The sequence below is a fragment of the Rhodamnia argentea genome, chromosome 7 (genome assembly GCF_020921035.1).
Source record: "Rhodamnia argentea isolate NSW1041297 chromosome 7, ASM2092103v1, whole genome shotgun sequence".
Classification (NCBI taxonomy): domain Eukaryota; kingdom Viridiplantae; phylum Streptophyta; class Magnoliopsida; order Myrtales; family Myrtaceae; genus Rhodamnia; species Rhodamnia argentea.
Window position 1 is genome coordinate 4,199,153 of NC_063156.1, and position 72,089 is coordinate 4,271,241.

Below are 72,089 nucleotides of genomic sequence, written 5' to 3' on the forward strand. Positions count from 1 at the left end.
TATTCATCATTTTATGTACAGCTAGTGGTCGTCTTTGAATTGATTCCTAGTTGTCGAACCGCCTCAATGAATATAGAATGAAGCTTGGCGGACCAAAGGGGCCTTTTCTTTTGGACAAAATCGTCGTCGTCGCCTTGGTCGTGGTTTTTTTGTACAAGTAATTGCTTCCTTACAGCATGCTGCCAAATGTTTTGGAGCACTTGGACGCTGACCGGCTTCGCGGGACGTCTCGAGCACCATGCGATATGGCCCTCGTTATGAGCTGGCGATCATTACTTGCGATACTACGATGACCTGTATGTCCAACTCGGAATCAATGATCTTTAAGAGACTGAAACCGTCCATGTCGATCCCTACGATGGCTGTGACGACGATGTCAAAATCATATTTGTACTGCCTCGGTACTTGTAAGGCATCCGTTGCTTTCGCATTAGCAAAAACCCTGTACATGCAACTTCTCAGCATAGCAACGAGGATTGAGAGGGAAACGGGGTTGCCATCAATGACCATGACTCGGAGATCTTCAGGATAGGAAGGTTCCCATACTTCCGCTTGGAATGAACGTGTTTTTCTTTTAAAACCTTCCATATGTAGATCAAAAATGGCTGTTTCGACCAGAGAATGAGCTTTAGATGTTCTTGGACTTGCAAAAACAAATTGCCCGAAAATCACAAAAGCGATGATGGCCTTTCGTGACGGATTCTGAAGGTCGCTAGGTGTATGGAGACTTCAAGTTCTTTATAAACTTCCTCTCTCTTTTTTTATTAGTCTTGCAGACGGGTTTTCGCTTTCTCTACGAAAGAGGACAGCTTTTTCTCTCCTTTTCGGTCTTAGTGCCTTGGATCCGTTTCGTAATAACTCTCATCTCTCACTCCATCTATCATCTTCTTCCTTTTCTGATATGGAGGAGCCCTCAAATCTTTTCACTTTCTCTACAAACGAGGCGATTACTTCCCTCCTCAAATCTTTTCGCTCCCTCCTACGAGCGAGGCGGTTATTTCCCTCTTCAAATCTTTCCGCTTTCTCCTACGAACGAGGCGGTTATTTCCCTCCTCAAATCTTTTTGCATCTACCTATGTGAAGGCTTTTAATGCTTTTTCTTTCGGCGTTCAGTCAAATCTGACAAAGAATTCACGCATTTAAGCATGACGATATTTGCGGATAGTCTTGTTCTTTGCCCCTTGATTATTTCTAGGCGTAAAAGGAAGAATGTCTCACATGGGGACTTTGTAACAAACAGTACATTCATTCACGCATGTCTCTACTTCTCTTGAGAATTCATAAGGGCTAGCTAGTAATGCTCAAAAGAGTGATATTTTGAAAGCCCATAATAAAAACTCAAGCTTCATGTAGGCTACAAATTCGGAGTTTCATCGGTGTTGAATTGGCCGATCGTGACATCGTGGAAACTCCAATTGTAGTGATGCATGTCACTTCCCTCGAAAGGCATTGGTTACGCTTCCGCAAGGCCGACTTTCGGGATGTATCCCCAACGAAATCCGATTGTGCGAGAACTTGCTCGGGAGGATGAATCGATAAATGAGCATTTTCAATGCTCGGATGTGGCTCATCAAGGAACATGCCACTAAAGGTGATGGGGTTGCTTTGCGAGACATGGCAAATAGCGATGTTAAGAGCATCCCTATACCTCTTGATCTCTCGCTCGAAGCTCTTCATTTTCTTCCTTTAGAGACGCAAGTTCATGACTTTCACTCGAACTTTCACTCGGGCCCGCTTGTTTTGAAACCAAAACCTGACCTTCAAGGGCTCCATTCCTAGCTTCCGGCTCAACTCATTTTTTCGTTTCCCGTTCACGTAAGGGCACTCCTTGAAAGGCAGCTTCGAGCTCTTTGATTTGATGTTTTCTTTTCCGGGGTTGACTACAGTTGCTTGCTGCTGCTATTGTTGTTGCTTGTTATCGAGATCTTGAACTTCACCGCCAAGGGAGTTGGGTTTTACGGCTTCTGCGGCTGGATCGGCCTCGAAATTCAGCGGTTCATTCTCGGGGATGTCTAGGTTGGTTGCCTCCAGTAAGTGCTTTGGTAGCCTCCAAACATGTTGGATTGAAATACTTCTTACTTCCTTTTGTTCACTCTACTCTCCAGTTGTATGCTTACTCTCTCCAAATTCTTCCGAGTAAACATGCATGTTCCAGAGTCTCCCTTTTAACGTGGATGAAAACCACCAAGCCGGTGCTTCTCCCAAGATTTCATGTTTCCCGCTCTGTCTTCTTCATTTCCTTCGACATCTTTGGGACCCTCAAATCTTTTCTGCAGTATGCTTGTCCCTCTTTTAATATGGCGAGACCTTTAAGTCATTTCGCAACCTTTTCGAATTGGTGAGCCTCGAGATGGTAGATCCGTGATTCACGGACGAAACGTCTGTAGTTTTGCCCGGATAATTAACTCGGCCCCCACAATAATTATTGCTATAACTTTTTCTGCCCTTTAAATTAGGATTTAACGCCGAGACGATTATCGCTTTCATATCTTCATCTCCAACCTTCTAAGCACTCTTTCGCATCCACTCTTTTTAGCAACTTCAGCAACAATGGCCTCCCTCCTCGCACGCGTCTTCTCGGCTGAAGTTTTGGCCAAATGGGAGAAACTTTATAATCTCTTAGGCCAGGGCTACTCTTATATAGCCAACCATCCGGAGGTCGAAACCGAAATCCGTCTCATGTTTACGGATATGGACACCGTTTCTATTCAAGGTACCGAGTTAGAAAAGGAATATAGGATCTTCCCTACCCTCTTCACTAACTTCCCCGGAGGCTTACCATCTTGCTCATCAAGATGTTACCTTGGCTCATCTTGTGAGAGCTCGCTATCGGGATCGGTCGGACAACTTGGTGTTGGCCGGTCTTGTAGCCGACAATCATAAGAAGGCCCTTGACTATGGTAATGAACAAGTCTCGCCGCTGATTCGTGAGAGGGGGAACTTGGTGGAACGTTTGGCCATGTCCCGGACCATCTTCGAGCGCGATCCGCTCGATATCGTTTTGAAATTCCAATGCACATGGCTGGAAGAAAGGTTGGACGATCCGACCCTGGATATAGCCCGCGGGAGAATGCTGATCCATGACTTGGAATCTGCTGCCGAGTATCACGAGGACGGGGTGGCCAAGCTTAAAGAGAAATGTGAGCTCCTCCTCTTTAAGTGGCGGATCTCGATTCTCGAAGCGATCGGTGTAGGCGGAGCATCAGCGTATGGAGAGTCGGTTAAACTCCTTTGTGATGCTCATTAGGGCTCGGTTGGCTTTACGTTCCCACCCCGATGATCTGTTTGTAAGGTTTCCCGATGGATGGAATAAATGCAAGTTTTTACTGATTTGCATTTCGCTTTCGCATTATTCCTTCTTCCATGTCTTGACAGATTTTATCTTGGTCGTCATATTTTTTTGCAAGATAACCCCTTTACTTTGTGGATATGTAAATCTCACGCTCCCGATGATCAATTCAATTGGGCCGGAGAAACCCCCATTTGAAATAATCTCTCAACAAACGAATGCCCGAATGTGAACAACTCGCGAATCTGTCTTAATATTATAACTCGATTATGAAAACATGAGAGTAAATCAAGTATAATATTTTTTTACAGCATCAGAATTGACTGGATTGGTGTCGCGACCTAAAAAAAAATAAACGAGTTAATTTTCGGGCTAATGGATTATCAGGTTAATTAATTAACTAACCTAACTCGGACTCTCCCAAGTCCATACCAAATCGCAACTTAAGGTTCAAATAATTAACATGCAATGTGATTTGAATTTGGAGTCGCCACTAATCATTTTCGGTAGGTTGATTAGAAACCTAAATAAAATAGCGGGAGAAAACTATCTTATTTCCGCGAACCGGAGATTTTGAATTCGGGGATTTGGTTACGTCGGATTTCTCTAACGCCCTTTCGGTACCATTTTCATGAAAAATATTTGATTTGGCAATTTTGATGGATTTTACTCGAAATTCAAAGATGCAATTTTTTTGGTTTTTTCTTCTTTTTTATGGGGATGTAAAACATTGAACTTTGTACAATATACACCATGGGTGATTTAGAAAGAAAGAAAATGCAGCCGATCACGAGTATTTATAAAAATAAATTAACATGTAATAATGCTAAAATTTGGAACACGTGACATGTCTAAAATAAACAAACAAATATTCAAACCAAACGATTACATTTTTGTAGATCGAGATGGAAAGGATTACCTTCTATTACACAAAATCTTACTCACATACACGTTAAAATTCCCTTCAAGATCTCGGAGCTGGAAGAACGCGGCTGTCGTTGAAAATGACAAGCAATGGCGTTGTTGGGTGGCGAGAGGCGAAATATGTGACTCGTCGAAGATGATGCTCGACTAAAACTCCTTTCTTCACTCTCGAATTTTCTCTTCTGATTTTTCTCAAGAACTCTCTTTTTCCTCTCTAAAAATTCCTCTCAAAAACTCTCTCAAAACTCTCTCAATTCTCTTCCACTCCCAAAAACTCTCTAAAACTCCTCTCAAGAGCTCTCTAAAATCTCTATCACAAAAATTCTCCTCCCTTTTATAGCCAAATTTCACCATCCTCTTTTCACCATCTTCCCTTCTCCATCTTCTCTTCTTCATCTTCTCTTCACCATCTTCCCTTCATCATCTTCCCTTCATCATCTTCCCTTCATCATCTTCTCTTCATCACCTTCCCTTCATCATCTTCCCTTCATTATCTTCCCTTCTTCATCTTCTCTTGGTATTTGCAATGCAGTCCCTGAAATTTCAAGTATTTGCAATACGATCCCCGAAGTTTTAAGTATTTGCAATATAGTCCCTGAAGTTTCAAATCTTCTCGGTGTATTTTTCCATCCCGTGCCTAGTCTAGACGCATGCTAAATTAAGTGTTCTGCTTGCCCGATTATATGCCAATGCAATGTACGCTAAAAATAAATATGTGAGATGATTTTTTTATAATTTTTATGCAAAAAATAGATTAATCAAAATTTAGGCGTCAACAGCTGCCCCTCTTTGAGTGGAGGCTCGTAGAGGTTCCGCTCAAAGACAAAATTGAATCCTAAATTTTGACGGTGCAAATTATGGATGAACTTTTTGGCGGGAGTTTTAATCCCATTTTTTATGTAATGAAGTGATGCATGATATGCAAGACTGTAAATAACACGTGTCATAATTTCCCTTTTTCATGTTAGAGAAACCTGCACATGGATCGCATACAAGAATACCTGTTTTACCAAATTTCTCGTAAGCTAATGGTTCTCTTAATTTCCAAGCTTCTTTTGCGAGATGCAAGGATTTTAAGGTATTTGGCCTATCGTTATCGGAGACTTCTCCCTAATGCAAGACAGCGCAAGATATGTGTGTCGTTTGAGATCACAAGAGCTATGTCGTTGTGAGTCGAAAGAAGTGGGATCAAGTTCACAAGAGCTACGTCGTTGTGAGTTGATTAAATGTCAAAATCGCCGGTGCATATGTCTTCACGATTCGATAAAGGGGAACCAAAATCATAAGAGCTACGTCGTTATGATTTGGTTTGGATCAAAAATATGGGTGCTTATGTCTTCATGATTTGATAAAGGAGCCGAAAATCATAAGAGCTATGTCATTATGAGCCGACTAAAGGTCAAGATCACCGGTGCATACGTCTTCGTGATCCGATCACGAAATCATAAGAGCTACGTCGTTATGATTTGAAGAGATGTCAAGATCGCCAGTGCATATGTCTTCACGTCCCGAGATTGAAACCATAAGAGCTACGTCGTTATGATTTGATAAGATGTCAAGATCGCCGGTGCATATGTCTTCACGTCCCGAGATTGAAACCATAAGAGCTACGTCGTTATGATTTGATAAGATGTCAAGATCGCCGGTGCATATGTCTACACGACTTGACGGAAGAGGCATATTGCCTGAATTGAACAATATTTGATAGGAGCACCATCGAATGGAATTGATAAGTACAAAAGGGGCATATTGCACGAATTGAATCATAACAACTATCATGAGAAGAGTTGTTAATTTGAAAAGGGGTTCGGAAAACTTACCGGGTTCTCCAAACGATTAATCAAGGAACGAAGCGATTGCTCGTATCGTACCTGGTAGGCATTTGCCAGCAAAACTTGCTCATTCAATAATCCTTGGATGAATTTCGAGACCTTGGGAGGGAACTCGAACATCGGGAATGTATTACCTATCATAGAATGTCATAGGTAACACACACAAACATATTCAACAATGAGTATAATGCAATCACTCATACTATGGTTCATGCATAACCATTCTGTCAAGTTTGCATTATCAATTTTGTCCAGGGAGGTTCTCACATTACGAATACCTCGAATGTGAGCTGAATGGGGGACTTCGGTTCGAAAGGGCTTTCTCTCACTCTCGAGAAAAGCTATTTATCCTGTCTGCAGGATTCAAGAGAAATCACTCAATCTTTCCATCATCGCATTCGATAAGGATCCAAGTAATCTCGCAATTGATACGACCGAGTCGATCCGGGAGGTCTTGATTAGGACCGTAATGAGAGCTAGGTCAAAGGTTTACAAAGGGGACTCCGGTTGAGTCAAGGTTGCTGAAATGAATTTCTTCATCATTTGCTCCGGATTTACAAGTCAAGAATCCTGCAAAAATAGAGAGAAATAATCTTGCTCGAACTTTTTTGAGTGATGCTTAAAATCATTTAACTCTACGTTAACTCAAGTGCCCTAATCGGAAGAGACTTTGGAGGGTTATAACGTAGGCTAGGATTGGGGAGCGAGGAACGAAAAGGCTCATTTTGGCTCAGAAATTAAATGAGAAGGGGCTTGACGTTGGTGATCATCGCCGACTAGTCACCGATCTTGGTCTTCGGAAATGTCTTCGAAAGAATACCATCATTGAATGAGGGATGGTAGTTTTCTACTGAAAATTGCACTTTACAAACCGATTTCTTGGGGAGTCTTCTTCATAACAAGTGTCTGTCAAGGATTTGCAAGAGACACAATGCAAACATGTACATGGAATTTACAACTTAACATGCAAAAATGTACATTCAAAATTCAGAAGTACTTTACAAATGAATGTGCATTGGCCTTACTTTTGGTAGGCACTTTGCTTTTCCTATGCTTGAAATTTTCATATGAGATCGGCCTTTGCTTTTCTTACTCCCGACTCTCATTTTTCTTTTTTTCTTCTTTTTTTTCGAGAAAAGATTTCTTTTCCTTTTTCTTTGAGAGCCCTTCGACATCTCTTTATTTTGCTTTTTTTTTTTTTTTTTGTTTTTTTTTTTTTTTTAGAGCGGGCCCTTCTCCTTTAAGCTGAGTTTGCCTCTCTTTTTTTTTACAATCCCATGACTTTGAACCAGGAATTACAACAAGCATAATGATCATTCGGGAATTCTCTGTTGACCCGACCATCTCCAATTCTAATCCTTGGGAAAATGCTATCTTCGTCTTTGGAATGAGCAAATGATCACCAACGGGGGTTTAAGAAATGAATTTTGCGGGGCTCAAGTGGGCTATGCAAAGAATGAAGTGTATAGATAGAGAAGTGAATGCTCTTCATCATCCTAAGGCACTTGAACTAAAATTCGAGTATAAATGCAAAGAAACACCCGAAGATTAATGTTAGTCCGAGCAAGAAAATTTCTAACCATTTACCTCGTGTTGCTGCTAGAATTAACCCGTCCGGACCCCGATGTGGAGTGGTTCTTGACAGGGGTAAAGAAATGAAACCATTGCTCAAAAGGGGTAATCAATGGATCACCTATAGTGTTTAGATAGAGAAATGAACGCCTCCGTCACTTCGGTTATCGTACCTTTCGCGAGAAAACTCTTTACCTCGGGGAATGCGGAATTTTGCCACCGTTCAACTCTCCTGAAAAAATGGGACGTGTTTGGGAAAGGATTGCCTTTCATCATCCTGCCCTGCCCCATTCCATACATTCGATGTATCTTATGTAGTTCATGTTCCTTATTCAGAGTTGGTAAATTAAACATGAGGAACAGTCATGCGCAAACTATGCAATGTATGAGTGTTTTTGAGCATCTAAAATGCAGCAACTTTTTATCTTGGTGGACAGAATTCGCAAGCACATAAGAAACTTTTTAGGGGCGTGGATTGGGAGTTGCCCCTGCTCATGCAAATGAGTTGCAAAACTTCATTATCTGGTTCGAGACATGAGATTATCAAAGGCTCTAGGAATTTCTTATTTCATTAATTTTTCGGGGAGAATGAATACTTCCCTATCGGAAAGGCAGTGACCCCTGTAAAAATCAAAAGGGAAAGCGTCAATGTACGTTCTCATGTTCTAAACGAGTTGAAACGATACCGCTTTACCCTTGTACGAATTTCTTGTGAACTTTGAATTGAAAGGATCAACTCATCTTGATCGGATTGTATGTCCGGGATGTTATCTCTCCGGTTTTGTAACCATCTGAGCTGAGCTTCAATTGGCATTGAACTCATATTCTGGATTGGACTCATCTAGGTCGTATACTTCTGAATCCACTAAGTTCTCCTCCTCATGTATCCCCATGATGACAAACTTGTTGGTCGTTGGTTATCGTCATCGGGTTGGAAGTCCTATCATACTTCTCGAAGTCGGGCATCTTGAACTTCTCTGGCACCATGACCTTTGAAAAGAGAGAAAATTCGGTCAATCAGGGTATGTTGTGAGTCCCCTCGACTTCTCGATCCTATATTCCATTTGGGCCAACAGCTTGGCCGCATCACCATTCAAACCCGGGGGCCACGGGGCTGGCTTGAGGGATTGGGACTACGGGCGGCGTGCTCGAGCTCACACCTGTGATGATCACATCATCTAGTGGCATTGTCGGATATGGAGTAGCTTCCGGGGCTTTACCGAAGTTGTCCATAGGAGGAACTAGAGTAGGAAGCAGCGGGCTGACGGCGGGTGATTGAAGTTTGGCGGTGAAGGCGGCCATCATTTCTTCCATCTTTCGGGACATCATCCCTTCAAAGCGCTCGGTCAATGAGTTAAGTTTCTTGTCCAGGGCAACACCGATAGTGGCGTTAATGTCGGCCATCCTCTTTGCGACCGATCGAGTAATATGTGGAGGATCCGTGATAAATTACCTGTACACAGTAACAAACCCAAAATGAGTACGGGGAGCAAGAATAGCGAGCAGGCCCATGACATCCTTCTAGACTCAAACGAACAAAGTGATTATGACCAAAGGATTGAAACATGTAATTTTCAGTTTGTCCGCTTTTACGAAAAAATTCGTATTAATTCGCACGTTGATCAAAACATGTCCAAATTTTACGAGCTTATAGTTGAGAAGGTGATGAACAACTTTTATGTTGGCCAATCAGACTAGAAATGCACGGATCAAATCAGTTTAATGTGTCTTTCCAAAAACAATCACGTTTAGAAAACTGTTATAACCGCATGTTGTTGAAAAAATGAAGGGCCATCTTAAATTATGAATTTAATTCTGAAATTTTGCAAGATATTAGTTGAAACATAGGTCTACAACTTTCGTGTTTGGCACTTACTCAAAGCTCGATCGTAGAATTTAGTAAAAATCGCACAACAGGAATAAGCCAAATCAGAATTGAGGACAACTGATGAAATTGTAAAAGCTACGGAAGCAAAGTGCGAAATTGGAAATAAGACAATGAAACTTCTAAACAATCAACCTAAACCATGGAACGGCCCAAAATAAAAATGAGATAACAGGGTACAAGAGACAAGAAATTACCTCTCATACGAAGAAAATGCCAATTACAAAGACATGCGCATGAATTGTGAGTTTAAATCTTATTCTATCTATCCAAAAGGCTTTTGCAAAGTGAAATGATGAACGAAATGACATGTCGCAGCCTCGCGCGCAATCATCATGACTAGTCGCAACCTCGCGTACAATAGTCATGACTAGTCGGGTTCAATCACTTCGGCTTGGTTCGGTCGACAAGGGCAATTCTCATGCATCGTAGCCTCACGTGTATGAGAACGACCCTTGAGCCATTTTTTGGAAAAATTTTCGGGATCCGGATGGGATAACCTTTAGCGAAACCTTACCGCCAAGGTTAAAGAACCATCTAAATACCATCTTAAAACTATTAGTGTGACCCAGGTCCGGTCACGGGTTGTGTGCGGTGTAGTGCAAATACGATAAATCATGCACAACAATTAAAGGCAAACACCGCTTCAATGATTCAAAAGTTAAATCACAATTCCAATTCACCAAGCCCGCAAAACAAAGGGTTAGCCAATCACTCCTCCCCTTATAACTCCCAATCTGCAAAAACATTTAACACCTAAGAATGAGAATTCAACCAAAGTTTGCCAAATCAAGTGATTCCTTTTTCATGAAATTATCTGGCCTAAGTCCTCTTAAATTCCCCAGCTGAGTCGCCAAGCTGTCGCGACCTAAAAAAAATAAACGAGTTAATTTTCGGGCTAATGGATTATCGGGTTAATTAATTAACTAACCTAACTCGGACTCTCCCAAGTCCATACCAAATCGCAACTTAAGGTTCAAATAATTAACATGCAATGTGATTTGAATTTGGAGTCGCCACTAATCATTTTCGGTAGGTTGATTAGAAACCTAAATAAAATAGCGGGAGAAAACTATCTTATTTCCGCGAACCGGAGATTTTGAATTCGGGGATTTGGTTACGTCAGATTTCTCTAACGCCCTTTCGGTACCATTTTCATGAAAAATATTTGATTTGGCAATTTTGATGGATTTTACTCGAAATTCAAAGATGCAATTTTTTTGGTTTTTTCTTCTTTTTTATGGGGATGTAAAACATTGAACTTTGTACAATATACACCATGGGTGATTTAGAAAGAAAGAAAATGCAGCCAGTCACGAGTATTTATAAAAATAAATTAACATGTAATAATGCTAAAATTTGGAACACGTGACATGTCTAAAATAAACAAACAAATATTCAAACCAAACGATTACATTTTTGTAGATCGAGATGGAAAGGATTACCTTCTATTACACAAAATCTTACTCACATACACGTTAAAATTCCCTTCAAGATCTCGGAACTGGAAGAACGCGGCTGTCGTTGAAAATGACAAGCAATGGCGTTGTTGGGTGGCGAGAGGCGAAATATGTGACTCGTCGAAGATGATGCTCGACTAAAACTCCTTTCTTCACTCTCGAATTTTCTCTTCTGATTTTTCTCAAGAACTCTCTTTTTCCTCTCTAAAAATTCCTCTCAAAAACTCTCTCAAAACTCTCTCAATTCTCTTCCACTCCCAAAAACTCTCTAAAACTCCTCTCAAGAGCTCTCTAAAATCTCTATCACAAAAATTCTCCTCCCTTTTATAGCCAAATTTCACCATCCTCTTTTCACCATCTTCCCTTCTCCATCTTCTCTTCTTCATCTTCTCTTCACCATCTTCCCTTCATCATCTTCCCTTCATCATCTTCCCTTCATCATCTTCTCTTCATCACCTTCCCTTCATCATCTTCCCTTCATTATCTTCCCTTCTTCATCTTCTCTTGGTATTTGCAATGCAGTCCCTGAAATTTCAAGTATTTGCAATACAGTCCCTGAAGTTTTAAGTATTTGCAATATAGTCCCTGAAGTTTCAAATCTTCTCGGTGTATTTTTCCATCCCGTGCCTAGTCTAGACGCATGCTAAATTAAGTGTTACGCTTGCCCGATTATATGCCAATGCAATGTACGCTAAAAATAAATATGTGAGATGATTTTTTTATAATTTTTATGCAAAAAATAGATTAATCAAAATTTAGGCGTCAACAATTGGTCAAGACACGACCATCCATCTCGGCTAGAATTAAAGCACCACCAGGGAGCACCTTCTTTACTATATATGGACCACCATAGTTTGGAGCGAACTTCCCTTACGGGAGTGGGACCATTGGCAACAATTTTCGCAAGACCAGGTTATTGATCTGAAAATATCGAGGCCGAACTTTTTTGTTGAATGAATTAGCAACCCTCTGCTGATAACACTGGCCATGACATATAACCTTAAGTCTCTTTTCATCGATCGGATTCAATTGGTTCGCCCTCTGCTGGATCCATTCGGCTTCCGTCAGCATAGCTTGAGACAGTATACGTAAGGAAGGAATTTCCACTTCAAGCGGTAGAACAGCCTCCATTCCATATACAAGAGAATACGGGGTTGCCCCAGTAGATGTCCGGATCGAGGTCCGATACGCCATAAGTGCAAATGGCAACCTCTCATGCCAATCGCGATAATTTTCAGCCGTCTTCGCTAAGATTTTCTTGATGTTCTTATTGGCGGCTTCTCTTGCTCCATTCACGAGGACGATATAGGGAAGAGTTCGGATGCTTGATCTTGAACAATTCGTCCATTAGCTTGTTGTTTAAGTTCGAGCCATTGTCGGTGATTATAGCTTCGGGTGAACCGTATCGAGCAATGATATCCCGGCGGATAAAATTCACGATATTTCGTGCCGTGACCGCTAAATAGGATGCGGCTTCGATCCATTTGGAGAAATAGTCAATCGCCACCAAGATGAATCGATGGCCATTGGATACTTTAGGGTTGATAGGGCCGATAACATCAATGCCCCACATAGAAAACGGCCATGGTTCGGATAAGCGATGCAACTCGTTTGGAGGGACATTAATCTTGTTACCATGAATCGACATTTGTGACAGCTTCGGACATCTTGAACCGGGTTGGAAGTCCCATCATACTTTTCGAAGTCGGGCATCTTGAACTTTTCGGCACAATGATCTTTGAAAAGACAGATGTGTCGACACCGGGGTATGTTGTGAGTCCCCTCGACCTCTCGGATCCTCTGTTCCATTTGGGCCAATAGCTTGGCCGTATCACCATTCAATCCGGGGGCCACGGGGCTGGCTTGAGGGATTGGGACTACGGGCGGCGTGCTCGAGCTCACGCTTGTGATGATCACATCTTCTAGCGGCATTGTCGATAGGGAGCAGCTTCCAAGGCTTTACCAAAGTTGTCCGTAGGAGGAACTAAGGAAGGAAGCGGCGGGCCGGCAGCGGCTGATTGAAGTTTGGCGGTGAAGGCGGTCATCATTTCTTCCATTTTTCGGGACATTATCCCTTCAAAGCGCTCAGTCAAGGAGCCAAGTTTCTCGTCTAGGGTAGCACTAACGGCGGCGTTAATGTCAGCCATTCTTTTCGCGATCGATCGAGTAATATGTGGAGGATCCGTGATAAATTACCTGTACACGTAACAAACCCAAAATGAGTACAGGGAGCAAGAATAGCGAGCCGGCCCATGACATCCCTCTAGACTCAAACGAACAAAGTGATTATGACCAAAGGATTGAAACATGTAATTTTCAGTTTGTCCGCTTTTACGAAAAAATTCGTATTAATTCGCACGTTGATCAAAACATGTCCAAATTTTACGAGCTTATAGTTGAGAAGGTGATGAACAACTTTTATGTTGGCCAATCAGACTAGAAATGCACGGATCAAATCAGTTTAATGTGTCTTTAAAAAAAAAACACGTTCAGAAAACTGTTATAACCACATGTTGTTGAAAAAACGAAGGGCCATCTTAAATTATGAATTTAATTCTAAAATTTTGCAAGATATTAGTTGAAACATAGGTCTACAACTTTCGTGTTTGGCACTTACTCAAAGCTCGATCGTAGAATTTAGTAAAAATCGCACAACAGGAATAAGCCAAATCAGAATTGAGGACAACTGATGAAATTGTAAAAGCTACGGAAGCAAAGTGCGAAATTGGAAATAAGACAATGAAACTTCCAAACAATCAACCTAAACCATGGACCGGCCCAAAATAAAAATGAGATAACAGGGTACAAGAGACAAGAAATTACCTCTCATACGAAGAAAATGTCAATCACAAAGACATGCGCATGAATTGTGAGTTTAAATCTTATTCTATCTATCCAAAAGGCTTTTGCAAAGTGAAATGATGAACGAAATGACATGTCGCAGCCTCGCGCGCAATCATCATGACTAGTCGCAACCTCGCGTACAATAGTCATGACTAGTCGGGTCCAATCACTTCGGCTTGGTTCGGTCGACAAGGGCATTTCTCATGCATCGTAGCCTCACGTGTATGAGAACGACCCTTGAGCCATTTTTGGAAAAAAATTTCGGGGTCCGAGATGGGATAACCTTTAGCGAAACCTTACCGCCAAGGTTAAAGAACCATCTAAATACCATCTTAAAACTATTAGTGTGACCCGAGTCCGGTCACGGGTTGTGTGCGATGTAGTGCAAATACGATAAATCATGCACAACAATTAAAGGCAAACACCGCTTCAATGATTCAAAAGTTAAATCACAATTCCAATTCACCAAGCCTGCAAAACAAAGGGTTAGCCGATCACTCTTCCCCATATAACTCCCCATCTACAAAAACATTTAACACCTAAGAATAAGAATTCAACCAAAGTTTGCCAAATCAAGTGATTTCTTTTTCATGAAATTATCTGGCCTAAGTCCTCTTTGGGTCCCCAGCGGAGTCGCCAAGCTGTCGCGACCTAGAAAAAAAAACGAGTTAAATTTTCGGGCTAATGGATTATCAGGTTAATTAATTAACTAACCTAACTCGGACTCTCCCAAGTCCATACCAAATCGCAACTTAAGGTTCAAATAATTAACATGCAATGTGATTTGAATTTGGAGTCGCCACTAATCATTTTCGGTAGGTTGATTAGAAACCTAAATAAAATAGCGGGAGAAAACTATCTTATTTCCGCGAACCGGAGATTTTGAATTCGGGGATTTGGTTACGTCAGATTTCTCTAACGCCCTTTCGGTACCATTTTCATGAAAAATATTTGATTTGGCAATTTTGATGGATTTTACTCGAAATTCAAAGATGCAATTTTTTTGGTTTTTTCTTCTTTTTTATGGGGATGTAAAACATTGAACTTTGTACGATATACACCATGGGTGATTTAGAAAGAAAGAAAATGCAGCCAGTCACGAGTATTTATAAAAATAAATTAACATGTAATAATGCTAAAATTTGAAACACGTGGCATGTCTAAAATAAACAAACAAATATTCAAACCAAACGATTACATTTTTGTAGATCGAGATGGAAAGGATTACCTTCTATTACACAAAATCTTACTCACATACACGTTATAGTTCCCTTCAAGATCTCGGAGTTGGAAGAACGCGGCTGTCGTCGAAAATGGCAAGCAATGGCCTTGTTGGGTTGTGAGGGGCGAAATATGTGTCGGGACTCGTCGAAGATGATGCTCGACTAAAACACTTTTCTTCACTCTCGAATTTTCTCTTCTGATTTTTCTCAAGAACTCTCTTTTTCCTCTCTAAAAATTCCTCTAAAAAACTCTCTCAAAACTCTCTCAATTCTCTTCCACTCTTCCTAAAAAACTCTCTCAATTCTCTTCTACTCTCTCTCTCAATTCTCTTCCACTTCCCCCTTCTCAATTCTCTTCCACTTCCCCCTTCTAAAACTCTTCTCAAGAGCTCTCTCTTTTATAGGCAAAGTTCTTCATCCTTCATTCTTCACCTTCATTTCTTCACCTTCCATCTTCATCTTCTCTTCTTCATCTTCATTTCTTCACCTTCCATTTTCATCTTCCCTTCTTCATCTTCATTTCTTCACCTTCCATTTTCATCTTCCCTTCATTATCTTCCCTTCATCATCTTCCCTTCTTCATCTTCTTTTCATTATCTTCCCTTCATCATCTTCCCTTCTTCATCTTCTTTTGGTATTTGCAATACGGTCCCTGAAGTTCCAAGTATTTGCAATACAGTCCCCGAAATTTTAAGTATTTGCAATACAGTCCTTGAAGTTTCAAATCTTCTCGGTGTATTTTTCCATCCCGTGCCTAGTCTAGACGCATGCTAAATTAAGTGTTCCGCTTGCCCGATTATATGCCAATGCAATGTACGCTAAAAATAAATATGTGTGATGATTTTTTTATAATTTTTATGCAAAAAATAGATTAATCAAAATTTAGGCGTCAACAAGATTAGACTGAAATACATCAATGAGACCTTTCATTTATTCAAAGCTTCGAAAGTGAGTCGGAATTCAGGATGTCACAGTCATAGAAGCCAAAATACTTTTACTAGTATACGGAATGTGCGGATACGACCGTATCAAGTGTTTTTGTCTATCATCAATGAAAGGATGATTGTGAGAATCCTTAAACTCGACAACTATCCAAACTCCATTTTCAATTTTGAATTTAATGCAAGCTTGACATCCGGTTCTCTTCACTGTTCTATATACATCTCTTTGTTCATGAGGTGCGATTGGTGGAGAGTGTCCTTCAAAATTATAAAGAAATGTGCATCTACACAATATTCCTTTACTGTTATTTGCTTTTTGTCCTTTTCGCACTCCAAATCCCTTGCAAATTGCATATGCATTGTATGTATTATAAGCTTCGTCCTCATTAACAAACGTCATGCCAATTCTAAACTCAAATTCTTTGTCGACGTTATGCACAATGCTATTATCCTTTACAGCCTCTACAATAAAAGAAAATCTAATCATTGGAAAAAGAAGGACAAAGTGAAAACAGATTTAGTTATGAAAAAAGAGTTGAAAGCACATAAGTTGAGCTAGCTATTGGGATTAGGCTGACGCATATATGTGAAAATATAAGTTAGGAAATCTACCACCCTCGTTAGTCATCACCAATTGCAAGAACTTTGCCTAGAAAATATGCATCATCCACATAAGAGAGAACCCATTTTCACTGAAGAATGAGAGCGCTCAAGTTTACCTTCTAAACTCACTCCATCCACGTGCTCCTCCATTGTCGTCTTCTCACCTAGACCTCAAAGCTTCTATGCATATATCTTCAAGCCCCTCAAATTTGCAGGAAACAAAAATATATAGGTCGCGTCAACATTAACGACTCCTGAGGTAGAAACAGGGAAAGGAAAAAAATCGAAACTTTAGCGGTTACCAACCTTAATCCATCTTGGGTTCTTGCGCACATCGGCTAATAGCTCAGTATATTGGTTTGTTTGGGGCGATCATTTCCATGGTGCGGAAGCAAGCTCCGAAATCTTGGGAGGTGACGAAGACATGGTCGGACCCGGAGCTCCGATTCCAAAATGAACGATTTGGGAGAAAAAAAAAACTCGAGAGCCAGAAATCGGGAGGCCAAGTGGCGGTGGGAATGAAGGCGATGAGGACGAAGAAGGAGGAGGAAAAGATGGTTTGAGGTGAGCAGGTATGGAGAAACGGAAGAGAAGATGGAAGGGAAAAGGGGGCTCAAACTTCATCTTTCAAACGTAAAAGAGAAGAGAGCGGGAAGAGGGGCATTTAATGTTGCTTGTGTCAGTCTCCTTTCATTAATGTGCAGAGTCCAAACAAAAGAGAGAGAGAAAAAGCGCTTCCGTGTCACTCCTTAACACGTGTCGATATTTTAATGGAGTCACGTATGCCATGTGAGATGCTGACCTGGTCATCACTGACCATTGAATAATTTCTCCTCTCTCATAGAGACTTTTAAAGAGAAACACTAATCTAACTGTTGGTCCTTCTTTTTGTTTTTGTTTTTTTTTTAAGGATTTTGGGTGCGATTAGGGTATGGAAAATACTCCAGTGATTGAGCAGTTTCCGTATCTACAATCTTTTGCTTATTTAAAGTGAAACATCTTATTGATCTCTCTCGGTAAAGTATATACACACACACGATCGAATCATCGAGCAAATTCGTGGCGCCTTATTAATTTCTTGCATTTATACTCTCGTGGCAAACGTTTGTATCTATTCATACTTCGGCGATCTTGTGCAATAATTTTAAACTCGAAGCTTTCTTTTTAAATGTACAAACTTTTCTAGGACCCTTAATAACTGATACAAAAGTTTTATTAATTAGATGAAGGTATTATTTAATGCTTAAATGATATGAATACTCCAGCAATTCTCATCTTTATATATAAGTAGGGGTAGCCCGGCCCGAAAATAAACGGTACCTAGCTCGGCCTAGCCCAAGCTGGCCAGAGCCCGACTTACATGTGCCCCAACTCTTCGGGCAGAGTTGGGTCGGGTTGGATTCTTTTTTTCCTTCTTTTTTTTGAAAATCAAAAGCACTTGACAAGCTCATCGAACGAAAGAATATAAAAAAATAAAAACGAAAAGAAAATGAATTAAAAAGAAAACATTGGTGTCAAAGAAGCCAGAGCCAACCCGGCTCAAGCCTTACGCGGACAGTGCCAAAGCCCGACCTGAAAGACCCAAAAATTAGGTGAATTTTAGGACAAGCTCGGGTTTTTTTGACATCCCTAATTTTAGGCTTAATACCTTCAAATTCATCTTGCAAGTACGTCCATGTTTTGAATTTAATTTGATTTAGCCACCCATTAAATCTTGATTAGGGGTGTCAATGGGATGGGGCATTATATCCACGTTTGCAAGTACGTCCATGTCAATGGGATGGGCCATTAAATCTTGCAAGTACGTCCATGTTTTGCAAGTACGTTCATCTTGCTCGTCATTGACAATCTTTATTTTGCTAGGGCTACTGAGCTTCAGCTGCTTTTTATCTTTCATCATATCCATGTTTGCTTTGTGCAGGGAGATGTTGAAACTCTAAAGAAATATTTTGGCTCTGAAATCATTGAGAGATGCGAAGCTGAGCATGGTGCTTATAAGAACCATGGCATTTTTTTTTCCGACAATAAGGTAATGATTTATGACACATAATTATCTAAGTGAAGCGTTTACTCTTATACTGCAGCCTCTGCGAAGGAGAATATTAAGAGAAGTCCCTGACAAAAGTAATTGATGTCCTGTTTCCTTGTTTCAATAATTCCTAGTTTCTCTTATGTAGTAGTAACTGTTTAAGTAATAGATTTCAAAAGTTTTCAGAGAACAAAGGAGAAAAATGAACACATTCTGTGTATGGAAGAACTAAAATGTCCCCCACCAGATATGTCACTCGCACTCGGGTATGCTTGTCTGACAGAGAGGTAGATATCCTGGTTTCTTACTCATTTGGGAATTAAGATGGATGACATGTTGAATCGGCATATAATTGTAAAATATGCCTGAATCTTTTGATTTTGGGGGATACATTGTTGTTATTCGTGAAGCTTTATGATAAATATTGTATGATATTTTTCGTTATGATTGTTTAGATTTATAGTAGTTCTGCAATACGACATGAATGATTCAATAGCTGAATTTCAAAATGAAGTGTCTCACCACACGCATGTCAAGCTAATAGAAGTATACAAATATAGCTCGCAATCTATCATTATTACATATCTGTATGTGTTTTTTGCTGGTTTTGAATACTGATAACAGCATCTTTCGAATAACTGTATTGCTCTGTTATCTTTGTTTCGCAGTTCTCTATTCCCACATTACCTTTTGTATGGCATAGCGTCTATTGATTATTTTGTTCTAGCTTTGATGGCCCTACAACGATTGCGGAAGCGGTTATTTTGTTTTTCCTGTTTTAACTAGTCCTATTAGATATCATGGTTTGTTGGTTCGGATTGTCACGCTCAGTTGGAGTATATTTATACTTGTTCTAACTCTTGAATTCTATCCCGTACAGATTATGCATGCGTCTGATGGTGACGTAAGAGAAATGAAAATGATGGCCACTTCACCAATTATCGTTGTCAGGGTATGATTGTACTCTGCTACTTGTGCTCTTGCACACTTGTTATTTATCTAAAGGAGCTTGTTATTTACAAGCAAAATCTGACCGGCTTTCCTGCTAATTGCAGTTTCAAACTCAGCAAATATATTGTGTACGTGACCGAAATGGCACCACACCTGAAGGCAGCAAGGTAAGTCAAACTCGTGATTGGACAAGGCTGAGTAATTAAGGAAAAGTCAATTTTTTTTTTGTGTTGAATGCAAAAAAAGAAAGCTAAATTAGTTAGTCGGTGAATGCTGGTTTCTCAGTTGCATGTGCCATCTGTTGGACAATGGCTTCTGCTGTGCATTAGCTTCAACCTTCATGAAAGGGAAATGGCTTAAAGTTCAATCTTTGCACCTAAAGTAGCTACTTATGGAGCAGTGTTTTTCCTTCTTTCTTGAGTTCTGGCGAATGGTTTTGATCCCAAAGTCCAAGATGTACGAAGTGCGTTATCAAATGGTAAAGGAGTAGAGGGAGAGCACTTGCTTCACTATTAGGACTTGTGTCTAAGAATGTATGAAGTAAATGGCGGCATCTAGTTTTCCCGCACTTATGTTAGGTTTCGCATAAAAATAAAAAGATTATGGTGGTTTTAATTTTTCCGAAGTCTACATCCTCCACTTTCGAACATCTAGGGAAACTTGATCTTTATTGATTGTCAATGTTCATTCTGTGAAGATCAAATCCTTTATGCGTGCTGTGATTCACTGATATCTCTTTGATGGGGAGAAATATGAACTGTATGCTAATTCTCTCATTGACAAGATGGAATTGTCTATGAGAGTACAAAGAGATTAAGCTATTTGGTGATCACAACGAATACTGAAGGAGATATTATGTTTCACGTAAAATGTCTTACTTGTAGTTAGTCTGACACAAATTCTCACCAAAATCTAGTGATGCTCTTATTATTATTGTTGTAGCATCAAGTAATGGGTGAACTTTTGAACATGTTACACGTCTTGATTCGTAAACCAAAATTTTCTCGATATCCCTAGACACAGGATTGGGCTATAGGATGAATTGGAAGGACAAACCATTAATGGAATTAGACAACCGGATAATCTAGTTCTTGGATTGGCCAGTCCAACTGCAGAATCGTTCAAGATTCACCATTTTCTTCTTTTAAAATTATCCTCCATAAAGACGACATGTCAGTCTGACTGGATCAATTCAAATCAAGTTCCGACATGAAGATAAGTTTGCGGCACAACTCAACGAACTATGGAGCCACACTTTTTAACAATGAGATGAAAGTTGTATTCTTTCTGCCGTAAGTGTCGGGCGTGCATGGTTTAATCATAGAACCCTATCACTACAAAAAAAAACGGATTTAGCCACGAAAATTAGAGACGGAAAAAATTTGTCGCAAATTTGCGACGAATTTTGTGACGAATTGAGTTTTTGTCGCAAATTTGCGACGAAAATAGCGACAACAAAATTTCATTGCTAATTTGTGACGATTTTTTTTTTCGTCACAAATTTAGCGACAAAAACTCAATTTCGTCACAGATTTAGCGACGAAAACTCGATTCGTCGCAAATTTAGCGACCAGAACTAAATTTCGTCACAAAATGTGCTACGAATATTATTTTCCTCGCAAATTTTGTGACGAATAATATTGTCGTCGCAAATTGTGCGACGAAAATTGAATTTCGTCGTAACATGCGCCTAGTTATTTTGTGACAAAATTTAGTTTTCGTTCAAAATTTCCCACGAATTAATGTTCGTCGCAAACGTAGCGACGAAAATGGAATTTTGTCGCTAAATTTGCGAGGAAAACTAAATTTCGTCTCAAAATTTGCAACGAAAAATAAATTTTGTCGCAAAATTTGCGATGAAAACTAAGTTTCGTCGCAATTGGGTCGATTGTTTTGCGACGAAAACATGTTTTTGTCGCTAAAAATCATCTCTAAACTTCACCGACACTTTTGCGTGGCAAATTTCAATATTTCGTGGCTAAATTCGTGGCTGATTAAAGTTTCCCCTTCAAAATCCCATGACCTTCTCTCTCCAGTCCACACTTTTGTTGTTCGACCGCTCTCTCCTCTCTTCATTTTGCCTTCTGTCTTCTCGCTTCTCCATTTTCATTTGTGTCTTATGGTAATCATAGAATATATTATTGTTTATTTCATTATTTTCTTCTATCAAATGCTACAAGCTTCATGAATCTTAAGTAATTTTTGTTTGTCTTTTTTTAGATACGCGTCCATTTGAAGATCTCGCAATCCAAGCGAATGTTGCGATTTTCATCAAATTGAGCACTTTCTCCTACAAACTATTCGATCGGATAATTGGGTAAGCCTTGTTGATATTGCAACTTTTTTTTTATTAAATTGCGAAGTAAAGTTGAGCTCATAAGTTAACGTGTCTGTGTAGTAATACAAGATTAGCGATAATATTTACGACATTTTTGCGAAAAAAGGTTCATATAGGGATGCGGACTTGCAGTGAATTTCGTCTTTTGTAGGTTCTGGATGAAGTCCGCCAATTTGCGACGAAAAAGGCACGTTCGTCGCAAAATTTGCCACAAAAATTGAATTTCGTCACAAACTATGCTTTGTTGTTTTGTGACGAAAATCTATTTTTGTCACAAAATTTGCGACGAAATAGATTTTTGTTGGAAAATTTGCGACGAAAATAGACTTTCGTCGCAAATTTCGTAGCAAAATTTGCGACGAAAATTGTATGTCGTTGCAAAATGTTTTTTTTTTTTGCATTTTTTTCAATTTGAAAGTAATTGTTTCGTGGCTGAGTGTATTCTAATTTTGACGATTTTAATTAAGAATATTAAATAGTAGATATGGTATTTTAATATTTTAAATTTTTTTTTAATTTTTATATAGACACAATGCAAAGAGAGAGGGCTTGGATGTATAATAAGAACTTACCTGGACGTCGAGGATTGACTGATGAGTTTCGTATCGGGTTGGAACAGTTTTTGGAGTTTGCTAGTGGTAAATTTGAGTTGATGGATGGAAATAAGTTAAGGTATCCATGTAAAAGGTGCAGTAATAATAAATTTCATGCTTGTGACAAAGTTAGAGAACATCTTTGTAGATTTGGGTTCACTCCGAACTATTATAATTGGACTTGCCATGGTGAACAATTTATATCTGATGAAGGATATGGAACAAGTGACCAATTTTCAGTTAGGGAGGAATGTAGCTATTATAATCAATTGAACCCCTATCAGAGGATGGTGATTGATGCAACTGGTCAGAATTTCGTTCAAGAATCGAACCATGGGAGTACTAGTTTTGCTTCTACATTTGAACAAGTGGGTAATAGCTATGCACCACAAATGGAAGAGGCAGGAGCAACGGGTTTTGATGAGAATGTGCACAATGAAACTTTTACATCTAATCAGTTTTGTGAAGTGTTAAAAGCAGCAGATGAACCTTTATGGGCAGGTTGTGACAACCACACTAGGTTATCGGTGACAGCAAGACTGTTAAACATCAAGGCAGAGCATAATGTGTCCGAGAATTGCTTCAACTCTTTTGTTGATGTAATGCGGGAAGCAATGCCTCGCGATAATATCATGCCAGGTGATTTTTACGACATGAAGAAGCTAATGGATGACTTAGGTCTTCCAGTGGTAAGAATTGATGTATGTAGTACGGGTTGTATGTTATATTGGGGGGATGATGAAAATGCCGAATCTTGCAAATTCTGCGGCCAATCGAGGTACAAGATTAGCGGGAGGCATGGTCGTTATCAGAAGCGTAGACCATGTAAGCAATTGTTTTATCTGCCCTTAATCCCCAGATTGCAAAGGCTTTATGCGTCTAAAGCCCATCTTGAACACATGAATTGGCATGCAAATCATGAAACCGAGGAGGGTTTGATGTGTCATCCTTCGGATGCAGAGGTATGGAAACATTTTGATAGAACACATCCCGAGTTTACGATGGAGCCTCGAAACATCAGGTTAGGTCTCTGTCTTGATGGATTTGCCCCATTTGGGAAATCAGGAAAAAATTATTCATGTTGGCCAGTTATCCTAACTCCGTACAATCTGCCACCTGGTATGTGCATGAAGACACCTTATATGTTTTTGACGTTGATCGTACCTGGCCCGCAAAATCCGAAAAAATTGATAGATGTTTATATGCAACCATTAATTGCGGAGTTACGACAGCTGTGGGATGAAGGTGTTCTTACATATGATGTTTCTACTGATCAAACATTTGTAATGAAGGCTGCACTTCTTTGGACGATAAATGACTTTCCAGCTTATGAGATGTTATCCGGATGGAGTACAGCTGGGATCTTAGGATGTCCGATATGTATGGAGAGATCAAAGTCATTCAGATTAAAACACGGTAAGAAGGCCAGCTATTTTGATTGTCAGAGACAATTTTTGCCGATAAATCATACATTCCGAAGGAATAAAAAAGAGTTCATCAAGAATAGGATTGAAAGAACACCCCCACCATTGAGGTTGATTGGTGATCAAATTTGGGAGCGAGTGTATGATTTTCCGACCGTTGTTGAAAACCCCTATGGCACGACTATTGCGAACGGAAGCGCATATAAGTGGACTAAGCGCAGTATATTTTGGGATTTACCATATTGGAAGACCCATCTTATTCGTCATAATCTTGACGTCATGCACATAGAAAAGAATGTTTTCGATAACGTCATCAATACTACGATGGATGTCACTGGAAAGACGAAAGACAACTTGAATGCAAGAAAAGATATGAGAGTTATTTGTGATCGGCCAGCACTAGAAGTGGATGCAAGCAGTAGGGGACCAAAACCAAAAGCAATTTACACATTAGACGGGGAGCAGAGAAGGGTTATTTGTCAATGGTTGAAATGCATACGATTTCCCGATGGGTACGCTTCGAACATCGGGAGATGTGCTGATTTGAATGAATGCAAGTTGACAGGTCCGAAGTGTGACATCCTGTAATCCGGCAGGTTGGACCTTCGGGGGTTTCAAAAAAATAAAAATTTTGGACGTTTCCTCATCCTGGGTGCAATTCCTTCGCGGTTCGCCCCAAAGAGGTTCAGGAAAAATAGATTTGGACTGGATATGGGAAAGGACCCATTTACCCTCGAAAAATACCCCATTTTTAACTTGGAACGAAGGGTATTTTGGTCATTTTACCCCTTGACCGAATTTTGACTATTTTTGGTGGAGAAAATCACCAATTTGTCCCTCTTGACTTTCAAGACACCAAAATATCTCACCCAATAATTATTTTAACCTATATTAATTATTTTGGCTTTCTTCTTCTTCATTTTTCAAGAACCCTTTCTCTCTCTAGGTCACTCCCTCTCTTGGCCGAACTCACCCTTGCTCATTCTCTCCCTCATCGAAAATTCTTCAAACAACCACCGGTGTCGCCTTGAACCGCCGGAGCTCGACTACCGCCGTGAGCTACTCGGAGTCGCCGGATTTTCGTGGGTTAAAGCTGGTAAAGAGGAGTTGCCGGAGCCGCCGGATTAGGGTCAAAATTTTTCTTGGTTTCTCGCCGGAAAACTTGCTAAAATAGTGGTAAGTTGGTCCCTAACCTTATATTAGGTATCTAGGATGCTAATGGACTTGAGATTTGGTAGATTTGGGTGAAAAATTGGTTGTTTTTGGCCATTTTTATGCCTTGGCCGAGAATGAATATTTGGAGGAGAGAGAAAGCTTGTTCTTGCATGAATAGTAAAGTCAAGAAGATAATTGTTGGTCAAAGTTTAACTATGGTTACTTTATGCCTAACTATAGTTACTTTATGCTAGTATTTAATCATGGTTAGGTTAGTATTTGACTCTAGTTAATTTTTGAACCATGGTTAGTTTATATATTAACTAGAGTTACTTTTATGTGACATAAAGTCGTTATGCCACGGTGCTTATTAATGTGACATTATTATAGTATAGTACTATGGTTGTAAATTAATTATATGTTAGAAAATTATTATTGTTTGGCCGTGATAAATTTCCACGTTAGTATAATTTTAATGGCACGTGATTTATAAATTGCTACGTTAGCATAATATGGTCGCATGGCGTAGATTGGATACTATGGTAGCATAAATTGATCGGGTGATCCCGAATTATTAATTCTCTAACGTGAGTGAATCACGTGATCCCGAACGATTCTGAGGAAATGTGATGGTCGTATTCAATCAAGTCGTCCGAGGCCAAAGTGAGCCGTATTCGTCGATTGTCTCGAGACCGAGGAAATGTGATGATCATATTCAATCAAGTCGTCGAGGCCAAAGTGAGCCGTATTCGTCTCGATTGTCTCGAGACCGAGGAAATGTGATGGTCGTATTCAATCAAGTCGTCTCGAGGCCAAAGTGAGCCGTATTCGTCTCGATTGTCTCGAGACCGAGGAAATGTGAGGGTCGTATTCAATCAAGTCGTCTCGAGGCCAAAGTGAGCCGTATTCGTCGATTGTCTCGAGACCGAGGAAATGTGAGGGTCGTATTCAATCAAGTCGTCTGAGGCCAAAGTGAGCCGTATTCGTCTGATTGTCCGAGACCGAGAAAGTAAGAAAGTCGTGTTCAATTAAGTCGTCCGAGACCAAAGTGAGTCGTGTTCGACTAATTGTCCGAGACTTGATCCGGTCGTGTTCCTATGTGTCCGAGACCGAGATCCGTGGGTCGTATTCCTATGTGTCCGAGACCCTGGTATATATATAGAGCCGTGTTCCATAAAGGTCCGAGGCTCAATGTTATGAACTTATTTGATGGCGGTGGAGTAACGTGGAATATTTCTGGAGTAACGTGGAATATTCTGGTGTAACATGGAATATTTCCGGAGTAACGTGGAATATTCTGGAGCAATGTGAAATACTTCCGGAGTAACGTGGAATATTTTCGGAGTGCCGTGGAATATTTTCAGGGTAACGTGGAAATTTTTGGAGTAAGGTGGACATTTATATTATAGCCTGGTGTGCTAAAAACGGGCCCCGGGAGCACGTAGAATATTTTATTGTTAGACTGAGGCGTGGAACGCCGAAACGGGAGTAACGTAGAATATTGGAGAAGGTGTGAGAATTTTCGGAGAAAGAACGGAATTTTCTGGAATTAAATTGTGGAATTTTTGGGAAGAAAGAAGAATTATTGGAAATTGTTCACTGAAAAATGTGTCTCGGAGGCACTAGAGCCCTAATCTAGGATTAGGGGCTAGCTTATCGAGATTTTATCTCACCCCGTCGTGGGTTCGTTGTTTTTCGGACCACCCGCCTCAGCCATGAGTGTTACGCCCGGGAGATTCGGTATTCCCTAATGTCATGGTACCGGGAGAAGATGGGAGGTTGTAGAGCCATCGGATGCGGAACAGCCACCCGAGCTTGACGAGGATGAGTTGGAGGCGAGAGATGATATAGTACCGGATAGCGAGAACGAGGCCTAGGGTAGTTGGCCTCTTGACTTTTGCTGGCTGTTTTATTTAGGATGTATAGTAGGCTTCGACCACATAATCTTTTTGTTTTAGTGGTCATAGGCTTGTACAGTGGCCTCCGAAGCCGTAGATTTGGAAAATTGTATAGAACGTGTGGATATGTATATAAGTTTGTTTTTACCGTCCCAAGTCATCGTGATGTTAATTGTTTCTGTACGGGGATTTGTTTTTGCTTCCGCATGAATTTGTTGGCCTTTGGATCCTGGAGAACTGTACATAAGTGTGGCCAGGTGGGATGTCGATGAGCTCGCGGGGTTCGGGTCGTGACATGAAGAGCCATGATTGCCACATATTTATGGAAAGATTAATTCCAATAGCTTTCAAGGAACTTCTACCGAACTTTGTATGGGGCGCCATCACGGAGTTAAGTAATTTTCTTCATGATATTTGCGCAACTGTATTAAAAGTATCACACATGGAGAAGCTGGAGGGAGATATTCCAATCATTCTTTGCAATTTAGAAAGGATATTCCCTCCATCGTTCTTTGATTCAATGGAGCATCTCTTAGTTCACTTGCCTTTTGAGGCCAAAGTTGCGGGTCCCATCCAATTTCGCTGAATGTATCCATTTGAGAGGTAAAGTATATTTTTTAATAAATTTGAAATTGCTTTATCACTTATTATGTTCTGATGAACTTTTCCCTATTGCAACTAGGTTCTTATATCATTTGAAAAGAAAAGCAAAAAACAAGGCATGTGTTGAAGCTTCAATTTATAATGCATATATTATGGAAGAAGTGACAACATTTGCATCATACTATTTTGAGCCGCACGTGCGGTGCAAGAGGCGGAGAACAGGAAGAAATGATGAGGGGCCCATTGATTCCAATTGCAAATCATTCTCTATTTTCAATTATCTTGGTCGACCAAGCGGTGCATGTAAGTCTCATTACTTAACAGACGAAGAATGGCGGGCAGCCCATACATATATTTTGCTGAACTGTCCGGAAGTGGAGCCATACTTCGAGTAAGTGTACTTTTGCAAATATATTTATTATGTGTCAAAAATTCACTAATATATATATGGTATTTATTAATAGGATTTTTCAAACTTCAATGTATGGACTACCACCAAATGAGTTCGATCGTTTATGCGATGAACAATTTGCAGCATGGTTCAAAATACATGTAAGTTCCCTATGGATAAAAAGCAAGTTATTAATATTTTATAATTCAGTAATTAAAAAAATATTATTAACTTTGCGTGTGTGACTTCAGGTTGACAGTACACATGATCAAGTCGAAGAGCAAGGATTGCTATATCATCTATCATGGGGTCCAAAAAGAATGGTACGAACTTGGCCAGCATATTTCATAAACGGGTACAATTTTCACACTCAAGAATATGGAATGGGAAAAGCCACAATGAATAGTGGTGTGTGTGTTCGGTCATCTAACGATAGTAGTGCGAAAGATGATTTTTATGGCTTGTTGGATGAAATCATAGAGATAGAGTACCCTGGACCATTAATGCGGGTTGTGTTATTTAAGTGCACGTGGTTCGACTCCGTCAGAGGAATGAAGGTGCATACGAAGTTTAATTTGGTTGAAATAAATCACAAGAAAAAGTATATGAAATATGAACCATTTATCTTGGCACAACAAGCAATTCAAGTGTATTATGCATCATATCCTAGTTTGAAACGCGATAAAGTTGATTGGTGGGCTGTATGTCAAACGAAAGCATGAAGAAAAATCGAGGAACACTGGAAGGATACAGCGTATCAACAAGAGGAAGTTTGTAACACGGTTGAAGTTGAAGAATATAACATTCCGACTTTACGAGATCCATGCGGAGCTGTGATAGATGTGGATCCAAATGAAATTCGCGAATCAAATGTATAAGGCATTGAAGAATTTGATTTTGAGATAGAGACCGAATATGATGGTCTTGAAGAAGATGAAGACGAAGATGAAGATGAAGACGAAGATTAGGATGTATGACACTTTCACTAATAGGACATTCGTCGGTCAATTTGATGATTTTGCATTGGATAGGACATTCGTCACACATTTGTGACGACTTTATGTTGTTGTTGTTATTAGTATAAATTATTATAGTTATTGTTAAATATGTCTTGAATTTTATGTATTTGGTCCGGTTTATCACTTGACTCGACATAAAATTTTTTTTTTGGGTAAAGGACCTGATATATTTTTGTGTGGCCCAAAAGTGGAGAAAAATTGAGATTTAGTTCGCGATGCGGAGAGTTGGGCCGATAGGCTAGGGTAAAGGACCTGATATATTTTTTTCCCAAAGTTGGGCTGATAGGCTAGGGTAAAGGACCTGATATTTTTTTTTTTTGCCTCTGTTTATACTGCGGCTAGGGTTTTTTTTTTTGGGAAAAAATTTGCGACAAAATTCACTTCGTCGCAAATTTTGCGACGATAACATAATTTCGTCACAAAATTTGCCACAAAGTGGATTTCGTCGCAAAAAACATGCGACGATACGGATTATTCGTCGCAGTAAATTTCCAACAAGATGACGTTCGTCGCAGTAAATTTGTGATGAACATCATTTTCGTGGCAACATGTTGCAACGAAAAATTTTTTCGTTGCAACATTTCCAACGAAAACTCTATGACGTCGCAAAATTTCCCACGGATAGGGAATTTGGTCGTGACTTCTTCTTTTGCGACGAAAATACCATTTCGTCGCACACTTTTGCGACGAAAATACATTTTTGTCGCAAATAGTTGCCACGAAATACCATTTCGTCGCAAATTTGCGACGACAACAGAATTTCATCGCAAATGTTTGCGACGAAAATACCCTTTCGTCGCAAATTTGCGACGACAACAGAATTTCGTCGCAAAAATTTGCGACGAAAATACCCTTGCGTCGCAAATTTGCGACGACAACAGAATTTCGTCGCAAATTTTTGCGACGACAATACCCTTTCGTCGCAAATTTGCGACGACAACAGCATTTCGTCTCAAATTTTTGCGACGAAAATACCCTTTCGTCGCAAATTTGCAACGACAACAACATTTCGTCGCAAAAAAAGAGGGCTTCATTTACGATTAGGTCACTCTCTTCTGTCTTACGCCCCTCTTCTGTCTTACACCTCTCCCGGTTCTCGGCGTTAGGTACTCGACCGCTCCAAGATGTCGCCGTGCACCAGCATCAAGTACTCGACGAAGATCAGCTTCTTGACCTTGGCCGACGATCGGAGCACCGTCGTGGGGTAGAAGGCGCCGCAGAGGTCGAGGTCGGAGCTCGTCACTCTTGGTGGAGGAGAAGCACGATATTGCGGAGTGGGTTTAGAGAGCTCGGGTAAGTTTTCTGTTCCATTTAATTTTTCAGTTCGGTTTAGTTAACTGAATCGAACGGAACCAACTCGAACGAAGAAGAAGAGAATGGTTTTTTTTTTATCCGAACCAAAAACTGAACCAAAGCGAAGTGCAATTTTCGATTTGGTTTTGCTTCACGAGGAGGATCCCAAATTTGCGAAATTCAATTTCAACCTAAGCCAATGTTCAAGAGAAGAGAAAATTAGAGGATTGTCACGATTCGCCGATGCTCACTCGAGTCCCGTAGGACGATTAATCTTGTAGGGTAGACGAATCTGGTAAGCACTGTTGCGCTTTCATTTGCTTCTTTGTCGAAACAACTTTCCTCTTGTCCTCTACTGGTGCCTGCCAACTGTTTGATAATTTGTACCTATAGTCACCGTACATTGTAATTTTGATTTTGGACGTGTACGATGAAATTATGGTCTAGTAGTTGTTTTTCTGCTCTGTTGCCTTGTCATTTGGTTTCAAGGAATCGGTTTTAGGTTAATCTTTGCTGGATGATGATGGTTGAGTTATTATGAAATCAATATGTAGCTATCTAATTCAGTGCGCAATTTCCGCTCATTTTTTCCGAGAGTGGAGTTGAGCAATTTTGTGTTGTTTCAAATTTTGGAAACGTATAGAACTCCTCAAAGCCTGATGTGGACTTAAAAGCCTACCTAATTGGCGTAACAAGGATCGATGACAGCTGCCATATCTTGGGAAGCAGCCAAGGTGCTTTCCCGTATTGCAGCAAAACCAAATTATTTCCATTAATTTTTCTTAACGAAGAGAGAAGTGGGTATAAATCTGTGAAAGGGATGCACTTGGTGCAATTTCCACTTACTACAATCTTTTAGAACTCGAAAAATATTTCCCCGTTTCCCTCTTACCCTCCCGCTTACGTGGCCTCTTTGACTGGATCATGTTCGATATATCAGCAACAGAAGCATCATCTTGTAGTTTGACTGCAGTGGAAATTTGGTCTTCTTCCCCAGGATCTGTCTTTATCACTTGTTCACTTTTGTGGTCCTTTAGCTGTACCATTGAGGTCAGGGCGGAACTACTAGTGTAAGAATTTCTCGTTTCCCAACTAACAATCAGAGATGAGCTCGGCAAGGCCTGCTTCTTGTTAAAAGGTTCTTCCTTGACATCTTTCAAGGCAATTTTCAACATTTGGTTGCTATATCTTGGCTCTTCATCGGGATTTCTATTGTTACGCCAATTAGGTAGTTACGGAACTAGAAAAGAGCTCCAAGCTATTGGTAGCTCTATCAGGAACACACAATGAATATATTACATATTCACATCTGTTAAAAGAACCAAAAAGGAAACTAAAAATACAAAGGCAGAAATAATTGTCTTAAGATATTTCCTCATGCTTTGCCCAAAAGAGGTGCTATTTCAGAAACTGGATTTAGTTCATTTCCTTCTGCTTAAGGACAATATTGTGGGGGTGGGGCTGTGGCTTGCTAAGAATGAAACTAGTTTTGCAAAGTTTCAACTCATTCATGAAATATGATGTCCAAAATGCTCATGAAATCTTGGTTTCCTATTCGTTACGTGTTAATCATGTGGATGGTCTTAATTCTTGTGGGTTCTCACTTCTTTTCCTTCATGCAATGTTATACATAATCTGGATACCGAATACATCTCATTTAGGATTCAGTCAGAGCTTGGTATTTATTAGAGGCGATAGCAAGTTCCTTACGCTTCTCACTTGCTCTCGGAAATAAAATGGTAAGCTTCATTATGTGTCCCTAATACATGTTCTTAATTTTTCTTATGTTTGTCTAACCTTTTTAATTGTCAGTATAAGCGTGGAGGTCACATCCGTCGTGCATCTTCACAAGGAAGACCAGGCCCTTCCCATTCACCTTCTCCTTCCCCCGGCTCGCCCCCGGCCCTTTCCCTTGGCTCGTCCCCCGCCCTTTCCTCCGGCTCGTCCCCTGCCCTTTCCTCTCCCTCTCAACCACTACTTGCCGAAGGACCCATCCGACCTGAATGTACTTCAAATCCACGTGCTTCTATTCCACCTTCTTCGGTGGAACACTCGCATGATGAGGGAAGCGCACCTGAAGAAGATAGCCGGACCGTGATAAGGCCATTTGGAGATTCATAAGTACTTTTTTTTAACGTACATGCAACATTTACGGTCATCCCGTTGTTTGGTTTTAGATATGAATGTGAAATGCATTGTCCTTGTTTGCATATTCGATGATGCTCTGCGGGTGGTGCGGGTACTTAATAAAATTGTGAATAACTATTGGAGGGGGTCGTGGATTAGTTATAGTGCCGCTCCAAGACAAGTGAAGGATTTGTGATGGAACGAGTTCAAGGTAAGTTTTGTTCTTTTGTTTTCTCACAAACTAAGTTTAGCGTAAATGAAATCAGTTGTTTTTTCCATTGATTACAGCGAAAGTTCGGATGGGAGGAATCGGAGGAGGAGGAAATTAGAAGAATTTTTAAGAAAAAAGTTGGTGATCACATTCGCAACCCGATGAATAGAGCAAAGACACAAAATGTCAAGCTAGATTTTATCACCGGTGACGATTGGGCAGAAATGAAGACAAGTTGGGAGAGTGAAAAAAATAAGGGAAGGAGTAAACAAAACAAGAAGAATCGAGCTTCTTGTTCTCCTGAAGGGTCTGCGACTTATCTTGGAGGCTCCATCAACATTGCGAAGCATAGAAAAAGGATGGTACGTTCTGATAAATATGTGGTAAGTTAGTTTAATTTAATCGCTCATTTATGTTTCAATTTTTTAGGCACATGAATTGGGGATGGAGCCGACGTATTTCGCTACTTTTGAACGAACATTTCAAAAAAAAGATAAGACATGGACTAACAACCGAGCGAAATGTATTAAGGTATGTAAGGTTATATACTTTTCACTTTATGGAAACATGGTTTGAAAACCATGAATGAATGCATTCAATGTTTATGGTAGTTAGATATATGAAGTTATTTTATTTTCATATATATTTTGTTGATGTAGGAAAAATATGATGAGCTGTTAATCAAGACGGCTAGTGGCGGTGCAAGTGGGAGTGCGGATGAACTTTCAGCAGGTGACGAACAGGCATTGTGGATGGAGGCAATGGGTGGGAAAATATATGGCTTGGGATCCATGTCAAGGGTGTGCACAGGAAAGGCGGCTGGAAGTTCGTCCTCCAAAGCCGCCGCTTCAAAGAGGACACGTATGGAGGAGGAAATGACCCAACCGAGACATTTGCTTGAAGAGAAGGACAAAGAGATTAAATTGGTCAAAGACCAGCTTGCACGTAAAGATGAGCAAATCAAACAGATGGATGAGCGACATAAATCCTTCGAGTGTCAAATGCAGTCTCGGATGCAAAGGGTCATGCAACACCTTCAATTAAATGACGAACGGGTTCCTCCTGTACCTCCCACTAATGAAAGAGGTGATGGGCAAAGTGATGGGCGACATAATGAGGACGAGATTTCTGATGATGAAGAATTAATTAGAAGTCTTATTAATGGTTAAACAAGAAGCTGGAGGAGGTGGAGATGAAGACATGGTACACGATCAATTTAAATTTCTGAAGAAGGTATTTTTTTTTTCTAAGTTAGGATTTTAATTTTTATCTCCTTTAAGCCTAATTTTACTTAGTGAAGTCTCAAACAGATGAGCTGCAATTTTGACAATATCTATATAATTGGTCTCTTTGATGCTTTATTCTCTCTCTTTGTATGTCTTCTCCGCTTTTTTTTGGGGGGGAGTCAAATCTTTGTATGTTTCTTGAAAGAACTCTTATGGACTTGTGAATGCTCACCCATGTTATGCTTGGACTAGTGTTATGCAAAACTAGTCTCCTGTTAATTCATTGGACTAGTGTTATGCTTAACAAACACCAGACTTGTTTGTGCATTGTCTCAGCTTAGGAGCACATGGCCCTTGCTATTGCGTATATGATAGTTATTTCAGCCATAATCTCTTCCATGCTGTCATCCGGATTGTTTTCTTTAAATTAAACCGACAAACTGAATTATGTTACATTTTAGTTGGAAAATTTTTCCTAAAAGGAAAAGGTAAACCAGTCATGTAGAGGAGTTGAGAGAATAAAATTGTTTATTTGATACTTTGGCCAGCTTGTATATGAATCAAACATTATATTAATCTTTTGAGGTGTCTTATGAGGTTAATTCTTGTTGCTGGTGAATGCGTGGACTGTGTGGTGCCGGGGAAGATACTATTTCTACTGACTCTTGTTCTATGCTTTCTTCTATTATTACTTTTTATTTTGGCATGAGCGATTATTCGCTGTTATTGTGAACTTGTAAATTTTGAATAGGTAATTTGTGATAAATACATTGCCAAGTGGAGGTTAGGCCGCCTAGTCAATGAAAACGTTGATTTGGCGTCCCATTGGCAGGTGTATTAATGCAGTAATTGCAGGAAGTGAGTATGTTGGGATGGAGCGCAAACACCAGCAGAGACAATCTTACTCGAATGGCCATGTTAGTGAGGCATTAGATGCTGAAATATAGAGTCGTTTCTCTGCTGAAGCAAGCATAAGGACTTCAATGCAACTTTTTGTCAAGTTCTCTTCGGGGATTATATTAGAGTCCTGCAATGAAATGAACCGGTAAGTAACATCTTTTCTATGTATATTGTACGTTCTTCGGTTCGCCACAACAACGCTAGAATGTTTACAGCAACTCAATTGTAGGGACAAGCATGCAAGGTCACACGTGCACATCACAGAATTATTTATGTAGTAACTCGATTGTTTATCTTCATATTTGCATTTTCATGACATTAATAAACAATGTTAATGCAGCCAATTGTCTGCATGTCTGGTTTCTATGAACCTGTCTACTTTGTCCTTCCCAATCTCTATATAAGCCTTTGCATGCCACTCTTCGTTGCATCAGCAGAGAAGTTGATGAGATAATCCTTTGACATGACGATCAGATGGGTAATTCTATATTGAGAAGCCAAGGGAAGAGATCCTATGAAGTTTCACCCTTAGACTTCTCTGGAAGATATGCTTAAGATTCTATTTGAATGGCGTTTGCAAGCATCTTATGGGATTTTTTATTTTCACAGATGTACCTGGTCATCCAGTTGTATACCGCCCTACAGGTACTGATTTCTCCTCTTCCTTTCATCTAGAAATTTATTTCGTCAAGCTATCGATGGCGCTAATTTGTTTGCATAAAAATTATTCTTTCGTCGTTGATGAGTTTTTATGCCGCATTAGCTTCTGCTTGATAATGGTCGCATACCTTTTGTGCTAAAATCCTTAATTCAGCAATAGAACTTACTGTCATTATATCAATGCATGAACCAAGAACTTGAGGCTCATCGATTGAAATTCGCATCCAAATGGAATCATCACGTGTCCATTCAGATAAGAATTTAGGGTTTGTCTGTTTAGAATTAAAGTACTTTCTGGTTTTTGGAGTAAAATATAACATATTATCCAAATTTTTCTAAAAATTTTGAAAAATATGTACATATACGAATTATGGTATTTCAACATTCGTATATTGTGAAATTTTCAGCTGTTTAGTACTTAAAAAGATAGTCGAAGTATTGCGCTACTTATTTTAGAGTAAGCAAAAGGTAAAGGTGGATATAGACACACCCTAGCTCTAAAACACTGTATAGCTTGCCCAAAATTAGGTGTCAATTTCAAGAACAAGGAAAATTTATCAGTTCCTAAAATATGATTCTTTCATTTCCTACTCTCTCTCTCTCTCTCTCTCTCTCTCTCTCTCTCTCTCTCTCTCTCTCTAAATGTTTATAGTGAAATAGCGAAAGTTGTGCATGTCTCCTTGGATATTCATGGTTCCCGCCTTCAAGTGCTAGTTTAGTTTGCCCTATCAAGTTTTGTTCCTCTCCTTTATACTTCCTTTCCGACAACAATGGTTAGAAACGCACAGTTGCCAAGGTGCATGCATCCCGACAATACATATAAACAGGGGCCAATCGGTATTACACTCTCTGCTCCTCCGACTTTTTAGCGATTGGTGGGGGTGGCCACTTTGCAATCTATTTGGATGGCGATCTATGAGACTTCTTTTCTTGGTCCTTGTCATTTTCTTTACCCCTCTCTGTACTCTCCAAGTTTCATTTTATTTTATGTGTAATTGCTTTCCTGAAGAAGAGAACTAACCACTATGTGGAAGTTGGTGACACGTAAGATTGCCTAATGATTAATAGCTAATTGTTGCCCTTTTTTTTTTTTTAGGTTAAATGGATCAAGCTCAGTATCAGAAACATATGGGAATCCTTGTTTTGCACGTTCTCAAGACTTTGAAGTAAAGGAGGTTGAGGTAGGCAAGCTCTATGACATGCATGCTAGTGTGCTTTGAAAAGGGTTTAGCACGTATTTTAAGTAACGCTAAACATACTAAGACTCATCAATAGAAATGGTATACTTAGTATTGTGACGGACTACATATGAAAGCTAAAAAGTCTGCCATATCATTTACTATATTGATTTTATAATTAGTCTTACTATAACTAGCATTGGTCATAGATTTTAGGTTATTTGGCCTCCTTATGTTCAGCCTCTCCTATCTTTTGCAGTTGTGGGGCTTCATATATGCTTCCAAGTACGAAGAGATGCTCGCTCTTAGCCGAATGGAGTCCCCCGGCATTTGCCGATGGTAACCTTTTGAATCATGAGCTAAACTTTCCGATAACTAGTTACCAGAAGCGTGGTGGTTGGGGAGTACCGATTACATCTGATTGTGTATATTTTTGCTGGCGCTGGATGATGAAATGGTTGCCCGGACACGGTGCACCGTTGAACGTGATCACAATGACGATCACCCCAGGTCTTGTGTGTCTTATTCTAAGGGTTGGGATGATCACACATCTAGTCCCTTTTGAGTGAATGTTGATTTGCACTTTCTAACCCTTGTTTCTATATGTTGTATAGTCCTCTACATGTTTTGCATCTTACCCCGTATGTAGCAGGAGTGCACCAAAACTCAAACTCGGGCATCCTGTTTGTTCTCTCTTTTGTCTTTTATCTGTAAATATTTGGTTCCTCTTTTCCTTTTGGTTACTCAGAGTCAAGGCATCATGTTTGAGACAGATGAATGTATTTTACATTATATTATTATAATATTTAGATCTTATTACTTGCTTCATTAATGGTAACTATCAATTTTAGAATTAATTTTGTTTTTAATTAGATTTCAAATTAGAAAATAAAAAATTAACAAATTTCGTGACTAAATTCATCGCTAAAGAATAAATAAAAATTCGTATATCGGTCACTAATTAGTGATGGAAAGCGAAGTCCGTCGCAAATCTGGAATTTTGCAACGAAAATTTCACCAAAATTCGTTGGTAATGCGTTTTGCGAGGAATTTTGCGACGACATCAAATTTCGTGGCTAATACGGCATGGTAAAATTTGCGAAGGAAATTTGCAAATTCCTCACTAATTTTGCAACGAAAAAAGGTTGTCGCAAATTTGCGACAAAAGTTCGGTTCATCGCAAATTTGTGACGAGGGCACTGTTTGTCGCAAATTTCCGACGAAAGAAAAATTTGTCGCACATTTGCGACGAATTACCCTTCGTCGTAAATTTGCGACGAAAAGTGTTGTTGTCGCAAATTCACGACGAATAGTGCCTTCGTCACAAATTTGCGACAACAATATTTTCGTAGCAAAATTTGTCTCAAATTTGCGACAAATTACGTTTCGTCACAAATTTGCTACAACAGCAACTTTGTCGCAAATTTGCGACAACCCCATTTTCGTCGCAAAATTCGTCGCAAATTTGCGACAAACAGTATCTTTGTCGCAAATTTGCGACAACCCCATTTTCGTCGCAAATTTGCGACGAATTACGTTTCGTCACAAATTTGCTACAAACAGTGTCTTTGTCACAAATTTGCAACAACCTATTTTCGTCGCAAAATTCGTACAAATTTGTAAATTTTCGTCGCAAATTTTGCGAGCCGTATTAGCGACGAAATTTTCTGTCGTCGCAAAATTCCTCGCAAAACACATTAGCGACGAATTTTGGCGAAATTTTCGTCGCAAAATTCGTCGCAAAAAGCGTGTTTTTTTGTAGTGTATTGACGCCATGTGCCTGTTCAGTGGGAAAGCTATGCCACGATGATCTGTAATGTTACGAAGAGTGATTGCATGTCTCAGAATGTAATCTGATGCTGGTTTGTATATCCAGGACACAATACACACCGTCTACTAAGAATGGACAATGCAACAAGTGGATCTGGAGGAGCTTGGTGAAGGTGCTGTCTATCCCATCTGGAGGTTAAGAGACATGTGGTAAATCGGCTTCCAAGCTCTAATATGATGGTGCTGTACATATTTAATCATTGATTCCAGGGAAAGACGGGTTGTTCTTGCGTCAGGGTAGATCGATCGATTGCTTTTTGGTATAGTAATTAATGAGTTTGATTTATTGCTGTTGTTTGGAAAGAAGCTTATCCAAGTTGGATTTTTCCCTTAATTCATGGAAGGCTTTGATATCGGCCGGCTGCTGCCAATTTTAAGGGATTGGTGTTATAGAAGAAAAAGTATGTTTTTTTTATGTTTAGTGTCGTGTAAAATAAACCTGGAAACAATCATGAGAATGATTAAAAAAGTGGTATACTGTGCTGTTTTCATTTGATTCTAACCGTCTATATGCATTGTCACTCCTGATAATATATTACTACGTTCGATACTTGTATTAGTTGATTTAATTGATTGGGCATCCCGCATGATAATTCTTGTTATTGACTTAAGTTAAAATCAATTAATGTTGTCTGATCAAACTTTTTTTACGAAATAAAATGGTACTGAAAGGGCGTTAGTATAATCTAGCGTAATCAAATTCCCGGACTCATTAATCTCTGGTTCGTAGAAATAAATTAGTTCTCCCGCTATTTTATTTAAGTATCTAATCAACCTATCTAGAATGATAAGTGGCATCTCCTATTAAAGATATTTGAATGTTGGATATGGAACCTAATTTGCGAATTGGTAGAGCTTGGGAGAGCCTGGGTTAGATTATGTTGACACCTAAATTTTCATTTTTCTTAAATTATTTATTTTCACAAAAATGAGAATTAGCCTTGATTCTCACAAAAAAAATTAAATTAGTTTTCATGCATAGCATATATAACTTAAGCATGCATTGCATTTGTGTTATTTTGCGCCAATGACGGGATTTGGATCCAGATTGACATGCGGAAGACCAGAGCCCATATTCCATAATTCGGCCGTCATAAGGGAGCAATGTCGAAAATCACAAGGCCTCAGGGTCTAATTTTCAGTCCACTAAATTTTGATTTCGAAAAAGGCCTTTTAATTAAAGTTTACTAAACAAAATAAGGCCAAAACTTAAGCCCGCATTATCAGATTTTGACCTAGGGTTTCTCTATATAAACATGGCTAGGTCACATGAAGAGGGATCGGCAAAAATTCTGCACAAAAAATTCACGTAAGATTGTTTTGAAAAAGAAAGAGTTTAAGGATCTCCCCCACCGGTCGAGGTCTTCCTTTTACTCCAACGTGCGTTACCTTGAGGCGTGTTGATCAAATCTTCTCTGCTTACTCAACGCTGCTGCTGTTGGTCCTGATGCCTGATTGCTCGCCATCTAATTCCGACGTGTCTAGCCGTTTGTCCACTTGAAGCTCGCCTGATCAGAGCCTATCGCCATTGCCAAGCTGCTGTTCAACCTGTCCCAATAGCAAATCAGCCCCGTTTCTTTTTATTATTTGAAGTCTAACAAGGTCGCTTATCTATGTTAGAATTCCAGTGGATTTGGGGATACTTTTGGCTGTAAATCTGGATCAAACAGGGGCTGTTTCAGTGCGATTCATTCTACCGTGCAAGTCCGATTAGCAAAAGCTGATATTTGGTTCAAGGTAATTTTTTTTTCTATCGTTGAATATTTACGTGCTTAATTGATTGACTCGCATACTTCTCCGAGCATTCTTGCGTATATTGATATGTCATGAGGTGATTGCTTATTCCGGATCGTTTGTTTTTGCTATAAAGAGGAAAAACCTTTTAGTATCAATGTCTTGCTTGATTACTTTGCAAAAGGCCAATCGAATTGGAGGTTTAGCACCCAGATTATTATCATTATTATTTTTTGTCATGTTCTTCTAGTTCTTGAAGGTTCGAATACATCCTGGTAGGAATGTGACTTTTTACTTGTCGTTTTCATCATGGAATCCTTGAATTGTAGTCAACTGGTGATTGAATAATTGTGCACTTGGGCGAAATAACACCCGACCAGCAAGATGCCACGTTTTTTCTTTTCAGAATAAAAAAATCTTGAGTGGGTTGCTTAATTGGACTGATCTCGACTGGATTTGATGGGATCACGAATTAAATTATGGATTTATCCTGGTCTTTCGAAATCTTTGAGATAACTTCCCTAGTTGGTCTTGTCTTATGGTTTTGTGGATAATTGTGCATATCTTGAATATTATTTTTTCGGATTTGTGATAGATCTCTGAATATTTGATGTATCTTGTAGTTCGAACCCGAGATAACTTGAATTCCAATCTTTATCTTAAATGATTGTGTATAATCTGGCGGTCAAATTCGAGTTGTTTTTTTTTTCGAAAATCCGAATATTTTGGATAAGATTGTATCCCGATTGAAAATTTCAAACATATCTTTAAAATCTGGGAAATTATCTAAAAAAATTCATTCCAAATCTCAAGAGATAATCTTTCCTAATTTTAAAAGATACGCAATCCCTTGCGGATAGGACCATATGCCCTTGAAAATTTCAGAATCCCTTAAGGATTTTAAAAATTCAATAAATATTTGAACATCTTTAAACAAAACTGACCATAACACATGCTCCCCAATTGTGCCTTGTCCCTCGGAAAACGTACATTAAAGGCAACATATGACTTCGATCTCGAAGTACGATCGTGCCCGTACGTGTGAATTAGATATCAAATCCTCGATCTCGAGGAGCGGATCGCTAATTCCTAAATAGAATTTCAAGGTTTGCCCTATGTATATAGGGACGGCGATAATTCTATAATATATTCACTTGCTAACCCTAATCTCGGGGGATGTTGTGAATAAAAATCGGAATTTCGGATTTGAAGGTGTTTTATGGGCAATATTGTTTATTTTTGTTCAAATCTCATTGTTTTCATGGTTTAAATAAATTCCTAAAAAATCTCAAAAAAGATGTCACGTTTTCTTAAGCTAAATCACATTTCTCTTTTTGCATGAAAATAATGTCTAATAAAATTAGGACTTTGAGAAATCAATTTCTTAAGTTAAATTAGATGTTACTTCACGTTAGAGTAGTTTTTACCTTTATTTTTTCATGAATCCGAAAATACACAAAAATATACCAAAAAATACCATCCACGTTGCATAGCATTATAGTTTAGTTTGCATTATTATATTTTCTTTGTCATGCATATTTGCCATGTCATTATGCCATGTCACGTAGTTTTGCCATGTCATTACATCTCATTTTTCATATAGGTAGATTGCATTAGCATTGCATTTAATAAAAGAAAACCCCAAAAAAATTTTTAATTCAAATCATAAAACTAAGGATTTTTCATAAAAATCGGGTACCGAAAGGGCATTAATTGAAAAGTTAATGTAACCAAGTCCCCGAATCCATTTAATCTCTGGTTCGTATGAAATAAAGTATTTTCTCCCAAATACTTTATTTAGGTTTCTAATCTACCTACCATAAAAGATTAGTGGCGGTTCCAATTTAAAATCTTGGCGTGTAATTGAACCTAAGTTGCGATTCGGTAGGACTTGGGAGAGTCCGAATTAGGTTACTTAATCAAATTAACCTAATAATCCGTTAACCTAAAAAAATCAATTTTTAGGTCGCGACGACTTGGCGACTCCACTGGGGACATGAATTTTTTCGAAAAAATTCTGGTGGACTTAAGCCTAAGTGATTTTCATGTTGATTCTCCTTGATTGATGATTTGGATTTGTAATTTGTTCGTTTTTTTTTTCTTTGGGTGTTAATTGTTATATTGATTTTCTGATTATCTGCCTTTGTTTTGGATAATTGATAGCTGTGTCATATTGTAATTTAATATCTTGGGAATCATAAACTCTTGTGCATGAATTTTCATTTGTTTGCACTACACCATTTTCAAAACCTTAGTAAAATTTAGGATGGTATCAAGATTGGGAATCTCCTTAGCCTCAATCACGAGGAATGGGTGACCCCATCTTTGATCCCGAGCTTTGGTACGGAGGATCACCCAACCTGGCTATAATCTCATAGCATGGAATGGACCCTCGACCTAAATGAAATTCTTAAAGGCTAAGCATTGACCAATCTAATTTGGTACGGTTTGTCTATAAGATTTCGAACTTTTTCAAAAAAAAAATCATAAAAAAGGGCACACACACGACACCCGTCACGCGGATGTCCGTGTAATGTCATAATGTTGGTGGGTAAGCTTTCTGATCCTTTTCGTGCAAATTACTTATCCTCATGTACTATTTCGGTCGGTCCATGGCAATTAGGTTGGTCGTGTCTCGATTTACTACTTCATGGAGCGCATGGAATGCAAGAACATCCGAACTGTTCCAATGCCCAAGAAGGGACTAGGTAGTTGGTTTATCCAGCTGGACAGCATATCTCGAGATTATGTGGAGCGCAGATTGGGGCGTTTGGTGCACTTTTGTGAGATACGGGTCCGTACCGGGCTTATTCAGGCGATTGCTCATTTTTGGTGCCCCGAGACCTCGACGTTTATATTCGGTAAGCATGAGCTTACCCCTACTTTAGAGGAATATAGCATGCTCATTGGAAAGTCCCTAGATCCGGAACCTATTAGTCCATATATCGATACCGATCCTCCACTCTTGCTTGCTGAATTTTTGAATATTGGAATAGCTGAAGTTCAAAGAAATTTAAAAGCTAATTACGGGAATTGCTCATTCTCGTTCTTGACCGAATGTTTTAATCAAGCTATTTCATTGCAAAAAGGGAAAATTTTCTTGTTGGCTTTCTTTGGATTAGTAATCTTTCCACATTGTAAAAATTCGATTAACCCAAAGATAGCTTACTTTGTTCAACAAGTTTGTGAAGAGAAAAATTTCGTCAACGCAATATTGGCGGAAACTTTTATGTCTTTGAACAAGTATAAGCGAGATAAATGTGGTACTTTTAAAGGTTCGGCTGAGCTTTTACAAATATGGTTCCTTTCTCATATTAAAGGATGTCAAAATCTTGTAACGATCGAAAAACTCAGAAATTTTTCTCCCCCAATCATGGTTTTCAAAGAAAAACAGGATAAAATTCCAGATTACCATTTTTGTGAGTGGATAGGATTGTTAGAGGATCCGGAACCTAGGGGTTTCCTCTGGCAAGCTAGTTGGCTCAAGATAGGTATGGCTCGTTTGGCAAGCGTTGGTGCAAGACCAATCCCTTTGCTCGGATTCACTGGAGCCACCGAGTATTATCCACCACGGGTGGCACGTCAATACGGAGTTGTCCAGACCTTACCACCACCCCTAGAGGCCGAAGGTGTTCGGCTCGACTTCACCGTCAATGTCCCGGAGCGTGAACAATCAGTGATTACCATCCGCTCATTGTGGGATTTTTGTCGGCCATCCAAGCGCAAGCTACCGAGGAAGGAGTTGCTGGGCAATGAAAAGATATATCATGCCACCCCTCAATACATCAAGAAGCATTCAATTCCTGAAGCCTTACGACCGGTAATCCCAGAGGTGCGACCTACGGCTACTCTTCATGCTCAAGTGGAAGATCTCACGCAGCAATTGGAGCGGGCAAAGAGGAAAGCTGCAGAGGGGACACGGGCATTGAAACGGTTGAAAAACAAGAATGCTCTCTTGAAGTAGTAAATCGAGATCGTATCGTCCTCGAGTCGTTTGGTTATTGGTCTTACATTTAATTAATTGTCGTTTCGATGTCTGGACACATTCTTTATTTTCCTAGGCCTCTTGTTAGGGAAACTTTCGTCTAGTGTTAGGCTTGTTATCCTTTAATTGCAGTTTCAGATAAATAAAACAGTTCTGTTCTCATTCTGACCTTGCTGTGCTGTAAGAATTTTTACACCCTTTTCCTGTTGGATTCAGTTTCCTCACTTCAAATGAAAAATGTTCATAAGATCTTGAACCATCTATTCAAAAAAATTTCGTAATGATCCATCGTGTTTTCTATTTTTTATGAAATTAATGGCCGGAGTCAGGCAGGCTGGAATTTGACACGTTCTCAGACTACAGATTCATTTTGCGATTTACTACTAGTAAACGTGCCGCATTGTTAAATTGCCAAACATGAAAGTTGTTGATCTATGTTTCAATTAACAGCCTGAAAATTTTCGGAATTAAATTCACCATTTAAAGGGGTCCTTAGTTATTTTAACAACAGGTGGACGAAACAGTTTTCTGAACATAATTTTTCACAAAGATGCATTAAACTGGTTTGATCCACTCAGATCTAGCTCCATCATCCAACACAAAAGTTGTTAATCAGCCTCTTGGCTCTAAGCTAGTAAATTTTTACACCATTTTCACAATCAGATGATTTTTCATGAATAAATTCCCGAAACCCGACGAGGCTGGAACCTGCAGGTCAAGGTCACGAGTCAAGTGCTCATGAGTCTAGTATAGCCATGGATCGACTCGACGTCTCTCATGCATTATACTCATCATATGACTCTCTTTTGCAGGTAATTTATCACGGATCCTCCACACATTACCCGATCGGTGGCCAAGAAAATGGCGGACAAGGCTGAAATCAACAACGCGGTCCGGGAAGCTCTGCGAGAGCAATTCGAGGTTATGAACCGGAGGTTTGAGGGTATGATGAGCCGGATGATGGAACGTATGATGGCCACTACTGTTGCTTCTGCTAACCACCCGACCGGTCCGACACCTCGGAACGTCGTCTCTCCGACCCTTCCCGCAAGCAATTCTGAGAAGGCTTCCGAGCATGTCCTTGATTACACCATGCCGCTAGAGGATGTTGTCATTGCTGGCGCTAGCTCGAGCGCCCCATCACCAGCTCTCATCTCCCAAGCCAGCCCCGTAACTATGGAACCGTCCATTGAAATGGCCAAGTTATTGGCCCAAATGGAGCAGCGAATCCGTAAGATGGAAGGAACGCACAGCATACCCCAGATTGACCTGTCTGTCTTTTCAAAGGTCACGGTGCCGGAGAAGTTTAAGATGCCCGATTTCGAGAAGTATGATGGGACTTCTAACCCGGTCCAGCACGTCCGGATGTATCAGGCAAGAATGAACAAGCATGCGACCAACGGCCCCCTAATGGTTCAGACTTTCCAGGCTAGTCTAAAGGAAGCTGCCATGAGATGGTATACGGACTACGAGATCTATCGGATGGATGATTGGGAGAAGGCAGCTAATGCTTTCGTCAAACATTTTAGTTTTAACTTGGACGTGCTCACCACCAGAGAAGATCTTGAGCAGCTTGAGATGAAGAAAGGAGAAACGATCAAGCAGTATGCCACCAGGTGGAGGAACGTGGCATCTCAATCGAAACCGGTCCCTCCCGAAAGGGAGCTCATGAAATTGTTTGTTTCCACCCCGCCGCAAGTTATGAGAACTCGAGTTTTGGGATCCATTGCCACGTCATTCAGCCATCTCATTGCAATGGCTGAAGAAGTCAAGAGTGGCATGAAGAAAGGTTGGTACGGTGATGCCGCCACGACAACCAAAAGGTTTGCAGTAAGGAAGGACAAGGAGCCGGCCCCACAGGTCAACATGGCCTACAGCCAAAAACCCATGACCCAAATGCCGGCCGTATGCATTCCTAATCAGCAACAGGTTAATTTCGGTGCGCAACGACAAAGAGGAAATCTACGGTCCCCTCGGCGGTTTACCCCTCTACCGGGAACCCCGTCGCAGGTACTCGCGGTTCTACGTAAGAGAGGCTTATCGACTTTCGAGCCTCTGCGACCCAAGAACACGAGCTCGCCGAGATACGATTCATCGAAGAAATGTGATTACCATTGTGGGGAGCTTGGACATGACACCGATGGTTGTTTTGTATTGAAGCATCGGATCCAAGATCTACTTGATTCTAAGGCATTCTCGTTCCAGGGCAACAAACAGCCGAATGTTCGGAATAATCCTTTGCCGGATCATTCGGGTAAAGTTAATGCTGTATTCGGGCCGGGAATCGGACAGGTTGGTGGTGTTAAGGTTGAAGTAGCCGATATCCTCGACGCTCCGATCGGGGCATGATATTATAAGATTGGTGAACTAATATCACTCGATCACCTGAAGGAAAAGGTCTCTGATCTCATGAAGAACGGATTCATTGTTTGGGCAAGTCAAGCCGGGACAGTGGCCACTATATCCCGGATTGTCATTGATTGGGGTTAGGAGGTTGCAGCTTTGACCCAACCCGGGACCCTTCGAGAGTCTCGGGTAGAAGATGCCGATACGACCGACTTAATCAAGAATGACCCAGCAGTGGCAGATATGCCCGCCTTGGAAGATGCAGTGGATGATGAACTCGGAATCGTCATGACCTCACCCCAGCCTTTTCCGTATGTTAGTGACAAGGCGGTTCCTTGGTCCTACAATCTTGCCCCGATAACAAGATCGGGACGTGCTTATAACGATGACCGGCCAACTAAGCAAGTTACTGAGAAGGATGCTAAGGAATTCTTGGCCGTGATCAAAGCAAGTGAGTATAGTATCGTCAACCAATTGCGGAAGTCACCGGCTCAAGTGTCCCTACTTGAACTTCTGCAATCATCCGAGAAACATCGGGAGTCCTTAATGAAGGTACTCGATCAAATTCACTTACCCGAGAATATTGAGCGGGACAAATTGGAGAATTTCGTAGGGACGATCCTTCTAAAAGATCAAGTCGCATTCGGCGACGATGAGATTCCGCTCGAGGGGCGGGGTCATAACAAAGCTTTGCACATAACAGTCAAACACAAGCAAACTCACGTGGCTCGGGTACTTATTGACAATGGGTCGGCACTGAATATTTGTCCATTAGCCATATTGAATTGTCTTGGAATCGACTTGGCCGGGTTGCAGACGGCCAAGACTTCCGTCCGGTCGTTCGATGGCATGAAGAAGGATGTCTTGGGGCAAATCAACTTGGAGATTCAGATCGGACCTTCTTTGTTTGACGTTCTCCTCCAAGTACTAGATATTCCTTCGGCCTTCAACTTTCTCCTAGGCCGTCCTTGGATTCACAACGCCGGGGCTGTCCCATCGAGCCTTCATCGGAAAATTAAGTTCGTGGTCGAGCAGAAGTTGGTGATTGTCCATGGAGAGGAAGATCACCGGATTTTCAATGAAACGGCAATCCCATATATCGAGCCGGCCCATGATGAAGAAGATTCTTACCACGCTTTTGAGATAGTACACACCATCCATGCATCTCCGAAGAGCCCTTTACCCATTCCGGAAGTGTCATCCGCATCCCTTATGGTGGCAAAAGTAATGGTCAATTGTGGTTTCGAACCTGGCATGGGTTTAGGTCGACACGGCCAAGGGATCCGCACCCCAATCAAGCTTAAAGAGCAATCCCACACAGGTGGTTTGGGATATCAAGGGTATAACCGCCTTAGGCATGATAAGTGATATACAACTGGTCGGAGTGAGGAAGAACGCAGTCCTTTGCCACCTCTATTGTACACTACCTTTCGATTGGCTGAAGTGACCGGTGGTTTTGATGAGTTGAGCCGGTTTGAGAATGATCCGGGAATAGTGTTCCCGTAATGCCAAAATGCTGATCCGATGATACTCGACAAAGAGGATGAAGACCTCGACCTTGCCGGTTGGTTCAATAATCTGACTATTGCTGCTGTATTGGAAGAGACCATAGAGGTTGATGGCGCATTTGTAGAGGAGCCTAATATAGCACGCGAACTCCCGAAGCTATCCGTCGATGCCACGTTCGACGATCCGTTGGAGGGAATGGTTTCAGAGTAACACTTGCTTATTTATTTTCATGTTCCCCTGCGTGGGATATTTCCCGCTTTCCTTTAGGTCACATTGCTTTCGTAGGATTTTGATTCAATGTCGTACTTCCCTTTCAATAAGATGTAATTCATTGATTGGATATCAATAAAATTACAGACAATTTTTATTATGATCTTTGAAATCTTGTCGGAGTATCCCAAACCAACCCAATGACGATAACCAATGATTGAACAATCCGTCATCTATGGTAAGCACTGAGGGTTGGACTCCGTCAAGATTTTTCGTCCCAAGGTCTTCGAAAATAAGAAAACGCGGCTAAAGGTACTTGATTTGCAAAGAAATGCATCGAATATTTAAACGTTGTTTGTCCTCCCGATTCTACTACTTTTTGTTTTAGGGGTAAATGGGAAGAGGGAGACATAGCGGATTTCGGAGTATACGACTTGGACGAGTTTACTCCTGACTACGAGGAGATACGTCAAGACTTCGAGCAACACGAGATGTTTAAACCTCTAACCGGCGAGGAGACTATATCAATCAACTTGGGCGATGATGAAAATCCTAAAGAGATTAAGATAGGGGCGAACCTTTCCCCGGAAATGTCTGAGTGCCCGATCAAGCTTTTGAAAGATTACCAGGACATTTTCGCCTGGTCCTATGCAGATATGCCCGGTCTTGACCGTTCTATTGTCGAACATTGTTTGCCGATTAATCCTTCGGCTAAGCCGGTGGTGCAAAAGGCGCGGAGGGCCGGAATTTAATTGGTACAAAAGATCAAAGAGGAGATCATGAAGCTACTTGACGTCGGATTTATTGAGACTATAGAATATTCTGATTGGGTCGCCAATATAGTCCCAGTCATGAAGAAAGATGGCCGCATTCGGGTTTGTGTTGATTATCGAGACTTGAATAAGGCCGGTCCTAAAGATGATTTTCCTCTCCCGCATATCGACGTACTCGTTGACAGTTCTACGAGGTTTGAATTGTTTTCATTCATGGATGGTTTCTCCGGGTACAATCAGATATCGATGAATATCAATGACAAGTTGAAAACCACTTTCACCACACCATGGGGAATGTTCCATTACCGGGTGATGCCGTTCGGTCTCAGAAACGCCGGAGCTACTTACCAACGAGCCATGGTTGCCCTTTTTCACGACATGATGCATAATGAGATTGAAGTTTACGTCGATGACATGATAGCAAAGACGAGGCATGGAGAAGATCACGTCGAAACGCTGAAGAAATTGTTCGACGGACTCCGAAAGTTCAAGTTACGCCTCAACCCCGCTAAGTGTGTCTTTGCGACCAGCTCGGGCAAGCTGTTCGGATTTGTGGTAAGCAGCAAGGGTATTGAAGTTGACCCTTCTAAAGTCAAGGCGATTTGTGAGCTTAAGCCGCCGACGACGGTTAAAGAAGTGCGAAGTTTGATGGGTAGACTAAACTATATTGCTCGATTCATCTCTCGGTTATCAGAAACCGCTAAGCCGTTCCTCAAGTTGTTAAAGAAGAATGCGCTAATCGAATGGGATAGCGAATGTGAGGAAGTTTTTGAGAATGTGAAGCAAGATCTCATGAATCCACCGGTACTTGTTCCTCCGGCGCCGGGGCAACCTTTAATCCTCTACCTCACAATCCATAGTGAGTCTTTGGGTGCTATGTTAGCCCAAGAGAGGCGGGAAGATGGAAAAGAACGAGCCATTTATTATCTAAGCAAGAAATTCACAGCTTCGGAAATGAAGTACTCCGAAGCGCAGAAAACATGTGCGGCGTTAGTCCGGGTACTGCACAAGCTTCGACAATATACCTTGAATTACCGGGTGCTTCTAGTGACAGAGTGCGATCCTATCAAATACCTGCTGAATCAACCCGCCTTGATTGGTAGACTTGCCAAATGGCAGGTCCTCATTTCTGAATTTGATGTTCAGTATTTGTCTAAAAAATCAGTCAAGGGACAGTCTGTAGTTGATGTCCTAGCCGAAAGTCCGGGGCGGGATAATGACACCTATCATCCCGAGGATCGAATCATGTCGGTGGAGGATTACATCTGGACCATGTATTTTGACGGAGCTGTAAATTTATTTGGATCGAGCAATGGAGTGGTCCTAATATCCCCCGGTGGTCAGCATTATCCCGTGGCAGCGAGGTTGGTATTTCCATGCACAAATAACATAGCAGAATATGAGGCGTGTATCCTCGCCTTGTAGGCCGCGATCAAGATGGGAGTTACTCGACTCAAGGTATTTGGGGATTCGGCGTTGATTATCCTCCAAACAGTTGGAAAATGGAAAACCCGGGACGCCAAACTGCTGCCATACCACGAGTATCCGGATGAATTAGTAGAGGAGTTTCACGATATCTCGTTCGAGTATTTGCCTAGAACTCACAATCGGTTCGCCGATGCTTTGGCTACCTTGTCCTCAATGTTACAAGTCACTAATGGACTTGAGGTTGAGCCATTGAAGATCGAGGTACTAAGGAAGCCAGCATATTGTATGGCTATGACCGATGAACTCGACGGCAAGCCATGGTACCATGACATCAAGACTTACATTCAGAAGCAAGAGTTCCCCGAAAGGAGTACTTCGTCTGATCAAAGGTATATAAAAAAGATGGCCTCGAAGTTCTTTTTGAGTGGAGAGAATTTATACAAGCGGTCGTTAGATTCGACCCTTTTGAGATGCGTTGATTCTACTGAAGCAATCCGCCTAATGATGGAGGTGCATGAAGGAATTTGTGGTCCACACATGAACGGACACATGCTAGCCAAGAAGATCATGAGGTTGGGCTATTACTGGCTTACCTTAGAGAGCGATTGTATTCAACATGTCCGGAGTTGTCACAAATGCCGGATTCATGGTGACAGGATTAACGTTCCTCCGAACGAGCCGCATCGGTTGTCCGAACCATGGTCATTCTCTATGTGGGGCATTGACGTGATCGGTCCTATTAATCCTAAGGCCTCCAATGGGCATCGTTTCATTTTGGTGGCCATTGACTATTTTTCTAAATGGATTGAAGCTACATCATACTTGGCGATCACAGCTCGAAATGTCGGGAAATTCATCCGTCGAGACATTATCGCACGATACGGCTCGCCCGAAGCCATAATCACCGACAATGGTTCAAACCTGAACAACAAGCAGGTCAATGATCTGTTCAAGGAATTCAAGATCAAGCATCTGAACTCTTCTCCATACCGTCCCCGGATGAACGGGGCGGTGGAAGCAGCCAACAAGAACATTAAGAAGATCTTAGCTAAGACAACTGAGAATTATCGCGACCGACACGAGAGGTTACCGTTTGCCCTCATGCCGTATCGGACTTCGATTCGAACATCTATCGGGGCAACCCCATACTCTCTTGTATATGGGATGGAAGCAGTGTTACCAGTCGAGGTGGAGATTCCTTCCTTGCGGGTCTTATCTCAAGTCAAGCGGACTCAAGCTGAATGGATCCAACGTAAGACGGACCAGTTAAATTTGATCGATGAAAAGCGGCTTGGGGCCGTATGTCACGGCCAGTGCTATCAGCAAAGGGTTGCCAAATCCTTCAACAAAAAGGTTCGGCCTCGACACTTCCAGGTTGGTGACCTTGTCCTGCGGAAATTGTTGCCCATTGTTCCACTTCCGGAAGGGAAGTTCGCTCCAAACTATGGTGGCATGTATGTTGTGAAGAAGGTACTCCCGGGAGGCGCTTTGATTTTGACCGAGATGGATGGTCGTGTTTTTACCAACCCCGTCAATTCGATCTTTGTAAAGAAATATTATGCTTGATTTGCTCCGACACTTTAATCAAGTTACAATTCATCTAATGAGTGTTCATGCATTATATTTGTACTTGAATTGTTCCTATTCGCATTGTTAATTTTCAATGTGGGAGGTTTTCGATCAGGAAATTTCTTTGATTCTGCGGAACCGATCATCTTGAATGAGGAATATCGGGACGATGAAAGGCAAGCCATTTCCTATACACGTCTATATCATGACCCCCGGTGAAAAGAGAGAGTTTCCATACCGACAAGGTAAAGGGTTATCTCGCAAGAAGTATGACGGCCAAGATGATACGAGGCATTCATTTCCTCTATCCAAACACTATAGGTTGTCCTTTGCTTAACCCCTTTGAACGGTGTTTCGTTTTATACCCCTGTCGGGAACAACCCCACACCGGGGCAATTCTCATATCAAGGAATGAGTAAAATCTTCTTGCTCTCACTTGCATCAATCTTTGAGTGTATTTATTGCATGCAAATTCTATATTAGTCCAAGTGCCTTAGACATGACGAAGAGCATTTCATTCTCTACATCATACACATTTATCCCTTTGCAAACCCAATTTGAGCGGCGGATTCATTTCTCGTAACCCAATTGGTGATTATCCCAGCAAGGAATCATTTCGGATCATCTAGCAAATGAGCAAAATGCCTTGAGGCAAACTCGAACTCGAAAGATTTGCCAGCAAAATATGCAAGATCTGGACGATACCCCTTCCTTCCTTTTAAAGAAAAAAAAATCAAAAAAGAGAGAGCAAGAAAAGCAAAGGCTTACCACTCAAAAAAGGAAAGAAAGAGAAAACAGTGGACAAAATTTTGTGCATCCCAAAATCCCAAAAAAATGGGAAAAAGAAAAAGGAGAAATGCAGCCTAAAAAAAGGGGGGTCATTTCCTGTAAAAGAAAAGAGGAAAAACTCTCGAGAAAATCTCCGGAATGAAGGGGTGTCTCCGTTGGACACATTCGAATGTTCCCCAGAGAGTCTGCAAGAATACCATTCTAAGCGAAGAGATGGTCACCAGTCTCATCATTATGCACTCTTTGTTGCAAATAAGCCTTTCACTTCTAGGCCTACCCCGAACCTACATTACAACCGTTACCAAAAGTCTCTTCAGATTAGGGCACTTGGGTTAATGTAGGATTTTGAATTGCTTATAAATATCGCTCGAACAAGTGTGAGCAAGATCATTTTTACTTCATTTTGCAGGGTTCCCGACTTGTAAACCCGATGTAGCCGACAAGAATCTCATTTCATTTCGGAGCCAAAAATGACTCATACGAGTCCCCTTTGATAAACCCTTTGACCAAACCCGAATTACAGTCCTTGCAAAAGACCTCATAGATTGGTCTGGTCATACTGTTTGCGAGAATACCCGGACCCTTGTCAAGTGTGATGATGACAGTTCTGAGCGTTTTCTCTTACCCGTATCAATGATCGGGTTTCAAAACCTTTCTCATGAGATGAACGAAAGTCCTTTTTTCCTGCAGTTCCTCATTCGATTCGATCAAACTCGTCAAAAGGATCAGACTTATTTCCTTATTGACAAATCCCCATGGAGCTTTGCAACGTAAAAAAAAAAAAAATTGAAGAATTTTTGGATGTGTCGTGTTGTGTTAACAATTGATCATGTTCATTTCAAGTGATTAAACAGGTACGATACAAGCAATCTACCTCGTTTCGTGATTATCCGTTCGGAGAACTCGGGTAAGTTTTCTGAACCTCTTTTCAAATTAACAACTTTTCTGATGATAGTTGTTATCTTTCAATTCAGGCAATATGCCCCTTTCGTACTTATCGACTCCATTCAGTAGTACTCCTTTCAAATATTGTTCAAATCGGGCAATATACCTCTCCCGTCGGATCGTGTAGACATACGCACCGGCGATCTCAACATCTTATCAAATCATAACGACGTAGCTCTTATGATTTCGGTCTCGAATCACGAAGACATATGCACTGGTGATCTTGACCTTTGGTCGGCTCATAACGACGTAGCTCTTATGATTTTGGTTCCCCTTTGTCAAGTCGTGTAGACATATGCACTGGCAATTTTGACATTTTATCAATTCACAACAATGTAGCTCTTGTGAACTTAATTTCATTTCTTTCGACTCACAACGACGTAGCTCTTGTGATCTCGAAGGACACACATATCTTGCGTCGTCTCGCATCGTGGGAAATCTCTAATAACGGATGAGCCCGGTGCCTTAAGATCCTCGCATTAGAAACTTGGAGATTAAGGGAATCATCAGCATTATGAGGTATTTTGTACAACAGGTATTCTCATATGCGATCCATGTGCATATTTTACATGTTATTTACAGTCTTGCATTTCATGCATAATTTATTTCACATAAAAAAAAATGGGATTCAATCCCACCAAAAATTATCATCACCGGCATTTGCAAAATTTAGGTTTTATTTTTTGTCTTTGAGCGAAACCTCTGCGAGCCTCCACTCAAAGAGGGGCAGCTGTTGACACCTAAATTTTCATTTTTCTTAAATTATTTATTTTCACAAAAATGAGAATTAGCCTTGATTCTCACAAAAAAAATTAAATTAGTTTTCATGCATAGCATATATAACTTAAGCATGCATTGCATTTGTGTTATTTTGCGCCAATGACGGGATTTGGATCCAGATTGACATGCGGAAGACCAGAGCCCATATTCCATAATTCGGCCGTCATAAGGGAGCAATGTCGAAAATCACAAGGCCTCGGGGTCTAATTTTCAGTCCACTAAATTTTGATTTCGAAAAAGGCCTTTTAATTAAAGTTTACTAAACAAAATAAGGCCAAAACTTAAGCCCGCATTATTAGATTTTGACCTAGGGTTTCTCTATATAAACATGGCTAGGTCACATGAAGAGGGATCGGCAAAAATTCTGCACAAAAAATTCACGTAAGATTGTTTTGAAAAAGAAAAAGTTTAAGGATCTCCCCCACCGGTCGAGGTCTTCCTTTTACTCCAACGTGCGTTACCTTGAGGCGTGTTGATCAAATCTTCTCTGCTTACTCAACGCTGCTGCTGTTGGCCCCGATGCCTGATTGCTCGCCATCTAATTCCGACGTGTCTAGCCGTTTGTCCACTTGAAGCTCGCCTGATCAGAGCCTATCGCCATTGCCAAGCTGCTGTTCAACCTGTCCCAATAGCAAATCAGCCCCGTTTCTTTTTATTATTTGAAGTCTAACAAGGTCACTTATCTATGTTAGAATTCCAGTGGATTTGGGGATACTTTTGGCTGTAAATCTGGATCAAACAGGGGCTGTTTCAGTGCGATTCATTCTACCGTGCAAGTCCGATTAGCAAAAGCTGATATTTGGTTCAAGGTAATTTTTTTTTTCTATCGTTGAATATTTACGTGCTTAATTGATTGACTCGCATACTTCTCCGAGTATTCTTGCGTATATTGATATGTCATGAGGTGATTGCTTATTCCGGATCGTTTGTTTTTGCTATAAAAAGGAAAAACCTTTTAGTATCAATGTCTTGCTTGATTACTTTGCAAAAGGCCAATCGAATTGGAGGTTTAGCACCCAGATTATTATCATTATTATTTTTTGTCATGTTCTTCTAGTTCTTGAAGGTTCGAATACATCCTGGTAGGAATGTGACTTTTTACTTGTCGTTTTCATCATGGAATCCTTGAATTGTAGTCAACTGGTGATTGAATAATTGTGCACTTGGGCGAAATAACACCCGACCAGCAAGATGCCACGTTTTTTCTTTTCAGAATAAAAAAATCTTGAGTGGGTTGCTTAATTGGACTGATCTCGACCGGATTTGATGGGATCACGAATTAAATTATGGATTTATCCTGGTCTTTCGAAATCTTTGAGATAACTTCCCTAGTTGGTCTTGTCTTATGGTTTTGTGGATAATTGTGCATATCTTGAATATTATTTTTTCGGATTTGTGATAGGTCTCCGAATATTTGATGTATCTTGTAGTTCGAACCCGAGATAACTTGAATTCCAATCTTTATGTTAAATGATTGTGTATAATCTGGCGGTCAAATTCGAATTTTTTTTTTTTCGAAAATCCGAATATTTTGGATAAGATTGTATCCCGATTGAAAATTTCAAACATATCTTTAAAATCTGGGAAATTATCTAAAAAAATTCATTCCAAATCTCAAGAGATAATCTTTCCTAATTTTAAAAGATACGCAATCCCTTGCGGATAGGGCCATATGCCCTTGAAAATTTCAGAATCCCTTAAGGATTTTAAAAATTCAATAAATATTTGAACATCTTTAAACAAAACTGACCATAACACATGCTCCCCAATTGTGCCTTGTCCCTCGGAAAACGTACATTAAAGGCAACATATGACTTCGATCTCGAAGTACGATCGTGCCCGTACGTGTGAATTAGATATCAAATCCTCGATCTCGAGGAGCGGATCTCTAATTCCTAAATAGAATTTCAAGGTTTGCCCTATGTATATAGGGACGACGATAATTCTATAATATATTCACTTGCTAACCCTAATCTCGGGGGATGTTGTGAATAAAAATCAGAATTTCGGATTTGAAGGTGTTTTATGGGCAATATTGTTTATTTTTGTTCAAATCTCATTGTTTTCATGGTTTAAATAAATTCCTAAAAAATCCCAAAAAAGATGCCACGTTTTCTTAAGCTAAATCACATTTCTCTTTTTGCATGAAAATAATGTCTAATAAAATTAGGACTTTGAGAAATCAATTTCTTAAGTTAAATTAGATGTTACTTCACGTTAGAGTAGTTTTTACCTTTATTTTTTCATGAATCCGAAAATACACAAAAATATACCAAAAAATACCATCCACGTTGCATAGCATTATAGTTTAGTTTGCATTATTATATTTTCTGTCATGCATATTTGCCACGTCATTATGCCATGTCACGTAGTTTTGCCATGTCATTACATCTCATTTGTCATATAGGTAGATTGCATTAGCATTGCATTTAATAAAAGAAAACCCAAAAAAAAATTTTAATTCAAATCATCAAACTAAGGATTTTTCATAAAAATCGGGTACCGAAAGGGCATTAATTGAAAAGTTAATGTAACCAAGTCCCCGAATCCATTTAATCTCTGGTTCGTATGAAATAAAGTATTTTCTCCCAAATACTTTATTTAGGTTTCTAATCTACCTACCATAAAAGATTAGTGGCGGCTCCAATTTAAAATATTGGCGTGTAATTGAACCTAAGTTGCGATTCGGTAGGACTTGGGAGAGTCCGAATTAGGTTACTTAATCTAATTAACCTAATAATCCGTTAACCTAAAAAAATCAATTTTTAGGTCGCGACAGATTAGCTAAACTATTAACCTAATAATTCATTAACCTAGAATTTTCAAAATTTAGGTCGTGATACCTACAGTTGGTGAGGCCGGGCGAGGGCCGCGACCTTTGCCGGGGCCTGGTGAGGGCTTTGCAGCCCTTGCCCAATGGCCGGCAAGCTCCAGCCAGCTCACTGGCCACAAAGAAGGAAGTCCAAAAGCGGAAAAGAAAAATAAAATTTTTTAAAAATATCAAACAGCACCAGGTCAGCATTTGGCAGCGCCACGTCGGCGTCGGTCCGCTAAATGGACTGAATTAGTACAAATGCAAAAGGTTTAGAAATTGATTGATAAAAAAAAAATTACGATTAAATTGACATATTACAATAGATTTAGGACTATTTTAATTTTTCCTTCCTCCTCTAGCCTATGCTTTTATTCCAATGCTGGCTTGTATTGACATGTAGAATGGAACTCTTCTCATCCCGATTTGTTTGACAGTAAACTTAGTGAAAAGTTGTTGGTAAAAAATAACGATTTACGTTCCTTCCTTCTTCGTTAAGATAGTGTTGTCATTGACCTATAGTGGCATTGTTTGCTCGTCGTTGATAAAAAGTGAGGAACGTGAATTGGGCTCGTTCTACGGATGCATATCGGCTACCTTTCTGGTGGATCCATCTGCTATCATCAGCATCGCCAATCGTCATAATCAAAGTTGGGGGCCAAGGTCCCTTGGCCCAATGGCCCTCATGGATCCGGCCACACGTCGATTGCACATAAGGATCTATTTGTGAACCTCAACATCTTTGGGGACTCAATGTTCTAATTCATTAAGTTACGATGACTAGTATTTTGCATATGAAACTGTAGCATGAAACATGATGCCGCTTGAATGCGGAGCCTCCTTTTTCTATTGTTTTGGCAAATCATCCAGATCAATGAACATAGTTACGACTATAAAACTTGCAAATACAAGTAAAGCAACTACCAAATCGATCATCTATCGACTTCTTGATGCTAAGCTCCTCATAAAATTCGGATGAAAAAAATGTGGAGCTCAAACGAGTCAGGCCTAAACTTTTAGTCCTTTCGGCAAAATAGTCTCAGCCCGTCTCTCAATGATCCATGGTTGACAAGACAAAACATTAGTAATTAGGAGCACACATGATTTTGGTAACCTACCATCTCCTTTCAACTTTTCTTATGTTCGAAAATAAGGCATTCATTCATGTTAGAATTATTAGGAGCAATGATGCTGAGAGAAAGAATGAATTGCTAAGAAGAAGAAGAAAGAGGAATAAATAAGAATCTTTTCTGTTGCATATTTCTGTTGACACAACCTCCTGCATTTATAGGATTTTATAAGGTGAATAATATCTACAATTAAGAAATCACAAATGAAAACTAAATATCTGATTTGATGATTGATGCAGAGGAGAAAAGTTTGATTTCTGATTAGGTGGAGCTTGATTGTTGTGATTCTATTAACAATTCATTACACGAGTAATATCGTAACATAACACGATATTCTCTGAACAAAGAATATTACTAAAAGGCCCCGGAGGTCAGTAATCCAGTCAGGAGGGGGAGAATTGAGTCATGTCAAACGTTAACGAGCCATTAATTTCGGAACCAGATATAAACCTAGATTTCGTCGCCATGCAACTAATAAATCAGGTCCAAAACTCACTTGTCCGCCATTAATTTCAACCATCCACGTCTACAAATCTCTGACCCATTAAAAACCGTATCTCCGACACCAAACATCGAAGTGGTTGGATGACTAGAATTGATCAAAACTCTCCAACTGCAGAAAACCATTCAATGTCGGTCAATATCGAAGCGCCATGAATCCGGTTCTAAACCTTCCATTTGCTAACATTGCATGAACTGCACGTTCTCCTTTTCATTCATTTTAGTCGGTAATTATACGGGTCATATATGGATCGATTAATTAAATGCGCGATTAGACGGTGATCACGATCGTTCCCGACCGTCTAGACATCCTCCGTGTTGCGCCAACAATATTTCTTATAATAACATGCCATTAATTCTAGCTAGAGGTAATACCCTTACTTAAAGTAGCTCCCTCAAAGGCTTTTATTCTAGCCATGGATTTCATACGCTTAGGTTTCATTTGCTTCACAGAAAATAATTTTCATGAAAAACCTTCTTCGAATTTTATACGCTTAGGTTTCATTTGCTTCACAAAAAACAACTTTCATGAAAAACCTTCTTCGAATTTTTTGGCATTTGGTTTACGGATAATAAACTGATTAAGAAAAACATTTTCCACCTATGAAAAAAATAACTTCAAAAGTGGAGAAAACGATTTCCTCTTTTTGGAAATAGAAAGTCATTTTCCCTCATCTTTTCTCTTTGCACTCCTTCATATTCCTTTTTTTTTCTTTTCTTCCTTTTTCTTTTTTCCTTCTTCCTTGGTCGGTCGCCGACCACGGCAATCAACCACAGATGTGAGCCCACATGCTCGAACTATGAACGACGTTTGTAGTAACATTGTCAATCATCTTTTAAGAGGTCATAAGATTGATTCAAGTTGTGAACGCCGCTTTGTCTAATTGCGATATATCTTCCAAATTCATAATAATAATAATAATAATAATAATAATTTCCGTGCAAAAAAAAAAAAAAACACTAACTGTAAGAGCTAAAAAATAAGTGGGACAAAGTGTGGTAGCACTTTCGCGTGGTTCTGGGCTTCGATACACGCTATTGAGCTTTCGAGGATGCCAAATGGCATTGCAACGACATGTAAACTACATTACAAGATGATTTGTCCACCATGACTAAACGAGAGTACGTGATAATCATGGTACGAGGGATGATCCTATGCATAATTACCAAAAGCTAGCTACAAAAGGAATGGACCAATCTCAATGCCCCTTTGCTTCTGTGGTAGGCAAAGAACAGGATCAGTCACAGGGACTCAAAGCAAGAAAGGAATCATGTACGAGGATTTCTCCAACAACAAGTTTAGAACTTTAAAGTAATATAAAAATGGCCGCTTTGGCTCATCCGCCGTGGGATGAACGAGTCGGCTGCTTTCGATATTATCTTTAGATCGTTGGAGGAGCAAGTTTAAGTATTGGAAGGTAATATATATGTACATATGTATATATTTTGAATGATTAATTAAAACTTCCCTTCATCTTTCCCTTGCTATTGTCTAACATTCCTTTGTTAATTTTGATAGTCTTCAGTCTTGATGATCGATCACACACTTTTTTGTTATATTCTTTCTTATTCGGTCCAATCTTATTCAATGATGTCACTAGCATATCTATATAGCAGGTCCTAGTTTTCTACTGTATTTGGGACTACCGCTCATTCTTCTAGGGAGCTCAAATAAGGGCCCGAAGTGCCCTCATTTTTGTGAAAGAAGAGCCTGACCGATAACATTTTCATCATTTACTTTTTATTTTTTCCCCTTCCTTTTTGCCGATGGCTGGCCCCCGACGAGGGCTGGATAAGGCCCTCTCGATTGTATTTTTATGACAAGTTTTACGACTTAGTTGCGCTTTTTGAGAGTTTTCAGGACTCAATTACACTTTCGTGACAAATTTTAAGACTTCGAATGTGCTAAAGTGTCGGCATCAATAGGGAATGGATAATTATCGGATAGCTTAATGGGGAATCAGAGTTAGTTGGATCATCAAAAAATGATACGAGGGGCCTGTTATTATTATTGATCATCAAAGACTAGCAGACACCATCATCAACGCCGGTGTCGAAGAGTTCATTTCTGCGTTCGAGAGCCTTGCCAATCTAACCGATTCGCTTTTCATTTTCAATATCCTGGAACAGTGGGACGCTTCAGTGCTCCACTTGGCAGCAATCGTCGGCAAGGACGACATCCTGAGGCTCGTGCTTGATTTTGTCCCTGACCATCTCATAGCCGTCCAAAATAGCCTCGGAAACACCCCCCTCCACGTGGCGGCTATGGGTAAGAGATCTAGAGCTGTTGCGCTGTTGATTCGCCGGATGAGAGACCTCCCTAAAGTCGAGGACAAGAACCGGATCCTGAGGATGAAGAACACAAGAGGAAACACCGCTTTGCACGAGGCCGTGCTTAATGGAAATGTCAACGGGACGCGCCATCTGTTGAACGAAGATTTGGAGACCGTGTACTGGATGAATAAGACTCACACATCTCCCCTATACTTGGCCATCCAATCCGAGGAACCCGAGATACATAAGCTTTTATTTTCCCTCCGACTCGAACCATCCAGGATACAAGGCTTGCCACCCATTCATGGTGCCATCTTGGATAACCGCTTTGGTAAGTACCTAAATACATTTATTAGAAAGGGTTATGCTAGCATAATAATTTTTGGGTAACTATGAAAATAACAAGATTTTGTGAGTTATAAATTCTTAAAGGAATAAACCCTACAAAAAAAAATGAATTAATTGCTTCTTCTTCTTTTTTTTGGCTCGAACAGACTGATAATCTAACAGTAACCCAAAAAATATTACATAATCAATTCACTATTAGAAATATATATGTGTAGGCTGACCTCATTCCAAATCCGTGCAGCAACTTTCTGCCCTTACCCGAACCCCGCCTATTAAAGTAGATGGATTCCCAATGGGTGCTCGCAACCAGCCATATAATTCTTTTAATGAACAATTATCTCATGTTATAACATAATAAATCACCTTAAATTTACAAAGACCAACCATTTTCCTAAGGAGAACGAGAGGGTGATGGTCCGTTACTCTCATTGTCAGTAACTTACCCACAATACACTTTGTAGAGCACCGGATGACTTACTCATCGGGTTTCAGATTATTAAAATATAAAGACCAATCTTTTCTTCGTACGTTTTTTCGTACAAAAGGCAAGCGTGTCGAGGGAAAAAGTGAAGGAAAACAAGAAGAGAACGGTACCGTTAATTTGAAAAGGTGACCGACCGATTTTAACCACAAAGTTATTCCACTGAAACCGGGTGACTTGTTTAACCAGTTGCGGAAAAGATTGCGGTTGTGCGGCTGTCACCTTTTTCAGAATGAATATTAGTATAAACGCATAATACTTTTATAAAATTATGATCTACATACATATTGGATTATACACAAATTTGGTTTCCCTTATTGTTCCTGAATAATATTTGAATGAAACAAACTTTCACACCAATGTCAATTTAATTAAAAGGACGCAAAGCCAGAATAATAAAACTATCAAGTATGATCTCTTATTTAAGAAAATAAGTATTTACAATCATGTGTGGTACTAGTTATAATGTGCCAAAGGCACTATTTGATAACTAGTTCTCATTAGAACGCAAGTAAAGATAATATTTTGACCTAATATTTGGATGGAGACAAAAGAAAAATCTGTTGTAATTTGATGAGAAAAGGAAAAAGACGGGACGAAGAGGATAGTAGAAAAGGAGAATGAAACCGTAAAGGAAAGTGACTACTGCAAGAGAGAGGGGCGAGGACAAAGAAATGTGGTTATTACTCAATTGACTATTGATAGCATAAGGATGTTTTTGTCACTTCAAATACAAAGGCGCAGTTTCATCCAAAATGAGGATGGAAATAGCCCCACCTTCCACAAAGTTATATCTTTAGTTTTCTAACAAAGTAAATTTAATTTGGTAAGTGATTTATCGTTTTCGGGTTTCAAATGCGTCCATCGAGTTAATCTTAAAACCGTATCAAATCCTAGTAGAGTTAGAATACGCATACTCACTAACTAAATAGCCTAAGTTCGACCAAAAAAAAAAAATAGCCTAAGAAATATCAAGGAAGTAAGAGCGTTTATTAATCGTTACAAATTAGGTTCGGATGTCAGAATTCCCAAATATAAATCACCAATTCTGTCCTAATTATCCAATAAAGACGCGTCTACTTCAATGGCTACGTATACAGATAGCGGTGTGTGGGTAGTTCTAGGTGTAATAGAAGGATAGTTTTAGAATGGAAAAAGCCACAAAAAACCCTAAGCTATACGTATTGTGATATATTTACCCTGAATTCTTTTTGTTATATTAAAAACCTAAAATTTTGCCCATGGTTACACATTTACCCTAAAATTTTTCTTGTGACATAAAAAAAAACCCCAAACTTGTACCTATTTGACATATCTACGCTCCGTCAAGATTCTGTTAGACTATTTTTCAGCCAAAACAACGTCGCTTTTATTTCACTTTAGTCATGTGAGTGTCATGTCAAATTTGTTTGCTTTCTGGCATTTATGTAGGCAGATTTGTAACTGTTTTCATTGACAAAATTTTGAGGGGGTCAATATGTCACACAAGTACAAATTTGAGATTTTTGGTATCACATAAGGATAAATGTGTCACATTGAACATAGTATATGGTTTATGGTGGCTTTTGCCCATTTTCGAAACACAAAGTTCTCACTGGTCATGTGTCCATGTGTATAAATGAGGGAGTAATGCTACACTTACTAAAGTTTTACTCATAAAATCTTACTAAATGATATGGTATATGTCATGTCATCAACGGTGTGTAGATCAAGAATAATGCAATGAATATTAAGACGGAGAAAAGCCATAAATTGAGCAAGATCAGGGCTTTCCTATTGAATCAAAATTGTCACTGCTAGTTTTCAGCGTTGCAATGTTATCCAACATTGGCGACTATCAATCCTAGTAGTGACAAATGTTACGTCTCAGATGTCCTTGGTCCAAAATGGGCCCAAACATATCACGACCAACTAAGCCCCAACCGCCCCCGAAATGTTCATGCGGATTTGGTCCCTAATTTAGAGCTCTTGATCCCAGATTTAGCTGCCATGATTCTCAAGGAAAACATGGAGCTATTTGCAATGACCGACTCCAGAGGCGGTAATGTATTCCATTTAGCAGCTTACCTATATCGGACCAAAGCATTCCAATTCTTAGAACCAAGGACTGAACATTTGGCCCGACAATGGGACATGAATGGGGATCCTCCCATTCATATTGCAAGCAAGATGGGTTATGTTGAACTAATCGAGAAGCTACTTCCGGTATCACCACATTCAAACCTGCAAGGGCAAAACCTTCTTCATATTGCAGCAAAATACGGGAGAGCTTCAGCAGTGAGGTATATGCTCAGACATCCAATACTGAGGAAGGAGATACATCTTGCAGATCATGCTGGAAATACACCTTTACACTTGGCAGCGATGTATTCACAACCCGCCGCTTTGATTCCTCTTGTGTTGGATGAAGGAATTGGTTCCAAATATATGAACCACGAATGCTTGACTGCTTTTGACATTGCTTTAGATCGCTTCAGAAGGGAGCCTACGTTACGGAAGGTAGGTGACATGAATAGTCACTATTTTATTTGTCAACTTACTGGAAATTTCCATAGAATAATACCTTAGTTAAGTGCAGATCTAGGATTCAAATCATTATGTCTCCTAGTTGATAGCATTGTTGAAGCATTGATCATTTTCTAGAACGGTCGAGACTCCCCTAGGATTTATGTTCTACACATATCTAATTTAGTCTTAATAAGAGGTAGTTAAAGCTTATGGGCATGAATGCTGGTAGAAACAAGTTAAATATCTCCGCCAAATGCATAGATAAATTGTTATATATGTTGATTAATTGAGCCTACAATTACGGTCATGTATAGAAGCGGGAGGTTTTGTTGCATTATTATTATAAATATGGTATTATCTCATAACATTATGATGAAGAGAACCTATGACAGCGACAAACCATATTCATTTAATTCATGCCTCTTCTTTCTTCTAAAATGAACTTGTACACTAGTGTTAATTCCTTAAAAGGAGCAGACACTGCATCTTTGGAAGTAAAAGTTTCTCTTTAAATGAATTCTGATCGATATGGCAACTATTTGTTCTGTTTTTTGTTTCCTTCTTATATGTTCCCAATCTCAGCGATTGACATTAATGGTGTTGTCTTCCTCGACAATTGGGAAAAGTCAAGACTTAAACGGAACCTTTCTCCTAGTGAGGCCGGAAGCTCGAGATGAAGCGTTTTCAATATTTGCCTCGCGCAAAAAGAAGCTAAACAGGGACCACGTGAAGGATATGATTAACACCCGTCTGCTGGTGGCGACGCTTGTGGCCACTGTGACTTTCGCAGCTGGTTTTGCAGTCCCCGGAGGATTTAGCGGCTCGGGCATGGCTACTATGTTGGACAAGAGATTGTTCCAGGCCTTCGCAATTTGCAACACCGTCGCCATGTTCTGCTCAATGCTCGTGGTCATCAACCTCATCTATGCCCAGCAAAACGATGTCGAAGTTGCGATAGCTGCAAACCGAAACTCAGTGCTGCCGCTATCAGTTGCGCTCCCGGCAATGTCCATTGCTTTCTTAACTGGTGTCACCTTGATCGTTGGAAAACTCCCTTGGCTTGCTAACACCATATTTTATTTGGGAATCGTTTTCCTCCTACTGGTCTCAGGTGCAACATTGTTAGAGTACCCTCCCTTACTTCAGACTCGTTATCGTCCTATCCGTCGAGCAATCTTCTGGCTTGTTCGCACTTACATTCATTTATGGGGAGTTCAGACTTACCTTTTGGATGACTCCGAAGACGACAGAACGACTGGCGGGATCTCGACTAGTGGGTCTCGAGATGGTGATGGTGATCTAGGGACTGGCGACTCGGCGACAGCAAAATGTGGAGACGCGCCACATCCTCCAAGTCACTAATTTCGGTTGATCATTCGATATTATTTATGATTTGAATAAACAAACATGGTATTCGCCTTGCTGTATTTCGTTGATTCTGCAGTTACATTCCTATTGCGTTATTTAAATGGCAATCGTCAAAGTATTTAACTAAAACCCCATATTCCTCAAATAGCTTAAATTGTTAATACTTGGATGTAGCCCAATCAAATTTCACATGATATCAATGCAGGAAATTCTAAGTTCAAATGAGTTACGTGTTTGATTCATGTTGAGGTATCATGTAGTGAGCAGCACGTGCAAAAATCTAGTCAGAGGGCGAGAAAAAAAGGAATTGCAATGCCTAACTCATGGGAAGGGAGAAATTGTGGGAATGTAACTAGTTGTGTAATTTTCCTCCTCCAACCTCTGCTTTTATTTTAATGTTCACTCGTATCGACATGTCGAGTGGTCCTTTAATGTTATTTCCGTCTGATTTATTCGACAGCAAACAGAGTAAAATATCGAAATATGTCATGTGCATAAGTATCGATTTACGTCCCTTCCTTTGTCCTTAAGATAGTAATGTCGTCGACCTGTTGTGGCATTGTCTCCTCGTCATTGCTAAAGAGTGAGCGACGTAACTTGGGCCCATTCTACGGATGCATATCGGCCACCCTTATGGTGGATTGATCTGTTACCCTCATTGCGACACGTGTTCACTCAATTCTAGTTCTCAATGTACCTAATCCAAATACCAACAAGCCAGGAAAATTGTCAAAAAAATTCTAAACTTATTACGTTTTTACCAATCCAGTCTTAGACATTTTAATTTTGCCAATTAAATCCTTAACTTTTTGCATTTGTGCCAATTCAGTCCTAAACCTTTTGTGTTTATGTCAATTTAGTGCTTCCGGCTAATTTTAATAGGAAATTGCTGACGTGGACGTTAGCCGACGTTGACGGGGTAATTTTTAATACTATTTTAATAATTTCCAAGTTTTTAATTTATTTTTTTTATTTTTTTATTTTTTACATTATCTTCTTCCTCTAGACATTGAAGAAGCGGAAGCCACATTCTATGAAGCTGCATTTGAACAGATGAATTTTTGGGGAGAATCGAGCATGAGATGGGCAAAATCGATAGCAACAAAGCCCAAAAATATAGAAAATATAGATGAAACTATTGAAGGAAAAGCTCAAGATATCCAAAGCAGCGACGAAGAAGGAGCTCGCGAGATGCGGAGTTACGGATTGCAATTCCGAATTCAAATTCTATGAGTCAAGAACAAGTTCGCATTTCGAAGAAGAGAGAGTAGGATTGGGACAAAGGTGAGTGAAGAATGTAATACGTAGAGCGAGCTCGGCCTCGCCTAGCCATGGCGTCGCCGGATCTAGGTGAGCTCGCCCAATCATGGCATTGTATCGCCATCGCTGGGAGAGCTCGACCTCCCCAGCAATGGCGGTGCCCAACCGAAAGCGACGCCATGGCTGGGCAAGCTTGCCCAGATCTAGCAATGCTCGGCCATGGCATCGCCTAGTGGCGCGCCTCTAGCCGGTGTGGCTCGGCCTTGACCAACGGCGCTGGCACCGGCTCTAGTGGCTTGCCGGATATGTCCTCTACTGTTCAGCAACTCCATGGCTGGAGGAAGGATAAGACTATGGCTGGAGGAAGGAGAACTCCCAAACAAAAAATAATAAAGAGAAGAGAAACATAAAATTGACAAAAATATTAAAATATTATTAAAAATCACCACGTGAATGCCGGCCGGCTAAAATTTGCCCAATGATTTGATTGATAAAAGTGCAATAGGTTTAAGACTTTTTTGACAATTTTTCCAACAAGCCTTAGCAGAGAGCCCAATCCAAAATGATGCAAGTTTTTCAAAATTTGTGCAAGTATTTGGCTATAAACGTAAGATTGGATAACTAACCGTGATTATTATCGCTATCATCACGATCCCGAACCCTGCTTATTAAAGTAGTTAATTAGATACATATTAGGCATAAATGCATTATACTATTATAAAATTATGATCTATATACATATGGCATTATACACAAATTTTGGGCATTCAAATTTGGCTCCCCTTTTTGTTCGCAAATATTATTTGAGTGAAACAAACTTTCACATCAACATCAATTTAAGTAAAAGGCAAAGCCCGAGTGGTATATCGGTACTCTCCTGATAAAACTATTAAGCATCGTGGTATCTTTATTACTACATGTCTCACCATTGCAATGTAATCCAACATCGGCGATTATCAATGCTAGTACTAGTAGTGATTAAGGTTACGGCTGCATTTGATTCAGTTTTGGAAATGGATCTCAAGAAAATGCAAATCCTAAAAGGCTTTGGGAAAATGCAATTTGCAAATGGGAAAAAGTCATCGGTAAAGCAATTTTGGGTTAGACATTGTTTGGCAAAAATCTTCTTGCAAAGGACTTGATTGCATTTTTTTCTATTTTTATTTAAAAGAAAAAAACTTGTACCCATCGCCAGCTTCAGCTGCTGGCGAGCCAGGTCTAGCGCTGGCGGCTATGGTTTGAGGTCCCGGACCTACCTTGGGCTTTCAGCTTTGGCAGATGTCCTAAAAAAATTTGTCAAACACCCCATATTTTCCCAAGAGGCTCAAGGTTCCTTGAGAAAGTTAAACTAGGAGTATTAGAAAAGCCCGCGCCGGCTCGACCCGGCCCGACCCGACCCAGACCAGCCCTAAAATTCACCTAATTTTCGGGCCTTTTAGGGCCGGGCTTGGTACTCGGGCCGAGTCGGGCTAGGTTGGCCCTGGCAAGGTGGCTCCAACTTTTTTTAACACCCATTTTTCTTTTTGATTTAATTTATTTTTCTTTTTCTTTTTTATATTTTTTCATTCTATGGGTTTGTGAAGTGATTTTGATTTAAATAATAATAATAATAATAAAAGAATCCGACCCGACCCCACCCGGCCCGAAGAGTTGGGGCACATGTAATTCCGGGTCGGGCTGGGCCGAGCTCAGTACTATTAAGTTTCGGGAGCCGGCCCGAGACCCGGCCCGTTGACACCCCTAAGTTAAACCAAACACAGCCGATGACCTTATTCCAAAATGGGTTAAATATATCAAGGACGACCAAGTCCCAACCACCCTAAAATGTCTATGCGGATGTGGAACCTAATTTGGAGCTCCTGATCCCAGATTTAGCCGCAAAGATACTCGAGAAAAACGTGAAGCTATTTGCAATGACCGACTCCAAAGGCGGCTATGTGTTCCACTTAGCAGCTTACATGAATGAACCCCAAGTATTCGGACTATTAGGACTGGGAACTGCATATTTGGCCCGACAATGGGACAAGAACGGGGATCTTCCCATTCACATTGCGAGCAAGATGGGTTACGTTGACATAATCCAGAAGATGTCTGCATCATTGGCCTTGTCGAGCAAGCGAGGACAACCGTTCTTCATATCGCAGCGAAATACGGGAGAACTTCAGCAGTGAGATAAATGCTCAGACATCCAAGAGTGGGGAAGCTGATACATGAAAGAGATCGTGCTGGAAATACAGCTTTGCACTTGGCCGCGATGCATTCACAACCCGCGGCTTTGATTCCTCTCGTGCTGGATAAAAGAATTGACCCCTTCCTTCTCAACCTTCAGCCCTCGACCGCTCTTGGCATTGCTCTAGATCGCATCAGGAGGGAGTGTACGTTACGGAAGGTAAGCAACATGAACAATCACTGTCTTATTTATGAACTTACTGCAAATTTCATAAGTGCAGATCTCGAATTCAAATCATTGTGTCTCAAGTTTGTGCTTCTGCTTCAACGTAAATTAGCTTCTATAAATTATGGAAATTGAAAAGTTTAGAGAACGATAAAGTTTACTACGTGTAACCACTTCTCTCAGATGAATTTATCGTTCTGAGCTACCCCGCGGACGATGAATTTATCGTTCTGAGCTCCCCCCTACAAAATTAACCATCATCCATCACTAATCTCTCTCTCATCCTTTTTTTTCCCCCTCCCACGTGCTCTCTCTCTTCCCCCTTCTCTCTCTCACCTGAACACTCTCTCTCCACCTCACAGCACCCTCTCTCTCCTCCCCTCCCCCAACCAGACGACCGAAACCCCCTCTTCTTCTTCTCTTCTTCTTCGTCTTCTTCTTCTTCCTCCCTCTTCTTTGGTCTCCTGTTTTTGCGACGCCCCCTCTCCAAACCGAAGCTGCTGGTCCTCCGCCAGCCGCCACCGCCCCACGTCGCCACCATCGCGCCACCCTCCGCCCAACCGTCGCTCAACTCGTGGCCGAGCTACCCCGCGGACGAGCCATCTTCCGACTCCGACGCCCAGCTCCGCAAAGCCCGAGCTTCCTCCACCATGGGCCGCGAGGACCCAGTTTCGACCAACCGCATCCCCGGCGTCCGAGGCCGCAGCTCGCCGCCCCTCCTCTACCCCGAGCCATCTCAGCCCCGCCTTGCGCCTTTAGCCCCTGGTGCCGTCGCTACACGCCACCACCACCTAGCCTCGTAGCCGCCCGAGATCCCGCTACCCTCAGCCGCCGTAACCTCCAGATCCGACCGTTGCCCAGCCGCGTCGCCATCGGAAATCGGCGACCCGAAGCCCGGACGCCCGAGACCCACCATATCTGGGTGTTCCGACCGTCGGAATCGCAGCCCCGCCGTCGTCCCGAGAGCGTACGGTCGAAATTTCCGTTCGGTGAACAGTATTTGATGAACAGTGTCTATGAATAGTACCGGCGTGAACAGTACCGCCGGTCGTAAACAGTAAATCCGGCGGTGAACAGTAATTTTCGACACCGGCCTCAAAAGTTCATGCTCGACCCGACATCGACCACTGTTGTAGTGAGTCGACCTCTAAACCCCAGTTATGGCGCTAATTGCGCTTATAGTTAGTTAATTAGTTAATTGGGGGTGTTTAGGTAGATTTAATTAGGGTCAGTTTAGTTAGAAATATGGATTAGGCTAAAGAATCGTAATTAGTTAAGTTAGTCGGATTAGCTAAGTTATCCGTGGTTAATTGGGAATTAGAATTAATTGATTGTGATTGATTGATCGCGAGCGAGCGACAGGTTAGGAACAAGGGCGCAATTGATTGTCAATTGAAAATTGGAGATTATGGAAAGATTAAATAACTTCAATTGTTTGATCGTCTCATTAATTAATTGAATTGTGTGCTTGAATCGATTGTTGAATGTTGTGGATGTTTGATTCGGAGACTGCTCATCTCGTTTTGCGTGAAATATCGATCGATGAAGTTGTGCATTCATGTGACCATGTATGAGATCAAATTGTATATTTTAGCATGAAAACGGCCTTGGACCAAGTCTTTGAGCATGCGTGTTTGAGCATTCGACTAAATTTAAGAAATGAACTAGTTAAATGTCGAATTACTTTGGTGGTCCCATGAGAATTATTGTCCACTCGGGGGTACCATGGGACGATTCGTGAGTTGTATAATATATCCGTCTCGGGGGTACCAAGGGGATTAATATCGTCGGCTCGGGGGTACCGGGGGACGATACTTAATATTCTAGATATTAACTATTACAAAACCTTAAAAAAGTGCATTATTTAATATTTAAAAAGATATAACGTCTTCTTACACAACCCTTGTTCCCTTGCAATAACTAAATTACTTGCATAGCTCGGGCTCGATGGACGTGGAGCTATCTATAGGGGAGGAGGACGTCGGCACGAGCAACCCGATCAAGGAGGAGGTCGAGAAGGATGAAATGGATTCTTTGAAGGAAGAATATATCTGGAGGAACCGACGGGAGAGAATGAATAATGCTCTGGTGGCTCCAAGAATTGCCACACGACAACAACCAGAAACTTTGTACGCAGTTGCGAGCAGCCTGGCGGATGTTATCGAAGGCGCCGATGTGGAAGAGTTCATTTCTGCGATCGAAAGGCTACCTGCTCAAACAGATCCGTCTGCCGCTCTCAATTTCCAAGGGCTACCGAGGGGTTCACTACTCCACGTTGCAGCCGGGACGGGCAAGGACGACATCCTAAGGCTCCTGGTTGATTATGTAAGTGACCATCTCATAGCAGCCCAAAATAATTGGGGAGATACCCCCCTCCACGTGGCTGCTAAGGCCTGGGGATCTGGAGCTGCCGCAAAGTTGATTCACCGGGCAAGAGACCTCCCCAACATGGAGGACACGAACCTGATCCTCAGGAAGAGGAACAAACATGGAAACACTGCTTTGCATGAGGCTGTGCTTAATAGTCATGCCGACATGGTGCGCT

The 72,089-nt window shown here is 40.5% G+C and overlaps 2 protein-coding genes and 1 long non-coding RNA gene across 3 annotated transcripts in view; all 3 read left to right on the top strand.

Moving 5' to 3' along the window:
* The first annotated feature begins 18,850 nt into the window (after positions 1–18,850).
* On the top strand, positions 18,851–20,263 carry LOC115731801. Its single transcript, XR_004014283.1, has 2 exons — positions 18,851–19,554; positions 19,658–20,263. It is a non-coding gene; the product is annotated as an uncharacterized LOC115731801 (long non-coding RNA).
* A 27,725-nt stretch (positions 20,264–47,988) lies between these two features.
* LOC115750824 (protein ACCELERATED CELL DEATH 6-like) lies at positions 47,989–65,883 on the top strand. The gene is made up of 6 exons (XM_048281958.1): positions 47,989–48,179; positions 48,572–48,826; positions 60,136–60,222; positions 60,935–61,515; positions 63,992–64,512; positions 65,104–65,883. The coding sequence occupies exons 1-6, from the start codon at positions 47,989–47,991 to the stop codon at positions 65,881–65,883; spliced, it is 2,415 nt and encodes an 804-aa protein (XP_048137915.1).
* A 5,523-nt stretch (positions 65,884–71,406) lies between these two features.
* Positions 71,407–72,089, top strand: part of LOC115750877 (protein ACCELERATED CELL DEATH 6-like) — a 3,494-nt gene continuing 2,811 nt past the window's right edge. Inside the window, exon 1 of the mRNA XM_048282418.1 lies at positions 71,407–72,089. This exon is cut by the window's right edge and continues 183 nt beyond it. Within this exon, the coding sequence (XP_048138375.1) occupies positions 71,492–72,089 (598 nt within the window). The 5' untranslated portion in view covers positions 71,407–71,491.

Excerpts from the sequence above, each read along its gene's own strand:
- LOC115750824 (XM_048281958.1), top strand. The coding sequence starts at position 47,989 with ATGATACTCGACAAAGAGGATGAAGACCTCGACCTTGCCGGTTGGTTC. Across the intron at positions 48,827-60,135 it reads TACCAGGACATTTTCGCCTG|GCAAAGAACAGGATCAGTCA; the intron begins GTCCTATGCAGA and ends CTTCTGTGGTAG. Across the intron at positions 64,513-65,103 it reads GGGAGCCTACGTTACGGAAG|CGATTGACATTAATGGTGTT; the intron begins GTAGGTGACATG and ends TCCCAATCTCAG.